Source organism: Magnolia sinica, chromosome 2 (assembly GCF_029962835.1).
Source record: "Magnolia sinica isolate HGM2019 chromosome 2, MsV1, whole genome shotgun sequence".
NCBI classification, from domain to species: domain Eukaryota; kingdom Viridiplantae; phylum Streptophyta; class Magnoliopsida; order Magnoliales; family Magnoliaceae; genus Magnolia; species Magnolia sinica.
In genome coordinates this window covers 41,286,633-41,358,721 of record NC_080574.1, presented here as the reverse complement: position 1 = coordinate 41,358,721, position 72,089 = coordinate 41,286,633, and the positions used below count along the sequence as shown (strand labels likewise).

The window sequence follows — 72,089 nt, the reverse complement described above, 5'->3', positions numbered from 1 at the left end:
AATCGGTTTTTGATGTTTGGATGCAGTTTGCAATTTGTTAGGGGTTTGAGAGAGCAAGAGAGACGAAGAATGCGGACGAAATTTGAGACAAAGTAATAGGGTAAAGGGGCTGAGCTTCCACAGCAATAGGCCATGGATCCTAGCGAGCCTCCATAGTGGTGTCATCCAGCTCTGGGATTACAGCCTCTTTGGAGGTTTTTGAATTTTTGGGGCTCATTTGCTGGGTTTTCTCAAAGAGAGGCCAAATCCACTGCAGTTCTTTGCAGGTTGAGCTTAGCCCGGAACAAGATGTGTGGGGCCCATCTAGGAGAAGAATTTCATGATTTGGAGATCCTAGGTGCTGAATCTCTAGTCTAATGTCTTTTTTTTTTCACTAAATCTAAAACCTAATCAATCTAAACCATTTTTTATCTATCATAGCTTCAAATCTCATTCACTCAGACATTAGTACAAAGTAAGATGTGTTAAGCAAACCCAGATATAAAACCATAGGAACAAACATTTTAGACCAAAACAGGGTACACGTTAACTCGGGGATCCCTGAACTCCACCATCCAAAACATGGCCCAACTCATCATTGGCTGGTGGATCCCGCCTAATGTACGTAGGGTTGGATGATGACAAACTGGAATGACTTCTCCTTTAGATTTTCCTGTGTTTTGGATGCTCTAACATTGGCCATAGACAAGGGTGTGTATTGTCCTACCGGATTGTGTACATTGATCCTCATCAAATCCTAAAATAAAAAAATCAGTTCTTTGTGGGACCATGATTGTGGTCTGCTAGACAAGAGTTTTGTACCAACAGACTACAAAATACTTGGCACCGTAAATTTGGGGTGCAGGTTTGTATATGTTTTGCTTGGATGACTATACCTAAAGAAAAAAAAAAAGCAATGGGGAATTTGTTGGTATGTCCAGAAGGGTCCAAGAGGTGTAAACCGATTGCATCAAGTTGATGCAGAAGGTAGAAGTTGCTGATATTAGTGTTTCCCTTCATCCGCATGGGAATCAACTTATTAACGGTTTTAGATGTCATATAAACATAAGGTGGGCCTTCGGAAAGTTTCAACATCCGCATCTCTATTCCCACTGTTTCATGTGTTATCGGTTGTGTCTCACTTTAGTTACCGAATCTTCATGAATTTTAACATCACCTCCTAGCATTGGCTGGCACCATCCTCTACTAAGTCCCCATCATCTTCATCTATGCCTTATCCCATCTAATTGGTCTATTGACATGACATGCTATTAAATATGGGTAACAAAAAAAAAAAAAATTGTTTATTTAAACCATGTACCATATTACAAAGTTGCACTATCATATTACCATAGAAAGAATGGGTGCTGGTATCAACCAAGGTGGGTGTAAATTGTGATTCCCATACATTACTCTTCAATAAATTTCGAGGAAACAGTTTGTTTTTTTGCTTCTAACTCAAAGTTCAACTTGCTCTATGAACAGGTCTTGGCGGCCACCCAGACACCTGGTGAAACTGGAATGAAGTGGTTCCAAGGCACAACTGATGCTGTGAGACAATTCATATGGGTCTTTGAGGTTTATTCTTTAGCATGCCAAAGCAAATTGCATTTCATTCACCATCCTTTCTCAAATCAGTTTTCTGATGGCGTCTGATGCAGCCCCATTGATTCATGTAGGATGCCAGGAATAAGAACATCGAGCATATACTGATCTGGCCTGATGACCATCTTTATCGAATGAATTACATGGACTTTGTGCAGGTATGTAGGATCACTAATTGCTGATTTTTTGTGGGTTTGTTTATCAAGAATACAATGTCTTTCAATTTTCTTTTCCAGGTGGAGGTATCCCAGAGGTAAGAGGAAAAAAAGAAAAGAGAAAAAAAAGGTGGAGGTATCTGACATCCAATGACTTTGGATCAGAAATCATTCCTGGCGTTGTGATGGAACACAATGTCCAAGTGAGTCCATTGTTGTAAGAATTTTCAACTTAAGCTTCCATGCTTTCTTCAGTTCTAAATCCTATGTTTTAGAATGTTGTGTTTGGATGCATTATAAGATTGAATTGCAATCATTATAGTCGAACAAGGCAGAAAGAATCGGCCTGACCTATACAGTTCAAAATCTGGGGCTAAAATAATCCCAGGTTGGGCCCATTGACAGATCAATTCAATCTAAGTATCTAGCAGCAATAATTATCTATATGGAAGAAAGGATGAAAATGGTGGTAGATCATTTCAATCCATCGTGACGGCCGAACCCTTAAATGTGATTCCATGTGTTTAAACCTAGACATGAATGGATCATAACTTCGAATTGGAGGCCAAGTCCTCACTATGAATGCCATGGGGCTAGCCCCACTTTGGTTTTTACCTCTTTATTGAATCAAATTATCATAATTCAATTTAATTGAGCATCCAAACGCGACCTAATACACGAGAAGAAACCAATCTGCATCAGACACATTCTAAGCATGCTGATTCGAACAAAAATTTATGTGTATAAGTAAATTGGTAAAAAAAAAGCCTGATAGTTTTTGACTTTTTAAGGATAGGATCAAAGGATTGATTATTTTCCATGCATCAATTTGTTGAGTGCTACTTTTTTACTCTCTTTTTTTTTCTTGTGTGCAGGATTTTAATCAATTATGCCTGAATTTAAGCGTACAAGCACTTTAGCCTTTTGATGCTACTCGTGCTACGAGTAGACCATATAGAGGATTTGTTTTTATTTATTTATTTATTTGAGACCATTTTTAATTTATTGTAATCAATATTATATTTTTTTATTGTAAAGTAATATAAATTTTGTTTAATATTCAGTTTCAATTATATTGCATCATTTTTTATATTTCAAATATTAAAAAAATGCATGTTTCAATTGAATTATATATAATAAAAAATTATTATTGGCCTGCTGGGGCCTTTTAAATCTATATAAAGACTTTTACTGGCGCTTTTCCGTTAAAATAAGTGTTCCGAAACAGTTCTTTTACCGGCGCTTGAATAAACTTCCGGCGCTTCTGTCAGAAATTACATACACCAGCGCTCAGACAAGCGCCGCAAAATGTACTAGCGCCGAAACTTTTCTTACCTAACGCCGGCGCTTTTATGGATTCAGCAGCGCTCAAAAGCGCCGCTGAATATCCTTTTTCATATAGTGGGGCTTCTTTAAACTACTTTCATCCTTCATCCATTTAAGTATTTACTAGCAAGCTTGTCTTGTTATAAAGAGATCTATCTCAAATGAATAATCATTGTAAGTTATTTAAATATAAACTTATTCTGAAGGTAATCCTTTAGCAGGACTTAAAAAGTTTTTCAGACCAAATTATCATTGTCATTATTTTTGTATCAGTAGTTAAACAATTTTTCAAACCAAATTCTAACCCTTAACGCATGATCACCCCAACCCTTAACACATGACAACTCCGACCCTTAACATATGACAACCCCGATCCACCCTCGCATCCTCGACCCTTAACACATGACAACCTCGACCTTGATAGCTTTTCATCCATTTTTCTATATTAAAGGAAGTGAACATATGACAACTATCAAGGATATGAGGGTTGACTTTCTGATGTGTTAAGGTTCGAGGTTATAATGTGACAAGGGTCGGGATTGTCATATGTTTACTTCCGTTGCTATAAAAAATGGATGAAAGGCTATTATCAATGCAATATTAATACCAAAAATGGATGAAACACTATTATTAGGCTATTCATGGGATACACCTTGGCCAAGTCCCCCCAACATTCTTGAGTGGACAATCCTAATTTGGCATTGATGTGACAATCCAATCAGTGCAATATTATCCCCAATTAACCACATAGGAGAACATAGATGGTTTTAATGAAAGAAGCTATGAAATTAGAGGTTAACTTTCTTTGAGGCTGGTCCATAACAGCCGGTCCTTCTGCCTAATCAACTTCCCAATCTCAAGTAACGGAGATCTGTGCACATCCTTATATGCTGGATACCATAGTACAACAAGTACGTACGCATGTATGAAGGGGACCTCTCTTCAGTGGGATTTTTGCAATGTATTGTCCAGGGTGGGACCTGCCAAATGGACAGGTGGTTTGCAACATGGTGGTGCAATAAAGCCTCAGAAGATTTGCATGTATGATCTACGTGAATTACTCCTACCCAAAGTCTCTTTATCGTAAGTAGGCTGAGTTGGCAAGAGAAATATTCGGTATGTACGGGACAACTTTAACTGTCCACATGTTAAGGTGGACTCTGTGCTGGGCCCACACATTACCAATGGATGTTTGTAAACATCATATTAATTGCCCTGAAATGAACACTAAAGCACAAGAGGATTTGATAGTTGAAATTCGAGGGGTAAAGTACTAGATGAAGCCGTTTCTTGTGGTCCATTCGATTTCAATTGCTAAGGTGCATGACCCATTGACCTATTTAGCATATAAGGGTGAAAGTTTTGGATCAGGGTAAAAGTTAGGCCCTTGGTTTTAGAGATACAACCAAGGGAATGTTGTATCTTACAAGATCTTGTGAAATGAGTATTTATATATATATATATATATATATATATATAGAGAGAGAGAGAGAGAGAGAGAGAGAGAGAGAGAGAGAGTGAGTGAGTCATGCTCCCCTGCGCACCTACGCACGTGCGCACCTTTACACACGTGCCATGGGTGTCTAATCTGAACGGTCCATGTGATGCGGAATCCCATAAAACCCCATGTGGAAAATTTTCACCCCGATCTAATATTCTGGTGGGCCATAGCAAAGAGAAATGCAAATCAAGGGAGAAAACTGTTTTCATTTTTCATGGCCCACCAAAGTTTCATATCAAAGTAAAACTTGGGGTCGGGGGGTTTCAGGAGGTGTTGAATCACATGAACGGTTCAGATTTTGGATCCACATCACGTATGATGGGTTCTCCAAAAAGTTCTCCAAAAAGTTCGCACGTGAGCGTTTTCGTGTGTGTGTGTGTGTGTGTGTGTGTGTGTGTGTGTGTGTGTGTGTAGATATAACCTCCCGAGACCAAATGCAAAACTCGAGTGGACCATAGCAAAGAAAGATGCAAATTAAGGGAGGAAACTGTTTTCTTTTGCCATGGCCTGCCAAAGTTTTGGAGCGGTATAAAAGTTGGGCCCTAGGGGTTTCATGGGGGTGTTGCATCACATGAACTGTTCAGATTTTAGACTCACGTCACGTGTAATGAGATCTCAAAAAGTTCTCATGAAAAACTCACAAGTACGGTGCACAATTGGGCATTTGGGACACACACACACACACACACACACACACATTCTTACTACAACAAAGGGAACTTTTACCGGCACTCAAAAGCGCCGGCAACTGTAGTAGCAACGCTAGTCAAGTGCCGCTATACGGCTATGTCGGGAAAGTATTGCCGGCGCTAGGTTTGTTTTACCCGCGCTTGTCTGAGCGCCGGCAATTGCAGTTTTATTCGATGCACATGAGCGCCGCTAAAAGTGGTTTCTGGACACTTTTACCGTGCCTATAAAAGCCTTTGCATGGATTTGAGAGGCCCTAGCGTGCCAGTAATTTTTTTTATTATATATAATTCAATCGAAACCTGTATTTTTTAAATATTTGAAACATAAAAATGATGCAATACAAATAAAACTGAATATTAAACAAAATTTATATTACTAGACAATAAAAAAATATATATAATATTTATTACAATAAATTGAAAATGGTCTTGAATATAAATAAATAAATAAAAACAAATCCATCCATGAAACAAAGTTTTTGCCCTCTCCTGGACTTTCAAGCTCCTGTTGCGAAGGAGATGTTTGACAGTTTCCACAATTCCTGAAGCAGTTAAGCTCTCATCTAGAGGCAGCTTCTCAAGTGCTCCTAGCACTGCACTGATTGATTCTTCCACAGAACTGTCACTTGTGCCACCACTACACTTTTGAGCTTCCTGGAGCCATTGGTTGAGAAACGTATGCCCGTCTAACTGAAGAAAATGATTAAGGCAACTATTCTTCTCTGTTGCTGATAAGGTACTTGCTACAATTGACCATTGTCTGGATGCATTACCTACACTCTTCGTAATATTTTCTCTCTGCTTCTGCATAACAGCAACCAGCTCTTCAACTCTAGCAAGGTTTGTGAGTCCATCTTTCATCTCAGTTGGGGTGAGGAAATCTTCTAACGTCATATTGCCTTCATGCACCTGCTAGGTACCTCCAACACGCTAATACTCTCATCATCTGCTGTTTCTGAAATACATATCTTCAATTTGATGAGTTGGCTAAAAAATATTAATGTTAATTGCTAACTAATACCAAATAATTCTGAAAGCAAGGGATAAGGTGAGGTGAGCAACGAGTTTAGTGAACAACAAGGTATGTCACATTCCAAGATGAAAAACCAAGCACTGATTATTTTAGAATTCGTGTAGTGATTACCTGCTTTGGTTGGCCATTTCTACCCCCAATAGTTGTCACGATTATATGACCCGTCTCTGTGCCATTTCCATCGACTACAGCAGTTTCCATTTCCTAGAAGAAAAATTCACATTTCATAGAGAAGGCTAATATGCTATCAAGCAAGCAGAGATAAGATTATATTAAAACCTACCTTGTCATCCCTTATCTTCATATCATTCATTTCTTAAGGCAACCTATCCATGCTGATAGCATTTCCACTTGTGTTTCTCAATCCAGTCGCAGGCACCACACTAGCTGATGCCATTTGCTGCAAATGGGGAACCAAACAGATCTAGTTCCAGTACGTTGCAGAATCACCTTTTTTTTCTCAATAACACCCAATCCTTCACCTGCTTTAAAAAATGCAGAGGACCATTTCAGTAAACAAAACAAGCTGAAAAAAGAAAACAGTGGATTCTTCAGGCTTATCCCTCCCCAAGATTTAAAATATATATATATCCATGGGAAGAATCTGAGTCTTGCAACAGAAGTCCAATGCATGGACCACTGCAAACTGGTCAATGACCATAACTCTGCCAGCCAACGCAGTGTAGTGTTTTGAGGAACCCTGACCAACATTTTGTAGGGCTCGTTTGGCTAATGAATTGCAGTTTCCTTGTTTGCTAACTATCATCCAACCCACCAACTAAGAAATCCAGGCCCACTAATGTTTCTTTGCAACAAAATAAAAATTAAAAAAAAAAATCAGGATGGATCTGTGGCAGTAGAGATTGTTTGCAGTTTCTACTCATACAGGAAATGGCATTTATTAAACAAAAGGCAGGGTTTCTTTAGGTCATCAGCTCTGCAAGGAAGAGCTAATCCAAGCCAATGCATTCACCATTTAACAATAGATGCCAATGCACTTATGTATGCCACACCACATGCACTCAATATGCTAAATTTTCAAGGCTGAAAGAAATTTTGTATCAAAACCAACAAGAAAAACAGGCCACACGATTTTTCTACTCTAAGCAATATTGTCCCAATAGATGTGGGGAAACTTGAAGAGAGTGCAAAAACAGTATGAGCTAGATGTAGAAGTTTTATCTATTTCTTAAGAAGGTTTTTCTTAAGAAATGTATGAAGGTTACTCGTAATGAATTTTTTTTTTCAATGTTTCAATTCCATTTTGTCTAGTAGGCTAAAAATATTCAGTAAGTGTTTTTCCAGGTTCAGCTAATAAAAAAAGAATAGGGAAGAAGTCTGCCTGCTTGGAGATCTTCCCATATGGTTTTGTACACTCTCTGCCTATTTAAGGTAGATTGTCCTCCAAGGCAGGATATTGCATTGCTGCTACAAGAAGAGAAGAAAATTGAATCTAAGCAAAAGAAGAATGGAAAATGGTGCGGATATCACTGCATACATATATGGACCAGCTACATTAACGTGCCAAGCATGTAAACCATGCGAGCATATCCCACACTCTGTAACTGTGTGATGTAATGTTTAAACATACCCACTCATGCACAAGAAGACATGATGATGTAGAAATTCAACAGAATTGAGCCATGAACCATAATATGCTGGCACCATACACCTCTGGTCTAAGATGCAATTCAACCATATTAAAGTATACACTTCAAGTAGATATTAAAAAGCATAAACCACAAAATAGAATAAGCAACTCAAATACAAGTGATAGAAACCTTACAGAGTTTTGAGATTTGGCATATGTGAAAGGGTTAAAAGGGATCGACCTCTTAACTGATTGTTCTTCAAGGTCCTGCATAGTAACATCACTAACAAATGACCCCGCCATGGTGATCACTTGAACAAAAATATTTGGTCAATCAAATCATCAAATGGGCTTCATATGATTTTGGATCTTTTTGAGCATTACCTAACATTGCAAACATTATTTCCTATGGCGTGGCCCACTTTTTGTTAGGATCTGCCAGAATTTTCATTCATCAAATCTTGGATTCATATGTTGGGCAGGTTCTATTATCACATAGATGTTTATTCAGTTCTAGTGCCAAACAAATAGTGTTCATTCAGTTCTATTACGAAACAAATAGTGCTCATTCCTACGAAAATGGATTTTTTTTTTTTTATTGGGTGAAGTTTTATATATATATATATATAGAATCATGCTCCCCTGCGCACCTACGCACGTGCGCACCTTTGCACACGTGTCATGGGTGTCTAATCTGAACGGTCCATGTGATGCGGAATCCCATGAAACCCCATGTGACAAATTTTTACCCTGATCTAAAATTCTGGTGGGCCATAGCAAAGAGAAATGCAAATCAAGGGAGGAAACTGTTTTCATTTTTCATGGCCCATCAAAGTTTTAGATCAAAGTAAAACTTGGTCCTGGGGGGTTTCACGAGGTGATGCTTCACATGAACAGTTCAGATTTTGGATCCACATCACGTATGATGGGTTCTCAAAAAAGTTCATATGTAGTACGTACGAACTGGTTCGCAGGTGAGCGCTTCCGTGTGTGTGTGTGTGTATATATATATATATATATATATATATAGTCAGATTTGAACTACAATTGAGGTACAAACATCACCTGCCATTCCAATCTGGTTGGATGATAAAGTAAAAAAAGAAAAAGAAAAGGTAGAGGGAGGGTGGTCTAACCAGCACATAAGTTCCAGCAAAGAGAATGCCAGCTGCACCAGCGGTGACACATGTGTAACTGAAAGTGTAGAGAACCTTGTTCACATGCATTCCTATATCAAGGAAATACCACGCTTACTGTCAACTTGTGTTGAACAATCAGCTGAAAGAACCAAAACAATAGAAGATGTCTTATCTTGCCACAAAAATTCAGTGGAAAAGCCAAGGACAACAAGACAAAATGAAGGGATCATCCAGTGCGAAATCCTGTTCTCGTGACAAAGGAAGCAAAGGGTTTACATCTAAGAAACAACAATCTTAAAAAATAAAAATAAATAAATAAAAAATCTACCAATGAAGAATTACATAGCAAGGAGCAATGCCATTACCTTGAAATGCACTATAACATGCCCATAATGTAACCCAATCAAGCCTTTCTCCCTTCTCCTTTACCTGGGCTTGGGACCGGCAATGCAAGTAGTTGCATTGGCGGAGTTAAAAAAGGGGCTTAAGATCCATTTGGTTTGATAAAAAATTATATTCATAAAGATTGATGTGATGACCAAATGGAGCTTAAGACTTATAATACTACAAATATGTACTTACATAAATGTAGTTGTTCTCCTTCGCTTGGCTTCCATCATCTACAAAAACTGAAATAATTGCACTATATTTTGCATGCTACAAAAACTGAAAAACAGTACCTTGTTTAATAAAACTAAATTCCAATATTAGGGTTCAAATGTTTTTAAGTAACAAACACTCAAGTATAAAAGGCATCTTGCAAATCGGATACCAATATATGTAATTGTATCCTAAGATTTAGAAATCGAGAGTCGTATACCTATTCCCATATAAGTGGACTGGCACTACTTATGCAATGGCAATTGCCATCATGAAACCAAAACAGGAAAAAGGAAAATGGAAATTGTCAAGCCACACAAGAGAATAACTGCTGCTTTACCTGAAAACAACATTATCTTCCATTACATGAGGGCCGTTTGGACACACCAACAAAATGGCGGTTCATAAACATAAACCTCATTTCAAATAGAAATGAGGGTTTTGTGGCCCATTTGGAAAAACCCAACAAAACGTCAATTTCAAAACCACCTGAAGAAATGGGCACTAAAAAATGTCACATTTTGTGGTAAAGCCCTTCTGCTCCTGCGTAGATAACAGCAGTTATTTAGTAATATGACAGCTATTTTTTTTAAAGGCGGTTACTTAACAGTTGTTTTCTGTCACATAACACTTCAGAGAGTGACTCTTCCTTATACAAAAGCTGTCACAATGGCAATATGACACAATACAAAAGCTTGGCTCATACACACACTTGCATACTTGCATGCATATTTGTATACATGCATGGCTGCGTGTATAAGGAAATGGCCAAAATGCTACTGCTTTAGTAGAAATGAAAGGCTGATTACCTTCAACCACTTACAAAGATCTAAATGCCCTGGTAATGTTATGCACCCGACGCCAATGACATAGTTGATTTTCCTTCAAGCAATAGTTACTGGGTACAGTTACTGTAGGGTTGGAAGGTTTATGAAAGAAAGGTTTGAAAAAGAGTGTCATGATGCAAGAAACAGGGTTTTAGAAGGGATTGGAAAGATGCACTTGTTGGTGATATGATGCCTGAGACAGGCCAGTTCCTAAATCATGAGGTCTTCTTTGGAGCAACCATATTCCTCATTACTAGATATAAAGGCACAGCATATACAAACAATGCTTAAAGCAATACAATTCTGCCAGTAGAGAACTGTTGCAGTTCTGAGCCCTTTAGAGCATGGATGATAGATCCAACATTTCCAGTATGATGATGATTCGATACTTCCATAAAAGGCCTCTAGTCTAATTCTTATATCTTTTGGACATTGTTCTTACTCCTAAGCAATAGCCAGACTATTAGACGAATCCAAATAGTTGGGGGAAGGCTAGGATGATGATGGGCCAAACTACACCTTTCAATATTTCCCAAAATGGTCTACTCTATTTTGATTCAATGAATCCTACTCAAATATTGTGTTTCAAACTAAAAATAGTCCTAGGTCTAGTTTAAAACCTTCTAAGGTTACTTCATGGTTGAAATGAAGAGCAGAAAATGAGAGAGGAAAAAAACAAAAAACAAAATCGGCCATTTATTACTGTATTGGCCTGTGACAGCTGAATCGGCCCCATAACGGTGCCAATACGACCCATTGTGTTCATAACAGACTGATTCACGCCTGCATAGCGTAACAGGGATGGGCGTCTCCTTAACAAACTGGCCGAACGAAATGCTTGAAATTTAAGCTACCTAGAGATCGCCGTTGTAACAAAACATTAAATTTCAAATATGGAAATTTAAGCGACCTAGATATTGTCATTATGAGATCAGAATTACAGGTCAGGAGATGGAAAGGGCAATAAATAGTGCAAAATAGGTGAAGTTAAAGGCTGTGGTGGTTTACTCATGGTAACAGTGCCTAGTGGGAGGATAAACCTAACATTCCAAAGCAGGATCAGCAACACCTAACAAAATGGAATCAGCAATTAGCACACAGATGATGAAGTTCCGATGACGGTAAATGATGAAAAGATAGAAGTGGCTCCATACCACCACAGCCTTTAACTTCACCTATTTTGCACTATCAGGGAAATTCCATTACGTGTATTTTATCCACAGCATCCAATCAATTTTTTTTTGAAATTGTGAAATATTCTTTAAAAAAAAAAAAACACACACACACATCGATCCCATTAAGCCTTATACCCAAAGTTTCTGTATGTGTTTATTGTATGACCTAAGGCCAACTCAAAACAGTGTATTTTCCAAAGATTATCCACTTGAACTTGATCAGCCTCATAGAAAAAGGATCGTGCCATCAGTGAATTGAAGATGAGCAATCTGAACATTAGCATTTTCCACCAAGAAACTATTGACCAACCCTTGCTCTTTCCTCCATTCAACTCAAAGCCTCTACCACCAATGCAAACAAGAAAGGAGATAAAAGATCTCCCCAACACAAGTCTCGTGTCCCCTAAAAAAAATTTGGAGATCCATTTACTAGCACAAAAAGATATGCAGAACATGTACATTCTCCCATCCACTTACTCCATCTTATCCCAACATCCTCAACATACAGTTTGCCAGAGTTGATGTGGAATAACCAAGTTAACAATTGGGAAACTAAGAAAAAAGGGGACAGATGGGAGACATCAAAACCAATGCACACACACGATTACCAAGATACCCTCATCATGGACGATGGAACAACACTTAGACATATATAAGCACATTATGCACAGAATTATATAATTTAAAAAATTTAAATTAAAAAAAAAAAAAAGAAAAAAAAGTGATACATGGTTCCATGTTGCATAAAAAAGCCTAAGGGGAAAAAAGCATTGGAGGACTTACCAAAGGACGATAAAACACCCAAATAAGCTATTGTTCCTTATATTTGTAGAGCTCTTGCCAATGACCAAGGGCTATGAGCAAGATCCAGAAATTTACACCTTGCACCCAGCTGTCGTATGTAGGAGGAATGTGGTGCAATAAAAGCCACTAAGGAAGAGAGGACCAGCACTGATTCCCAACATTACTTGATCCAAATCTACCATTGCATCAAGAAAATATTTCCTTTTGACAAATTAAAGATGTGAACAAATTTAAGAAAATATGAGTGGAAGAAAAGTATAATAAACTTTTTAACTGTGTATGGTAGAGACAGACAGGACACAAGAAACCCAAATCAATTGCACAAATACAGCAAAGTTCTTGACAATACAGCAAGTTTGGGCCGTTTGGCATTTAATCGAGCATGTAAGGTGCCAAAGCATAACATAACCAAATTTAAAAAAAGGATTGATGAAAACTTCACAGATTCAATCATTTGCACCTCGTTTTATAACCTACAGTCATAGACAAAATCAGGAAAAAAAAATCGATCTAACAGATGGATGACAGATATATACAGAGAGACGACCTATAGATCTTCGGGGAGATATTCATGCGTTCTGGAGAGATCCATTGAATGCTTGAGATGCAATTGGCTAAGGCGTCCTTGATGTCTATATCATACATCGGATTGCAGAGATTCTCGTATCTCATCCTTAAACATGTTAAAAGAGAGATAGAGATTAAAAACTCCTGAGAGAGAGAGAGAGGGGAAACGAAGAGAGATGGTTGATTGAGAGAGGGACAAGTGGAAATAGAGAGAGAGAGAGGGTTGATTGAGAAAGGGATAGTAGAGGTGGAGATGGCGATGGCTGTCATTGCATCTAAAGGAAGGGGGGGAGAGAGAGAGAGAGAGAGTTGGGACAGAGAGAGTTAGAGAGAGAGTGTCGGGAGAGGGGAGAAAAAAGGGTTAGGGCTTTTGGTACGTATGGTATTTATACCCGATCACTGACCGACGCCCCATTTTAATTAGTGCCGATAAACTAGCCACGCATATAGTCGGCTAAGCCTGCTTTTGTTGTAGTGCCATCTCAGCCATTTTGAACCGAACCACATTTTTTCAAGCAAGAAAAGTAAAACTCCCAATCAACATAGTCATAGGATTAGGAACCGGTTATTACATTCTCATTCTGAACAATGGTCGAAATGCATTCTATAATCCATCTCATCCATTTTGAACCAAACCACATTTTTTCAAGCAAGAAAGGTTAAAACTCTCAATCAACATAATTATATGATCAGGGAGTCAAGGACCAGTTATTACATTCTCATTCTAAACAATGGAAGAAATGCATTCTTTAATCCATCCTATCCATTTTGAACCAAACCACAATTTTTCAAGCAAGAAAAGTAGAACTCCCAATCAACATGGTCATAGGATTAGGTACCAGTTATTACATTCTCATTCTGAACAATGGACTCATGGTTCCACCTACATTCTTAGGCATGCCTGAACTGGCCCCAACCTAACTTTGCAGGAATCCCACACAGAAATTGACTACTCTTGAACAAAGATAATATTACTCATGGAATTCATTTATAAATAAAGTGGAATTCTGATTCCGGATGGCTCCTGTCCGTTCATCAGGTGGACTACAGTGAGCAAAATGATAACCATCGGTCTGCATGCAAGGCGCATGTGTTTATCTGGTGCTTGAAGATGGAGCATCTGGAATTAGCAACCATCCATAAATCAAATAGGAGAGAACAAGGGTGCTCACATTCCTTCCCATAAAAACAGTAGAAGATTGAGCATTGGTGATAAATATCATGAGCTTACACCATCTTGTTTCGCTTGGGTGTGACAGAAGAAAACATCACAAGAAAATCCAAAGCTTCATCTACCCGCAATGGAGACATTGCCTTAATCCTTTACATTTGCCAAAATATCACGAGTCACATCATCATGCACAAGTCCTTGATCAAGCTTTTTTTTTTTTTTCAGAAACCATCGATGTAACTCATGCAGTAAAGGCATTTGGAGATACCCCACTTCCACACATTTGGTGATACATGGACAAGGCCGAGGTCATGGTGCCCTCTTTTATGAAGCCATCAATGATGCTGTTGAAGTCATGTAGAGGGGAACAAACCCCTCCGTGAACTTATTCACCATATCGACTGCCCTCTTTTATGAAGCCATCAATGATGCTGTTGAAGTCATGTAGAGGGGAACAAACCCCTCCGTGAACTTATTCACCATATCGACTGCCTCAGATGTTCAGCTTGCTTTACAGAGCCTGTTGATAATAGTGTTGAACATGAAATCAATGGGTGCAATCCTCAAGTCCAACATTTAGTTACATAGACTGAATACTCGATCAATCTCTCCCTTTTTGAAACATCCATCCATCAGAGTAGTGTAGCTGACAGCAATGGTCTTGATACCTCCATTGTGCATTTGGGAGAACAAGGTAGAAGTCGTATCCATATTCCCTTCTTTCCAGTGTCTGAGTATCATATTACTGAACGAAACAATGCTTGGTACCACTCCTTTCAGAACCATCTTATCCCATACATCACAAGCTTCCCTCATTCTACCCTCATTGAGGCCAAAGAAGCAGCGGAGCAGCTCATCGGGCTCTAGGAAGAAATCATCCAGCTCCAGGCTGTCAAGCGACTAGAGACAGGCTAGGAAGGAGGGATAGAAGAAAGATCAGACGCCAAACATCTGGCAACCGATGGAGCTGTTTTCCATAGTGTAAACTTCAACGACTCCTCGAGTGTTGTAGCAAGCAAAGGGATCAAGACACTTAGGCACCAAAGACCGGTGGCTGGGCTGGGATCTCTGCATCAGTGAGGCCTAGGCATCCTAGCCCTCAAAAACAAAAACAAAATTTAAAATAAAATAAATAAATAAATAAATAACAAACAAACAAACAAACAAACAAAAAGACAAAAACAAAAGGAATCCTAACCGTCAAGCAGTCCAACATGGAAGGGGGACTACTCTGTGGCAACCTAGATTACATTAGCCGTCAAAATGGTGGGAATCTAGAGTACGAGGTCTTGGTACTCTTAACCTATCCTAGATCAAAGGTCAAAGCTGCAATGGCCCCCTTTACCAGACATTGCATCAAAAGTTGTTCGCTGGGGCCAGGGAGAAAGATTGGACCAAGAAGCAATACTAGAGAGGCAACACCAGACCAACGGGTCTTGCCACGCCCATCTATAACTATTGGACACGGGCAAAATGAATGCTAGAAATCAAAGAGGTCATCTTGAAGAAGGACGGCATTTACAAAGAAAATCATGCAAGGACAGTTGGTTCTTCCAGCACACTAAAACCTTCTAGGTTCTGACAGAGTTTTGGTCACCGTCAATGAACACTTTCCATTTCGAATACACCCCAGCTAGAGCTGGGCAAAACAGATCCGATCCGGTGGATCCGACCCGATCCTAACCTAACCGACGGTCTGGATCGGTACGGATCGAGTTAGATATTTCAAATCCGAATGATTTTCAAATCGGGATCGGGTCGTCATCAATCCGGACCAATCCGGTCTAAAACCTAATCCGAATGGATCCAATCCAATTAGATCCAACTCGATCCGGAGCCTTAGGAGGATTTTAATGGAGGATATCCAATCATTATTGTTTTCCTGTGGTGTGGTCCACCTGAGATTTTTATCCCTCTAATATTTTGTATCAAGCCTTTAAATGATCTGTAAAAATGGATGAACGACATCGATGAAATACATACATCATGGTGGGGCCCACAGATCACCGACACCACTACTGCTTTCTGTTAGAGGCGTCATACCACACCATTGACACCAACTACTGCCCCAGCCTAGGCTAGTTGTAGCTAGCTAGGTACGTGGCGTGCAAAGACGACACTGACACTCCTCGAGCTCCGAGTTGTACGAACGGTTCAAAGGAGATCAAAGTTATATGGGCCCCACAGTGATGTATTTATTATATCTACACCGTTCATATATTTTTAGAGATCATTGGAGAGCATTATCCAAAAAATGAATAATATCCAAAGATCATCTGGACCACACCACAAATAGCAGCAGAGAATGATTTTCACCGTTAAACATTTCGTGTGGTCCACTTGATAGTTAGATCTGTCTTATTTTTCGTCCCAAGCCTTATGACGAGCTCGCCAAAAGGATGGATGGTTTGGATATAACACATACCCCATGATCAGACCCACATAACTTGCTACTGTCGTTACAGGCTTATAGCAATTGCGTGAAAAGTATTCACAAGACTTTCGTGTAGTGCACGTAACATATGCCCGGTAAAAGTATATATACGGTGCTGGAGAGTTCTTTCAGAGCCATGTGGGGCCCACCTTGATGTATATGTTTTATCTAAGCCATTCATCCATTTTGACATATCATTTTAGGCCTTGGGCACAAAAAGGCAATATATTAAAGGTTGAAGTAGACCACACCACATGAAACAGTTGGATTAAATTCATACGATCCGAATCCTACCGAACTCGATCCGACTCGGTTTCACTGACCGAGTCGGACTCGGTTCGGGTTAGGTCAACCATCTATCGGATCGGTCCGAGTCAAGTGACACGGACTTGGTCCCGGATCGGATCGAGTTCGGGTCAGGCCATTGAGACTTCGGATCGGGCCAAGTTGGACCCAATCTGATCCAATCCAGACTGATGCCCAGCTTTAACCCCAGCAATGAAGAACTGAAATATTTGGTGAATGGCCAGCCATGACATTCCAGAGTGGTGTTGAAGTGTTTGCCAGTCTGAAGAATTTATCCCGTTTCCACAGCCAAGTATTCGATGACGCACTGGATCTCCGTCTCTGGCTTGAAGGATAAAGTAAGGTGAAGAAGCAGAAGAGCATACCCCAGCCTTGAGAAAGGGGAAGGAGAAGGTTGGTGAAACCTCCACAGTGGCAGCAGAGCTGAATAAGAAACTATCTGCCAAAGGAGAGCTGGTGGCATTCCTGGCTACTTGGATAAGCTAAGTTGCGTTACCAAGCTCACATCAAGCGGACGGAGAAACTGTAGACTCTTGTGATGGCCAGCAAGATAGGGGAGAGGAAGAAAATCTCCTTGGCCCCTCCAGCCTTGGGCAAGCATCGATATGGCTTTGAGTGCGATCACCACTATCAATGTTAAGAGCCTGGGTAAGCACCCATTTTTATTCCTTTGTCGATTTTGTATTGTTTATGGTGAGTTTACAGATACCTTCTACCCATTGCATAATCTATGTGGCTCGCCCATGAATATATTTCCCCTGGACGAATGGGGATAACTACCAGGATTTGCACAGCACAACCGGCTTGTCGCTCTTCTGTTTCATGAATCGGAAGAAGCTATCCCCACCAAAATCCTTTTGAAGAATTCAGACCATGTGCCACAACGACAGTTCCTTCACAGCCTGGTGTCAGGCAGGAGAGTGATGACGGGTCACAGCACTGAAGGAAAATGGATACTTGATCAGCACTTGTTCACACATGCTACTAGTAAGGAAGAGTGATGAATTTTGGAGAGAGCCTTAGTATCTTTGCCGTGGTGCTTATTAGCTGGGCTATGACCAAGAGATCCCTCTATGCTGGTCGGATATGCTGATTGTTATTCGTGACGCTGACTTCGAACCAAACCACTAGGCGGGCACCTGGAGGCAGTTGCTTGTAGGACTTGTACAACAGAGTTGGGCTCAGTTTGCGATACATGACTAATAGAGGAAGCCACTGGTCACCTACCACTGGGTGTGTGGGTATGCTCAACAGTATCACCGAGTACATCTAGGAGTGTCTGCAGCTGACCTTGTGTGAATGTCGTTACCGAGGTGGGAAAACCAACAAGTGGGCGTAGAATTCAGGTGGGTTCAATATGATGGTGGTAGACAAGCAATCAAATAATAATCAGATACTGCATTGGGTCAGAGTACCCCAGAGATTGGACCTTCACAACCATTGTGAGGATGATGTGTTGACTGCTCCAGGCAGAATGGTGCCTAACAAGGGTTCGGGCAATGAAGAAAGGAATCCATATTACGAGAACTCGTCCGGCAACCCAATCACAGCAGAAACAGAACACAGCATGGAAGACTCCAAACATGACCCAAGCAGGGGCACTGTGTTTGAAGATGATGACCAAGAAGTGCCACCACATGCCGAGAACCAAGGCCAAGAACAAGATGATGCTAGCAATTATTCCACGTCCAACGGTTCCAACTCCAGCGGCTCATCAAGCTCCAGATCCACTTCAGATGACAATGATGTCAGCTGAGCATACAACTGCCAGTGTTGCGACCAATGTGGAAGAATTCACTATTGTCTAGCCAATGGCGCAACCCAGAATGTCCTATAGGCACCACCTTTACAACCTGCAGGTTCATGATAAAGATGAATACTCCAAGCACAGCATAGGGGCTGAGCACTAGGTTGTTGATGACAAATGCCGAGCTGCACACCCACCACACCAAAGAAAGGCAAACCGAGAAAGAGCTATTAAAGAAAATGTTGGATGACAACGCCGCTGCAGAAGCTGAGGCTCGTCTGGCAGAGCAACAGGAGGCAGCAATATAGCATGCGCTGAGCAACAAGCGGTTGAAATCGCCTTCAGAAACTTGAAGACATCATGAATCGGGAGGCCACAAAGATGACAAGCATGGTTCATTTGATAACCGAGCCAGACCCTTTGAAGACTACTGTGCAGCCGTGGAGGCCATCAATTCACAACCAATGTGGGCACTAGTAATGGAGCAGAGGAGCTGACCTTCACCACAGAGCTGTATAAGCCAGCAGTTTCGGCAAAAGCTGTACATGTTGAGGCCGAGGCACAAAAGGATCAAGCAGCTAAAGCCGATATTATTCCCAAGTATAAGGGTGAATCTAGCAGCACACCACACTCCCAATTCAAGCCATGCCAGAGCCGAGCCTGCTGATGGGAGTTTGGAGCAACTACGCAGCCATGCCTAAGCATGACAGATTGGCTTGGCCCATTGTGCAGCAATAACTTGAGAGATCATCTCAACCATTGAGGTGGCCTTGGCCTGATCAGCAGAGCGAGCAGGCAGCCTTAGCAGGTAATACAGATAGGAGATAGCAAATCCTCCAATGAGGAGGAAGAAGACAAAAGCCCAAGTTGTAAAGCAAGCCATCTCCACACGGCGAGTTGAGCAGTTGTTGAGAGCAGGAATTGCAGGATGCTTGCGCATCACAACAACAATCCTCCCATGAGAGCATGAGAGGTAAGAGGGGACACTTAAGCTGTGTACTCATGTACAAAGAATGTGCTCCTTGGTTTTTGCCTTAAAAGATGACGCAAGGAATGTTTCCATTAGGAGCCATCATTTTTTGCACTACTTGTGGTACCGAAAAGGTCTCTTGACAAGTAGCATTTTGGGTATCATATGCAAAAAGGAGAAGAGAACCAGAGATTCTAGGACCATGAGAATAAGTGGTGTTCCCTAGATGATTGAGGAGACTTTAAAGAATCCCTCCCTATCTATTTGTGTGTCTCACATTCAACTAGTTGGCCGATAAGTTACTTTCCAACTGGTGTATAACTGTTGATGCATGTCAATCCACTTGTTGTGTGGGTCAGTCGACATAAAATACTGGAATGATAACCGATTTGATCCAAAGTAGATGTATGGCCGGCCTGATGAGTGGATCCTCCTAATTTTTGAATCAGGTGCTCTTGATGGTGGGCCAGACTTGCTGAACCGATCTAGATGTCATATATGCATGAAAAAAATCGTGATTATGCTAGCTGGACCGTAGTTCAGCAGTCCAACTAGTTGCGTGTGAGACCTTTGTGCACATATACATAAATGCATAAATACATAGATGCACGCATACATGTGTGTGATTTTAGAGAAGATGGCATTGTAGAGAAGGCGGCACTAATCCTCTTTCATTTAATAAAAAGGTTCTTTTTTTCTTTTTCCTTTTTGGTAAGAAAGTTGTCTTCTGGCTTTTATCTTTAGAACTTAATGCAACATGAAACATTTGGGTATTTTAGATCTCAGGTCAGATCTTATTTGCTTCTTCACCTATTCTCTCTCTATTATACTCCTTCAATATCCATCTATGTCAATTGTATCAAAGTGGTTCATCCATGTCAATTGTATCAAAGCGGTTCCCTTTGGGATCTGGGGTTTAATTACCTCTAGTTGATCCAAAGGAGTCCTTGCAAAGATCCAACGATTTGTTTGATCCAAATTGATGCATAAGTGTCTCTACGGTTAATCAAATGGTTGATCATGGTGGAACTAAAGGGATTAGGGAACCATCCAAGGATGATATGTGACAAAGAAAAGGTTACATTTAGCAGTTTTTCTCACAAGATTTGGAATTTAATCAACAAATCCGAGTTATGCCAAAGTTAAATCAATAGATCTGAGCTAGCCAGAGTTGATTAGATATGTGGAAACCATGGGCTTTTGTAGTGGTGATGAGTCTATCAAACACCACAAGAAACTCATTCCATTGCCCCGCATTGCAAGCTGAACAGCATAGAGAATTTCAAGCCCTAGACCCATGAGCAAGGTATTCCGTAATGGTAATGGTCTCTATAATGGACATCACTGTTACTTCTACGATATGGATCGCAATGACTGTTACGGCACCCGTAACGGCCATTACGGTCTCTCTTTTTTTGTCTCTTTTTTTATTGAAAGAATATATATATATATATATATATATATATTTATCCGGAAAACATGTATCTACCTCATAATGTTGAAAACAAGTCCAAAAAACTTGTATATGCCCCATAATAAACCATTACGGAGCTGTCATGGCCTTTACAGGGGCTATAACAGGTCGTTAACAATGGTTACAAGTCAATTTTTTTCGTAACAGCTGTTATGACCATTACGACCTCATAACGTGTAATGGTTGAAGCCATTACCTTTATGTAATGGCTTTACGGCCCTGTAACAACCATTACGCCACACCATGCCCACAAGTGATCATGACGCGATAACAAAGATCATGGTATGGACCATGAATAGGCATACAAAATCAAAACGGATACTCCCAAATTTAACCCCAAAAAAAAAAAAGAAAAAGAAGTTGATCTAGGAAGGTTTCTAGGTCCGTTGGATTTTACACCAAAATTGATAGTGGAAATCAAGAGAAAAAGATTAAAAGATAAATTTTTAAAAAAATGTTATGACGTGGTTTGGATAATATGACAAGATCGACGAATACCTCATCACCGATAAAGGAAGCGCCAGTGGAAGATCCAAATGGCAAGAGGAACATGATTATCCTTCAATGGATGCCCAAATGGACGATCTAAGGAGCCCAATGCAATGTCAACTTCCCTGGTTGTCTCAAGAAAATTGGAACTGACAATTACAAATTTTATGCATTTACTTCCATGTGTCGCCATTCCTAAAGACTATGGAGACCACATGTTTTGGAAGTAATATCAAAGGTTTGATGACCAATTAGGTACGCAATTGTGCATAAAAGACGTGTTGTATATGTCATGTGATGCAGGTAAGATCATTCTAGGGTGACAAGGTGGCATAGAATCAGAAACTAATGATGTAACATTGTGAAATGGACCACAGATGAACCAATCACATTGATGGTTTAGACCTGGACTTGGGGAGAAGTTCCCTTTAAGAGGTGGGATTGATTCAGGAGAAATCGATCTAAAATTTACTCATGTTTACATTTGCTTTAGGCCTTAAGGAGGCCTTAATATGGACATTAGGAGTCTAATGTGTAAAGTGGCCTTAACAAATAAGATTTGGATTGTGTAAATGTGTATATAAGTGTATGTTCAAGTCAAAGGCTCTAAAAGGGCAAGTGGAGGCCTAAAAGTGCGTGCATGGAGGCAGCATGAGAAGACTAGAGGACTCTATGGTTTAACTGAGGATATGGTCCATGATAGAGAGTTATGGCATAACAGGATTCGTGTAGGCTACCCCAATTAGCTGGGATAAGGCTTAGATGATGATGATGATGATGATGATGCGTGTTTTTGTGTGTGTGTGTGTGTGCACGCATGCGCGTGCGCGTGTGGATGTATCAATGCATCCACACAAACAATTGTGGAGAAGGCATCATCAAACACTTTTATTAAATGAGTTTTTGAAGAAGACAACTTTCTCCTTGATTTTACCTTTAGAACTCAATCCACCGTGAAATGTGCAGGGTTTCAAGATTTCAGATTAGATCTTCTTCCCTTCTACACTTGATCACTCTACTATTCCCCTTCTCCAATATCCATCTACACCAAATCCTCATATATATAACCAGTGTTCGAAATATCGATATTGTGTTACATATCGCATCCTTGGAATACAAATAAGTATCGGTTATCGCATGGGATATACTGTTTGTATCGGGTAATTTATCGCACTTTCTGGTAAACATGGGGAAACATTCGGGAAATGGTTGAATTTTTCAATGAAACTTCGGGGATGGTTAAAAAAGACCTTAATACACACTTTTAAATCATAACATCTTAAAAAAAGAATTGCACGTAATAGGTTTTCTTTGTATAGGATCCTAAATTGTGTTGTTTGACTGAACTAATGCAACTATATTAAAATTGAATGCATAACATTTAGAGTGTATGTGATGATTATTTCATCAAACACTTCTAAATACTTCGAAATTAGTCTCAATTGACAGCTGGTTGAAGGGAAATTTCGAAAAAGAATATATAAAATAATTTTTATTTTTTGAAAATTGACAAATCGGTAGATCAGCCCTCATACATGTTTGATTTCATGTTTGCAGTGTAACATTGCAAGCAATTTGGGAGAAATTGGAGAAATTTTGAATTTTTCTCAATTTTTTCCCAAATTGGACCACCTTTACTCAAATTTCAAATTTTGAGTGTATGTAATGATTATTTCATCAAATACTCCTAAATGCTTCGAAATTAGTCTCAATTGACAACTTGTTGAAGGAAAATTTTGAAAAAAAAAAAAAACGAGGAGAACGTGAAGAACCAATGGATATCGAAATCAAAGCTCCAACTCCATGATTTTTTTATGCAAAACATGAATAACCAATAGATTTATAACCATTTGACACTGATTTAACATAATTTCAACAAAAAAGGGATTGAAAATTAAAAATGCTCGTTGGATCGAACATGTGGGATATATCGACGCTACTTGTGCATTTCGTATCGCACAGGTGGGATACAAGATATATCATGGGATATATCGGTCAATATCGTCGATATTTAAAACATGGTATATAACTACATGCATGAGATAACCATCATTAAGAAATGCCATACATAAGATTAGAAATACCATATGTGCAGAATCCAGGAAAATTCCACCATGAAAAGCTAATATCATGCAAACATACCTCATCATCAAGTGATTCTTTCAACCTCTTTAGAGTTACTGATTCACCACCCTGAAAAGGAGGAAATTTTTCCTGCTACATCTTTCTTCTTCTTGTGAAGAATTTAAATTTAAAAGAGAGTGCATTTCTCTAGATAAATTCCAGAATAAATGAAGGTTTCAGACCTCACTGCTGTCCCCATAGCCAAGTTCTTTGATAGTTGGAACACTTTGTACTTTATAGTCTCCAATAAGCATTATACAGCGGGCCACAGTCACTATGGTGGTTGTAGATATGTACAATAAGCACCACAATCCTTGAAACTTTGCTGCGAGATTACAGTTCCTACAATATTCCTAAAAGAAAAGGATTAACCTTGACTTGATTGCCTCGAACTAGTGAATGTTGGGTCTGTGTCAAATTCAAAGCAATGCTTTCCAATATTCCACTACACGAAGGTAGTGGAATATTGTAGACTTTGGGCAATCCACAGTTCATCCAGTTATTGGCATCAAAGCTCCAGTAGCTAGGTTAGCAAAGTGAAAACTTTTAAATCTCCCATACAACACACACACACACACACACACACACACACACATATATATGTGTGTGTGTGTGTTGTATAGGAGATGATGCATTAATAAAGCTGAGAGGCAGAAAGGGAAAAAAGAAGAGGAAACAAACAAAACAAAAGAAAAGGCAAATCTATACCCCAGCCAGAAATAGAAAACCCAAAAACCTCAGGGAGCCCATTCCCTGACATACAAAACAACCCGATTACTGAGTCCACTTCCAAAACCTTTAACATTGCAGAAAACCCAATTGTTCCTCTCCAACCTGATGGACCATAGGGCAGCAAGGAGAGCATCCTTCCACTTAGCGGCTCTGAGAAGACTGCCCCTACCAAAATGCCAAGGCCAAAATCTTACATCAATAGAGAAGGGCATCACCCAGCTAACATTGACAGATCTAAGGATACCAGACCAAACAATGTGAGAGAAAACAATTGATGAACAAGTGGTCAACCGATTCTTCTGCACTAACAAGTGGGTTATTAATGTTCCTAGCCTTAAGGGCTGTGATCTTTTGTTTTTAGGCTTGTAATCCTTGTTCTGCTATCTCAGCAGAGCTGCTTTGCCCTTTTGCTTTTGCCTTTTAATAAACCGTTGCCTTTGGAAAAAAAAAAAAAGACAGAGGGCACACATTAGGCAGAATGAGGGATCTCTTGTGCAAGTTATCGATGGTGAGGATCCTATTTCTCCCAACAAGTCAGGCAAAAGCTACACCTCCATAGGACAAACAAACATCATGTGGCTAGGGGTAGCCGCAGGACCAGACCAAGAAAGAGACGCAAACAGTGACCTGACAAGGAAGGCCCCGAACTTCGGAAAGTGAGAAACCAGTGAATCTTTAGATCCAGGAACCGGCACATACCCCTGCAGACGAGATAAAAGGGCAACCAAATCACCAAATTCTAAATCCGACAACTCTCTGCAACGAGGTAACCATGCACCCCTGGAACCCTAGAGAGAGAAGCAGTTGGCAATCGAAATACTAGGCACAGGGCAAAGATTGGCAATGGCAGGGAAAGAAGTGTGAAGAGGGGAATCCCTGCACCACATATCATCCTGAAAGCTCACCCTGGAACCTTCCCCAATGACAAAACTAAAGCCCTCAACCAATAAAGGAGAGAGCCAGGCCACTAATTTCCACAAAAATGAGGCCCTGTATATGGAACTAATCCACCAGACAGAATGGGAGGAGCCATACTTTGCCACTTCAACTCTTCTCCACAGTCTAGACTTCTCTACACTGAATCTCTAGACCCACCTAACCATCAAAGCCTTATTGACAAGCTCGAGGTCTTTAATCCCTAGCCCACCTTCCTTAATGGGGCAACACACCTCTTTCCAATTTAAGAGGTGATATTTCCTATTAGCTGTACCACCTTGCCACAAGAAGTCCTCTCCATTCTCTCCACCACCTTCTCCCAAAGATGGAGTTCTAGCTAACTTAAGCACAACAGAAGACCCAGATAGGATGAGGGGAAGGAGCCAGCCCAGACAATGAAAAACTCAGCTAGCTGGACGACCACTTCCTAGGAAACATTGACACCAAATGTTCACTTAGAAACATTAATATTTAGGCCAGAGACTACCTTAAACCAACCAATACTGAGCTAAAGGTAAGCAACCTTAGACTCAGAAGTCTCACGAAATAAGAGGGTATCATTTGCAAACTAAAGGTGGTTAATAACCTCAGGAAAATTAGGAACATGGAAACCCCCAAATAAACCTTCAGACTGGCCTCTGCTTAATACCTTACTTAATAGCCTCAAGAACCACAATACAGGAAGGGGGAAAGAGGATCCCCTTGGTGGAGGCTCTGAGTGGCTTTGAAAAAGCTAAACAGGGATCCATTGACCATCACTAAAAATTTTGCTACGGAGATAATTTTGGATGCAAATTCTCCACTTCACACCAAAACCCAGGCAAGAAAACATGTAATTTAAAAAAGACCAATCCACATGATTCTATGCTTTCTCCAAGTCTAATTTATAGATAATACCCTAACTACCTACCTTGAGACAAGAATCCAGACATTCATGGGCAATTAAGGCACTGTCAAGGATTGTCTACCAATAATAAACGCACTCTAGAAAGGGGAAAATACCTTAGGGAGAACCGCCCTAATCCTTTGACCAAGAATCTTAGTAATAATCTTATAAGGACCTCCAATGAGGCTAATAGGCCTGAAATTCTTGAGACTATTAGTGCCTTCCACCTTGGGAACCAAAGCCAAAAAGGAACATCCCAACTTGGTCACAATACGACCAAAATCATAGAACTCATTAGCCAAAGACATTAGATCAAGGTGAACAACATCCTAGAAGGATTGAAAAAAGGCCTAAGGAAAACCATCGGGGCCCGGGCTTTGTCCTTACCTAGGGCCCAAACAACTTCCTTGACTTCCTCTAAATGAATGGGGACCTCCAGGGATTCAATCTCCTCCAAAGAGAGGAAATTGAAAGCTAAATTGTTAGGGAAAGGTCTCTAGAGGCCCTTATTCGAGAGCAGAGAGCGGAAATAATCCATAATGGCCTCACAAATGAGGGCCTTTGTCAACCAATCTCACCCTATCAACTAACAAGGAAGAGTTGCAATTGGCCCTGGCTCTGATGTTGGCTACGCCATGAAATTACTTAGTGTTTTTATCACCTTCTTTTAGCCAAGTGCTGACACCATTTGATCGCATCCTCATAAACCCTAGATTGGTATTTAAAAGAAAACTCATCTCTTTCCACTTGCTCCAGATCAAACAGTAAACAACTTCCTTCCTCGATATCCAGCAACTGGATATTGAACAACAACGAATCCAGCTTCAATTCCTTGAGAGAAAAAAAACTTCATGCTTCCAAGAGACAAGCTTAGCTTCATACAATTTCAGCTTTTTGAAGAGCCTAAAGCCTACTCGGCCTTCAATCTCGAAAGAAGACCACCATTCACTAAGGATCGAAAACCCTCTACTTCAAGCCACGCTAGCTCACACCTAAAGGGTTTGGGACCCCAGTTCATTTCCTCAACCTCCAGCAGGATAGGACAGTGATCCGACACAGACCTAGGAAGACCAAGACTGTCAAGAAAGGTGGAAAACTGGAAATGTTGAACCCAGTCAGCATAAACAATAAAATGATCCAGTAAGGACATGAACGGGGAAGCCTGGCCACTCGGCCAAGTGAACCTCACACCCTTCATGTGGAGATCCACCATGTTATGCTTGAGGAACCAATTTGAGAAGCCCCGCATGGTAGCAGACACCCTCCCACCATGCAACTTTTCATGTGCGAACCAAACAACATTAAAGTCATCTCCCACACACCATGAGAGCTACCACCTTTCATAGACAAAGGAGAGGTTCTCCCAAAAGTGATGGGAAAGGGCAGGATGATTAGGGGGTGTTTGGATCAGAAGTTACTTTGGATAAGCTACTTGTACCATAAGTAGCTTATCTTGGTTTTTTACTTATTCAACCGGTAAGTATGTTTGGTAACCAACATACTTATCAACCAAAAAGTAGAAAAGCATGTTTGGTTGTCAATATAATAAGCAATGGAAGATGTTGAGACCTCTCTCTTTGCCAGTTCTTTCGACTGCTCGATCGGTAATCTCCCGTCTACCTTTGTTGGCCTTCCATTATGTTTAGGAAAGCCTCCTAAGTCATTGTGGGACAAAGTTATTGACAGATTTGAACATTTCCTAGCCAGATGGAAATGCAAGTACTTATCCTTAGGGGGGGGCAGTCATTTCTAACTTGCCCTTATATTTCATGTCTTTGTTCAAATGTCCGAATGCAATCTTACGCAAGCTCGAAAAACTCAGACGAGACTTCCTTTGGCATGGCAAGGAAGATAGGAAGAAATTTCATTTGGTGAATTGGAAGACGGTGTGTCAGAATGTGCACAAGGGCGGCGCAGGTGTGAGGGATCTTAGAAGCATGAACCGAGCTCTCCTAGGGAAGTGGACCTGGAGGCTTGGAAATGAACCAGATACTCTTTGGAACCGTTTGATTAAGAGTAAATATGGTCAATCTTCAGGGGGGTGGTGGACGAGAGATAGTTCAATGTATAGGGCTTCAGCCCAATGGAAAGATATTTTAAGCATGAAGGAGATACATCAAGGCATTCGGTTCTCCATCGGCAAAGGGGACAAAGTTCAGTTTTGGGAAGATGTGTGGGTAGGGGATCAACCCCTTAAATGTGCTTTCCCAAACATCTACCATCTAGCTCCTAATAGATTCATATCGGTGGCCGACAGTTATGATTTTCATGGAATGGAGGTTGTGTGGAATCCGCCCTTAAGATGGAATCTCCAAGATTGGGAGACATCAGAATATGCGGCCCTCATGGAGTGCATTAGTAAGGGTAATCCCATCCAAGGAGACATCGACAAATTGGTGTGGATCCAAGATAAATCGGGCCTCTTCTCGGTTAAATCAGCCTATAACTTTTGTGCCAGAAACTCTCAGATGACAGAAGAAGTGTGGACTGAAAAGCTGTGGAAATACAAGATTCCCCCGAAGATTGCAGTTTTTGCGTGGTTGGTAGGTAAGGGCAAAGTGTTGACGGTAGATAATTTGAGGAAAAAGGGTATGATTCTTCCCAACATTTGTCTTTGCTGCATGGCAGAGGAAGAGTCAGTTATCACCTATTTATTCACTACCCTCTCATAGGCCAGATTTGGTCTTGTTTTCTTTCCTGGTTCAATCTTTCGTGGGCCCTCCCCAATTCGACGGGTCAGCTGCTTATGGCCTAGCATGGGGTTTCCTTTTGTAAGCAGAAATCTATTATCTGGAGATTATCTCTTACAGCTATTTGGTGGGCGGTGTGGGAAGAGAGGAATGGGAGATGTTTTAGAGGGGGGTCTAAAGGGCGGGAGTTCATTATGCAAAGGGTTCAGTTCTATATTTTCGAATGGGCTTCTATTGTTATTCCTCTAAAAGATTGTAATGTTCTTTTGTATGGACCTAACTAACTCACTATCTCAGCGGGCTGGTTGTTCCCTGTTTCTCTTTTAATGAAAGTTTCTGTTATCTCTCATATATATATAATAAGCAATTATCCCTCAAGTCTGTTTGGGCCCCCTCACATCCACCATCCATCATGTGGGGCCAACCTTTGATTTGAAGCATTCATCATATGGGCCCTGCCTTTGATGTGGGTCGTCCATCAAATGGGGCCCACCTTGGATGTGGGCCATTCATCACTATGGCCCAACCTTTAATATGCACCATTCATTATGTAGGGCCCACCTTTAATGTTGGACATCCATCAAGTGGGGGGCCCACCATCAATGTTATTGTCCATCATGTGGGGCCCACCTTCAATATCACCGCCCATCATGTGGAGCCCACCTTTGATGTGGGTCGTCCATCATGCAAGGCCCGCCTTGGATATGGGCCACTCATAATTAAGGTTGACCTTTGATGTGGACCACCCATCATGTGGGGCCCACCATTATTAATTGCCCATCATGTGGAGCACACATTTGATGTGGACTATCCATCACGCATGCCCCACCTTCAATGTGGGTTACCCATCATGGAGGGCTCACCTTGGATGTGAGTCATTCATCATGTGGGGCCAACTCAATATGGGTCATCCATCATGTGGGGCCCAGTTTCAATGTCCACTGCCTATCATGCAGAACTAAGGTATCCCAAATTGGTTACGTTTCGGCCGTAACGGCAGATACATAATGGTAACGGCATCAACCGTTACGCGATTTGGCCCCGAAACGGGGCACATCTGTTTTTTGGGTTCATAACGGCCGTTACAACCCATAACAGCCGTTATGGTACCATAACAAACGTTACGGTCCATAACCCTAAAGAAAAATGAAAAAAAAAAAACCCTTTTCTTCTTTTCTTCTTCTTCTTCTTCTTCTTCTTATCATGGGGCTGTGGCTGCTGATGTGGCTACGGTTACGGCGCTGCTGCAGCGGCTGCCCTTCTCTCTCTCTCTCTCTCTCTCTCTCTCTCTCTCTCTCTCTCTCTCTCGGTTCGGTCCCCTCTCTCTTCTTTCCCTCTTTTCTTTTCATTTCCCTCTCTCTTCTTTTCTTTTTCCAGAAAAAATGAACGGAATGGCGTGGCTGTTTCACAGCCATGCAGTTTTCTTTTATATATATATATATATATATATATATATATATATAATCTGCAGTGCACGCTGCATAGTGCACACTCACTATTTTATTACGTGGGGTGGGGCCCACCTTGATTTATGTATGGTAAATCCATGTCATCCATATTTTTTCAAGTTCATTTTAAAGCATAATCCTTGAAATGAAGGGATCAAAATCTCAATTGGACCACGCAGTTGAGATTGAATGCCCACCATTAAAATCTTCTTTAGACCCATTTTGTGATCCACCTAAGATTTGGATCAGCCTCATTTTTTGGTCCATGCCCTGAAATAAGTGGGCAAAAAGGATGGACCACATGGATATACAACAAATGCATTGAGGTGGGCCCCACTTTTAAAGGCACGCTCACTAGTGGTCCACTGAAGATTTAAATCTACCTAAATTTTTGGACCATGCCTTAAAATGAGTTGGCAAAATGGATTGACGGCATGGATATACAAATATATCGAGGTGGCCCGCCTGGCCCACTAGTGGTCCACCTAAGATTTGGATTTACCTATCTTTTTTTTTTCCAATACCTTAAATGAGTTGACAAAATGGATGGATGACATGTATATATAATACATAATCAAGTGAACCCCACGTACATGGCCCTAAAAATTTATACATGAGGTATATATCAACTCAAAATTAACCAATTAAATTTTGGGACCATTGTTGCTAAGTCACAATCCCAAAATTAAATTGTTTGAACAATTTTCACTATTAGTTTGTAGACACTTGTTTTTTGAAATAGGACCGTTTGATATTTTTCATTTTTCATTGTCCAATAAATGTCCACCAATCCATTAGTGGGATAAGTGCCAATAGAATGCATTAATTTGAGGCCAGTTTAGGGCATCAAATGGTCCCCTAATCAGCTTCGAATTGACAATACTATTTGCCAAAATTTTATTTAATTTTTTTTTTTAAAGATCTATCGAGGAAAATGATATCAAATTGTTAGATATATGAATTACATAATAGGATACAAAAGTCCTTAAATCTATATATTGAATTGAAATGTATGCGAGTCACGAAGTATGCAATGCACTAGCACAATAAATAAAAGGAAAACTAGAAAATATAAGATGTTTTGGTATTGCATTCATTATTGTAAATATATATATATATATATATATATATATATATATATATATATATATATATATATATTAGTTAGAAAACTAAATATAAAAGGTTTGCAGTTAATTCCAAGTTTTCAGGTTCATAAATCTATTAGATAGCCCGATATAGCATTCTCACCAAAGAGTGGACCGTTACACCACCATAAACATGTTCCAAATTATAAATAAATACATATTTGGAATACTTAGAATATTCCGGATTTAATCCATATTTTTTCATATTTTTTTGGCAAAAAAAAAAAAAAATTACACCGTTACGCCCCCGTATCCGTATCGGTGGGCACCATTACGCCAACCGATACCGGTACGAAATACCTTGTGTAGAACCCACCTTTGATGTAGATTGTCCATCATATAAGCCCCATCTTTGGAGTGGGTCGTCCATCATACCAGCCCACTTTGGATGTGGACTTTTTATCATTATGGGCCAACCTTTGATGTGGACCATCCATATGTGGGCCCACATTAATATGGGGTCATCCACCATGTAGGGCCCATTTTTATGTGGACCGTCCACTATGTCAGCCCCACCTTCAATGTGGACAGTCCACCACGTGGGGCCTCCTTTGATATGGACTATAAGAGAGAGCCTCCTTTGACATGGACTATGAGAAAGACAAGTTTAGAAAGACAAGTTGAAAAGTTATAAGTAAGGAAGCTAAAAATAATTACTTATTAAGATAAGTAGCTTTTGGCACATAAGTTACTTTTACAACAATACTCACCAAACTAACTTTAAGGAAAAAACAGTAACTTACTTAACACAAGTTAAAAAGCAACTTATTTGGTGATATCCAAAAGGGCCCTTAGGGTCGTAGACCCTGGAAAGGAAAAAACAAATTTTTTTATTTATTTAAAAAAAAAAAAAAAAAAAAAAAAACTCACTTAAGAGCCTGATAAAATCTCCAAAAAGAAAACACTAACAGAAAAAGACCCCACCCAACTATCTACCTTGTTCCAAAGTGAGGGATTCCACATAATAGTGATGCCCCCGACGCCCCTACCGAATACAAAGAAGCCCATTGGACTGACTTACGACCCCAAATGGACTTGACAACACTCCTATCAATAGATTTGAGCTTAGATTCTTGAACAACAATAATAATTGGTTTCATTTTCTAGAGAACTAACCTAACTTTATGTGTTTCTGGGGATATCCGAACCATGGTGTACTATAACAACTGTTACGGAGCCGTAAAAGCCATTACGTAAAGGTAACAATGGTGACTATTACACATTATGTGGTCATAATGGCCATTATGGAAAAAAAATGACCCGTAAGGCCAAAATCACCATTACGACCAATGTAACGGCGCGTTATGCCCCCGTAAATACAAGTTTTTCAGGTTTTTTTTCAATTTAAAATTTTTTAAAAAAAAATTTTAAAAAAAAATTAAAAAGAAGATGAAGAAGAAGAAGAAGAAGAAGAAGAAGAAGAAGGAGAGAGACTATAACAGGCATTATGGCCCATATCATAAATGTGAAAGTGGTGGTTGTTGCAGCCACCATTACCATTACAAAATACCCTGATCCCAACCCACGAACATTTCAAGAAAGGATCTTCATTGGATAACCTTCCTAACAAAGGATCCTCATGGGATAACCTTCCTAACCCATCTCCCTCTCCTTCCACCCCAAGGAAACCCAACGAAGTGCTCATTTGGATCATCTCATAGATTAACAAGTTCTCTACTTCCCTTAGTATACTTGAGAGATCTATTCTACACCACCCTGGCCGAGATCTAAATACCTCTTTGCTTCATAAGATGGAACGTGGCAACATAATCCCCATCCTGATCTCCAAAAACCACCCCAAGTAGTCTACCCATGTGACACATTGCATCCCATAACCATCTCTTAACCGTAACTGCAGCCACTAGTCCTTTCCATAGAGCCCGGGGAAAGGATCGGGGAGAAAGAGTTACCAAAGGGGGAATGGGATTCATCTAGACAGAAAGCAACCTGAAGGGGAGAGACATCCAAAGCATTCCCATGCAGATGGGGATCAACAGGCCCAAACTAGGTTCCACACCCATGGATGAGGTTGAGGGGCTGGGCATCAGGAGAAAAGGGGACTGAAGCAAAAGACCCAAGGACCCTCAACTAGCAAAGACCCTTGACCTCAGGAAGGGAGAACAAAGACAAGCACCCATTATTAAAATATTGGTAACGAATGCATTTGATTCATACATAAACGTTGGCCTCCATTGCAGTTACATGTATACACTTCAGATTGCTGATTACATATTTACATATCCTTCATCATGCTAAGACTTTCTGCCACAGGCCCACAATCGAAAAGAGAATGGAGATAGAGAGTCCCCTTGCCTCATAACTCTAGAACTAGAGAAGAAGCCCGGTGGAGATCCATTAAAAGGATAGAAAATGAAGCAGAAAAGAAATGCATTCTTTAATCCACCTCATATATTTTGAACCGAACCACATTTTTCAAGCTAGAAAGTAAAAACTCCCAAGCAACATGGTCATAGGATTAGGGACCAGTTATTATTACATTCTCAACTTGAACACTAGAACCATGGTTCCACTTACAATCTTAGTTATGCGCGAACTGGCCCCAACCTTCCTTTGAAAGAGTCCGACAAAAATATTGACACTTCTTGAACAAAGATAATGTTACTCATGGAATACATTTAATGTTGATTCCGGAGGGCCAAATTTCAAGAGCTAAACACAAACATTACCACACACCAACATGGTACTCCTGTTCAGGAGAGGGAATTCATAGGGTGGTTCCTAGTTCCTACTATGAATTAAAAAATAAATAAATAAATAAAGCTGAAGCTGCTCCATTCATCAGGTGGACTATGGTTAGCAAAATGATCACCGAAGGTCAGCATTAAAGGTACATGTGTTGCTTATCTGACGTGCCAGCCAGCCTGGTTTATGGTATGGGATGCATGCATTGAGGGTCCCAATTGATAAACATCCTGGACCTGACAAACATCTTTTGTATCACACACATGTTGTGTTTGTGTCTAGTACTTTAAGGTGGAGCATCTGGAATTAGCATCCCTCTATAAATCAAACAGAAGAAACAAAAAGGGTGCTCGCATTCCTTACCTTCATGTAAAAATGGTAGAAGATTGAGCATCGGTGATAAATATCATATGCTTCCACGCTTTTTTTGCTTGGGTGTGACATAAAATTATCTCGAGAAAATCCAAAGCTTCATCTACCAGCAAGGGAGACGTTGCTTTCAACCTTTGCATTCACCAAAATATCATAAGTCACATCATCAGGCACAAGGCCTCGATCAAGCATTTCATCATGTAATCTAAAAGCCTCCTGCATATTGCCTTCCCTGAAGTATCCCGCAATCAAGGCGTTATAAACAAGAACATTAGGACACTTCTTCTCTCTATCCATGTCATCCAAGACTTTCCGTGCATTCTCCAGCTGTCCACTATTGCATAGACCATTTATGAGAACTGTAAACGTGATGATATCAGGCTCAACTCCCTTGGCCAGCATCTCAGCATAGAGTTCCGAAGCAAAGAGGATATTACCCACTTTCAGTGATCCATCTATTAACGTTGTGTAAGTAGCTAAATCACAAGGAATCCCCTCTTCAAACATTCTCTTGTGCAGATCAAATGCTGCCTCCATATTGTTTTGATTCCTATACCCACCAATCAGGGTGTTGTAAATGACGGTGCTGGGAGCCAAACCTACTCTAACCAATTCTTCGAAAAGCTCACGTGCGCTGTCCATATTTCCTTTCTTGCAAAATCCATCGATTAGAGCATTATACGCAGCAACATCTAATTGGAGACCCTTGTTTTTCATCTCATTCCACATCTTCAGAGCAAGATCTATACTCCCATTTCTGCAGAACCCATCAATGAAACTTGTGTACGTAAAGACATTAGGGGACACCCCACTTTCACACATTTGGTGATACATCGACAAGGCCAAGTTCATGCTGCCCTCTTTTATGAAGCCATCGATGATGCTGTTGTAAGTCATGCAGATGGGAACAAATCCCTCCTCTGCGAACTTCTTGAGCATATCAACTGCCTCAGATGTCCGGCCCGCTTTACAAAGCCTGTTGATGATAGTGTTGAACGTGAAATCATTGGGAGCAATCCTCAAGTCCAACATTTGGTTATGTAGATTGAATGCTTGATTGAACTCCCCCTTTTTGAAATACCCATTCATCATAGTAGTGTAGGTTACAACATTGGGCTTGATACCTTCCTCATGCATTTGGGAGAACACGGTAGATGCCTCAACCATATTCCCTTCTTTGCAGTGGCCGAGTATCAAGTTATTATATGAAACAATGCTTGGTGCCACTCCTTTCAGAACCATCTTATCCCATAAATCGCAAGCGTCCCTCATTCTACCCTCATTACACAACCAATATATAAGATTGTTATAAGTAAAAACATTGGCTGCTCCAAATTCAACTGCCTCATTGAACAACTTCAGCGCCTCTTCCCACATCTTCTTTCCCAAGAACCCCCGAATCAACGAATTGAAAGTAAAAACATTCGGTGAAATCCCCATCATTTTCATCTGCCCATAAAGCTCCATCGCCTTTTCCATATTCCCATTTCTAAAGCAACCTTCAATCAGGACCGCATAGGTAACACCATTGGGAGCAATCCCACTACCAACCATCATGGAGAACATGTCCAAAGCACTATCCAAGTCACCTTGAATGCAATAGCCCTTTATCAGACTTGTCGCGACCACCAAATTCAGCAGATGTCCACTTCTTATCATCTCATCCTTTAACCTCAACGCCTCTACCATATTCCCCTGCTTCATACAAACTCCAATTACGCTCGTGTATACAGCCTCGGACGGAAACCAACCTAAATCTCTCATCTCTTTCAACAATTCACAAGCTCTCTTTGAATTGGGTTTCTTGCAAACTGCCTGAATCACTGTACTATATGTAATAGCATCGATCTCAGATCCCCGAGACTTTGCTTCTATGAAATACTCCTCGGCTTCCTCAGGCTTCCCTTCTTTCAAACAAGCATGCATAATCACATTGAGAGTAAAAGAATTGCAATCTCTTCCTCTATCTTGCATCTCCATATACAACTCCCGAGCTTCCAGAATCATATCTGATCGCACCAAAGCAGCCAAGAGGATATTTCTAGACCTAATGCCGGGGACTACGTCATTTTTCACCATCGCAGTAAAACACTCGATAGCCTCTTTGAGCTGCCCATTCCGCACATAACTATCTAATGTTAATTTGAATAGATAAGGAGTTTTGGAATTGCACCTTCTGGAGACCTCTATCAGACGATCTACTAGGACGGTTGGACTGGGACCGGAGCTGCCTGAAATCGACCGTTGCAAAAGCCAGCGAACTTTGCTGATTTTCCCCGACTGTATCAGGATCTGGAGCATGGTGCACAGGGAATCGACACCTCGGATGAATCCTCGCTGCTGCTCGGCCCAGTGGAAGTATCTCAGTGCGGATTCGGGATTGTCGCGGTTGTTGAGAAGAACCTCTATTACATGATCTTGAGAGAGGACAAGGTTTGAGGGGCGATGAATTTCTCCTGGAAATACAGTTTCCGATGTGGGCTTTTCTGGAATTACAGTTTCTGAGGTGGGATTCTCTACAAATTTTGTATCTGTAATAGGGGTTTCTGGAAATCCTGTTTCTGAGATGGGTTTATCCGGAAATCCTGATTCTAAGGAGGGTTTCAGTTGAAAGTTTGAATGTTGAGGGGTTTGCTCGCAAGGGTGCGCAGGATAAGGGCAGAAGGTTGAGGTTGAACGGAGAGTGCTTGGATTTATGCATAACCGAGGCAGCCGTGGTGAGAACGCTGAAGAAGCTGAGAACCTCATTCGGACTCTCTCTCTCTCTCTCTCTCTCTCTGTGAAAAAACAGTAGTGGCGTCTGACAGAGAAACGAGGGCAGTTTCTACCGCGGTCTGTAAAACCGGGCGGCGACTTCGCTGCGACCCCGAATCGAGCGATGTGGGTGGGACCCTGATCGCGGGACCCACCTCGATGTATCCAGTGTATATCTACGCCGTCTATCCGATTTTCCAGATTAATTTAGAGCATGGATCGAAAAATGAACCAGATCCAAAACTCAGGTGGACCATACCACAACAACAACAAAAAAAAAAAAAAAAACGTACTATTGAGTGATCTTTAAAAACTTGTAATGGGCCACAAAGTTTTTGATCAAGCTGGTATTTGTGTTTCCCTTCGTCCAGATCTTAGTGACCTTATCAACGGGTTTGATGGAAAATAAACATTACGGTGGACTGTAGTAATTTTATAATGGTAGGCGTTCAATGACTACTGTTTGTTGCGGTGTGGTCGACTTGAGATATAGATCTGCTTAATTTTTTGGTCCATTCTCTATAATGAGCTGAAAAAACGGATGGACGGAGTAGATATACAATTCATAATCCGATATGGCCTCACGTCCAGTATTCCAACCCACATTGCTGTATTCGGGATAGCAGGCGTCGCTAAACCGTGGCTCCGAGGGGCTGGATACGGATAGGGGTGTCAAGGGCCCCACTCGGGCTTATAAATCAGAATTTTAAAGAAAGGTGGCCCGAAATAGTTTAAAATCCAGGCCAAGACCTACCCAAAGCCCGGCCCATTGACAGCCCTGGACACGGATTGTGTGTGGTAGACACAGCACCCTCGATTATATGTGCTACTTGGAAATGCTCTGTTAACCTACTATGCCATATGTGTTTTATCTATTCCGTCCATTCATTGTTTTAAATATTTTTAGTTCATGACTCAAAAAAAGAAGCAGATCCTAATCTCAGGTGGACCACACTACAGGAAACAGGGTCGATTGAACGTCCACAATTTAAAACTATTGATACCCCACTGTAATGTTTATTTTCCATCCAACCTGTTGATTCTATAACATAGACCTGGATGAAGGGGAAATAATAATATCATATTGATCGAAAACTTTTGTAGCCCTTCAGAAGTTTTTAATGGTGGGCACTCAATCACCACTACTTCCTATAGTGTGGTCCAGCTGACAGTTGGATCTGCCTCAATTTTTGGGCTCATACGCTAAAATGACCTGGAAAAAAGTATGGACGGTGTGGACAAAACACATATTATGGTGGGTCCATAGATCTTTTCCAGCGGCAGACATTACCTACGATCGGTGTTGTGTGATACACTATGCGATCCGAGTCTAAGATGAGAGCAGATGGTAGGGAAACTTAAAAGTCTGTTTGATCTAACGCTTCAGATCATCTTTAAATGTCATGAGCAGCATAAAAATGACACAGATCTGCAAATCTCTTAGATCGGTGTCTTATCACCATCCAAGTGGTGCCCATCGAGTGGATGGTTGAGAGAATTTTCCGCGGACGAAATTCAGCATGCAAAATCAGAGAGTGAAAATCGTCCGGCCAATCCCACAAGGATGACAAAATGTGGAAGGTCCAGATTGATGTGTGCATTACATGCCCTTCCTAATGAGCTGTAAGCTTGCACCATACATCCATTGTGATGTAGCCTATTTTACTGTGGGCCAGACAAATTTCAAGGATTAGGATGTCTAATTTCGTAGTTTGTTGGGACAACTCCATAAAATCGATTGGATCAACGGTTTAGGCTACGAAGGCCATGGGCTCATATGCATGGAATAAAAAACCGATGAACCGTACAATTGCTTAGGCAAACCAACCATACAATGACCAGGGGCTTATTTGGGAGCTTATAAATGGAATGTAAATGAGAAATGGCATGGGGGTATATGAACGGGGAGTAACTACTCCGGCTTGTTTAATTGTGTATGGATGGTAGTTACACGGGAGAAAATTGGAGAAATTGAAATGCATTTGAATTTTTTAATGTACTCACATGAATAAGTTATATTCTAAATCAATTTTAATATCTTAAATTAGTTTACATATGTAATATTTAATAAAATGAATATAATAAACCTAATGAAATATATACTTTAGCCAAAAGTGAGGAAATTTCAAACCATTGGATGGCCACAAATGTAAATATTATAAACAAGCGGTTTGCCTATGTCTTTTAACCATCTTTTAACCATCTATTTAGATGATCAACCTTTGGGTGGTATAAATTATTTTATTGGTATGATTTCATTAACGTAGCTAATATTTGAATTGTTTCCAAGTATCATTAGCACGCCACGTGTACAACGAACGTTTGTAGCAAAACTTTGCAACCTCCCAGCGGAGATCAACAGGACATTTCACCCCATTCACTTTGGAATAATTTTTTAGAAATTATTTTCATTTACTGAACAGTTTACTCTTATTTTATTTTATTTCATCTTCACACATATGCACCAATCCAAACACACCTCAGGTGCCATTTACCACCAATTTCCTTTCCTTATCTTCATTTACCCTGATCCCAATGGTCCTGGGGATCTTTTCCAATGTAATGTTTATATGAAATTCACACCAACCAACAACTATTTCACCCCATGTTAGGCCTAGGGTCCAAAAATTAGCTTCATCCATGATTTAGGTGGACCACATGATTGGAAACAATGTACAGGGCAACGCTTACTCTCCAAGCTATTCCTCTTAGTGTGGAGCACCTGAATCACAGATGGACCTAAATTTTTGGTCCCAGGCTTGAAGTTTGGTGTGGCATCTAATGGTTGGGGTGGATTTCATAAGATCATCACAATTAGCCGGTAAAAATCAAGGGTCGGCTTCTCTCTCAAATTGCTTCCTTTAGTGTGGCCTCACCTGAATCACACATAAACTGATTTTTATACATAGGGCTAACGTGGGATAACCCATTTAATGGTGGGAGTGGATTTCACATATGCATTATTGTGGGCCACTTAAAAATCGATATGAGTGTCATCTTCCAATTGTTTGCAAATTTCTTTTGGGTTTTAAGGGAATTTTATTGGACGCCCACCCTTGTTTTTTGTCACTGTCAGTTCCAGAGCTTTAAAAAAAAAAGCTGATATATGTATCAAGGGGCCACATGGGAAAAGTTGAGAGAGATGTTCAAAATAGATTTTTACAAAGCCCTTTGTGATAATTGTATGAAATCCATTCTATCCATTAAATATCACACCAAAATTTAGGCTTCTGATTAATTCTGAAATTTCATGATATTTGGTACAACCAAATATCATTTTGCACCTACTCTCAGTGCTCATAGTGCACCTTGAAGCCATGCATTTCTTATTATTTTGTAGGTTAATCATCTCTTATCTTCTTCTTAACTACTTAAACCCCTTGTCTATGTTTAACATAAAATAAGGATTGCATATCAAAACCAACTTTTGAGGCCATAATTTAAAAACTAAAAAACTCCACTCAAATGGATGTCCAATCCAGTCGGGTCGACTCAATTCGACTTGACTAAATATTTAATAATTAAACTAAGAGTAATAGTGGATACTTAGAAATGATATGACTGTAAAAATAATTAAGTTAAATCATAAATCACAAAAGTTGTGCTCATCTTGCTGGTAGGGACTGTTTTCTACTGAAAAATGAATCAACTCGGCTAGCGACTCAGTTTGAGTCAACCAAGTAGTTGAGCCGACTCGACAACTCAACCCATGTATGAAACTAGTCAAGCTTGCTAGTGAGTTTCGTGGTGACTGGGCTCGATTTCTGGCCAAGTTGAGTTGACTAGGCTGGCTTTTTGAGTTTGAGTTTTTTTTTTTTTTTTCTTTTCCTTTTGTTTGTTTTTCAACTTCTTGGTTTTTCAGTCGTTGCTGGCTTGTTAGTTGCCTGAAAGCTTGTTAGTTAAACGCGCATTTCAGCCTTTAAGTTTTTTGAACTATACTCGAGATGTCGACCTTCAAATAATTTAGTGATCATCGATTGGAATCATCTATAAATTGTTAGAAACCTAATACACAACGGAGGATAGAAGAAAACGATTAGATCTATCGGGTTCAAGGCACGACTTGAATAGTCGATTTCTCAAGACAGATTTGCTGCCCTTTTTTCTAAAAATTTCAGCAAGTGCAAACGAAGGAAATCTGCAAATTGTCTTCAGGATACAATGAACTCTCAATCCAATTTTTAACACGAAAATTTACACATTTAAGTATTGAACAGATCTCTAATTTTGACACCGATATGCCTTAAGACGTTCAGAAAAAACTCAGTAAGAGATTAGATCGAGAGTAATTGCACAGAAAATGATATAATGTTAAGAATTAAGAGTCTATGCTTCTGGATTATAGTATCCAGAATTTATATCAACTGAAGGGTTATGGATTTCTTTCTGAAGAGGTGCTAAAGAGCCTCTTTAAGAAATTCATATCCATTCACAGCAAATAATTGTCTTTCCATGAAAGGACATGACTCTATGTCATATGGCAGTTATTTCTGTACCCATTCAGACAGGAGCAGTTATCCAACAGGAAAAACTGAATCCACATAAGCGACACATGGCATAGGTGCCACATGTACAATCATGTCACAATTACTCTTAATCAACAAAGGTCATAAAATCATCAGGATAAACCCTCGTTCAATTCCAGTTGTACCATGGCCAAAAAAGTTTGAACCATGTGCCAAAAAGACTATCTTTTTGCTCCTTGCGACGATGCGAAGTGCTAAGTGCGCCTAATAAAGCGCCAAAAAGCGCCCAAGCAGCCCTACAGCCCATGCCACGTGTGTGCGCGGACGGTGCTTCGCACCGTCCTCGAGGAGATTTGAACCCTGGTTGCATAAGCAAAAACCCCTTCTCTTACCGACTGACTATACACACTATTTATGGAAAGTTTAAATAATTAATATATTTATTTACTTTCTAAAAATAACTTTTATTTTTGAAATTTATTTTTATCTAAAAAACACAACAATCCCCCACAATTTCAAAAATAAAATCAGATTCTAGAACGAATGGCATATCAGTATAAATAGGTGCATAAGTAAAGGTATCTTTTGGATTTGAATATTTACTTTAGTGTATATGTATCAAAGTTATGCCAGGTACTTAGTGACCCATTAGTCTTGAACTAAGGACCTTAAATGACTCACCGGACACATAACACACATCTATTCATATATAATTGGAGATCTAAAAGTTCACACATTTCTGGCCTTGTGCGTATCCTTATTTCATGAATATTCTAGAGACGATCCCAATCTCTTCAAAAGCGGCCTCACTTCTCTGCTCATATAGGTAGATCTATCAAAGATGATTCTGCTTCATCTCAACAAAGTCTTCTTATAGATCTATTAAGAATTAATACTCAGCCTCTTATGAAATGCAGAAACCAAACACTAGACTTTTAGGAATGAGACTCAAATTTTCTTTTTCTAGTGTATATTTCAGTCACATACTTGACTTGTTTGTCCCTTTGAACCTAGCCTATATTTCAAAACATAGGTAGGGTTGCCATCAAGAGTGAAAGTTATATCTTTATGGATCTTAGTCTCATTCCTTTAGTGGTTCTCCTTATTTGATCTCTTGATAAACCTTTTGTCAAGGGATCTGCTAAGTTCAGGATGGATTTAACATATTCCACTGTGATTACTCCATCTCTGAGCAATCCTTTAACAAAGTTATGCCTTAGACCTACATTTCTAGACTTACCATTATAAGTCTTACTCATAGCACGACAAAGAGTAGCCTGACTATCACAAAAGATAGATATGGCAGGAGTAGGTCTTGGCCAATATGGAATTTCCATCAGTAGGTATCTTAGCCATTCACTTTCTTTACAAGCAATGCCAAGTGCAATAAACTCACTTTCCATTGTAGAGTGATGATTTTTTTCCCAAGTGACCTCTAAGGTGGGCCAACTTTCGATAAGTCAGACCATGACTTCGTCTTTACCACCCTTTTGAAGTGTCCTTAAACAGACATCTTTAGTTTATACCGAAAGGAATGAACTCGCCTCCATCAAAAGAGAAACATTCACATGTAGTTAATTGTACCTTACAACTTATTATAGTACAAGGCATCCAAAATAATCCAGTCATCAGGTGGCCCAAAACATGAGTTTCATGGGTAAACCAACTGCCCAAACCAAAACATGAGTTCCACCCACATCACCCAAGGCAGTAAGGCCCTGATGTCGTTATGCTTGATTGGGCCAGCCCATGAGTGACACTCGAGCACGTAGTTGACTGAGCCCCGTCTCAAACAATTGGACATGGCCCAATCAATTGTCACCACATCAGGGGTTTATTGTGTTCGGTGATGTAAGGACCCTGAATTTTCATGCACTTAGAATTACAATTTATTCTTAAAATTTTTATTTTAATTTAAGAATAAAAACAAATTAATAGTTGAGTTGGTATAGACACTCTTGGTTGAGAGAAATTGAGCGATTGACCCTTGTCATCGTGACGCTCGGTTGTAGATGAGGCCGAAAGATTAATTCCTGAAGCACTAATAATAACTTTTTGTCAAATGCCACAAAGATTTGTTAATGAGGTCAGAATATCGATTCTTTGAGCAATAATAATAACTTTTTGTCAAATGCCATAAAGATTTCAAATTATGGATAAGGGAGGATGTGCCCATCCTATGTTATCTAGAAAAATTATCTTTAAAAAGGGATATTAGAGAGGTTTCCTACAGAAAAACCGAAAGAGTGAAAGAAAATCAAAGAGAGAAAGAGAAGAGATTCTAGGATAGCATAATCAGGTAAGTTTTTACTCTTGGATCTTTTTATTTCTATGTTATTTTGTTTATTTCTGCCCGATTTATATATATAATGTATGGTGTTGATAGGCCACACAATTATTGCATAGGTGTGTAAAGAAATCTTAAGTAAAATATGATTTGGAATTTCAGATATATGTGATAGTATTTTAGGAATGAATTAAATTGCTTGCATCCGACTATGTTAGGATAGATCTAAATGGATCATTTGATCATAAGGGCCAAAAGATATCGGTACCTTAATTTTCAGATCAATCTGATCAATGGATGGGGCATATTAATCAGATTTAACTGTATGAATCATTTATACCTTAGATTCTAGGATGGTGATCGGACGGATCAGATCTAACCCTCACCATTTATGCTCATCCTAGAATATATCTAAATTATAACCCAAAGAGTATGGGTGGATCTAACCGTTTGATGGGCCATAAATATGAAATGGTACAATCGTGCATCTTAGATCTAAAAGTTGAAAGCATGAATGGTCTGGATTTAAGTGATCTATTGACCCATTCTCAATTTGGGATTTTGGGAGTCAATGGATGGCTTTAGATTGAGCCATATGATCAATGGATCATTTAAAACAAGAAAAATAAAAAAGTTATGAGATTTGGATCATCTGGACTTGTTTCAAATAACACCAGATTGATTGATCAACTGATAAGTTTAATCAATCAAATGTGACAAAGCAAAAAAAAAAAAAAACAGTCCAGAGACTTAAATATGAATATTTTGATTTTGTTCAATTGATCGAGAGAATTGTTCAATCGATCGAAGGTAGCGCAAAATAGTCCAGCTACAAAAATCCATAATTCGAAACATAGATCAAGCAATCAACAGGGTGGTTCGATCGATCGAAGGACCAGTTTGATCAATCGAATGACTAGTTTGATCGATCGAGCAAGCAGTACTCTCAACCAATCGAAAGGGATAAAAAGTGTCTAAAAATTTATGTTAGAAATCTGAATTAAGATCGATCGATCAAAATTGATTTTGATCGAAACATTAAGATGATTAGATTTCTTCGGTTAGTTAAATGTACCACATATGAAGAGATAATTGTTTATATGTGATGTGGGTGAAATCTAACGTTGATTTTTCAGATGGATGGGGAATTGATTGACCAAAGATGAACTGATCATGTAGGTTTAAATAGACGCAATCATTGAACTAATTGGACTATTTAATTAAGTGATTTCAAACCGATTAATCTTTCAGTAACATCTCGGAATTCATATCACCAGATTTCAGGTGAATGATCCTAATATGTTGCCTTTCCGTTGTCATGAAAATACTCATCTATTTGTTTTACTGATTGTGATTTCTTTGTGTTGAGTACTTTGCTGAATTTTCTTAGATTGAATTGTCATATCTTGCTATATATGTGACAATTGTTAATATGATACATCATGCATTCTCATGCATCCATGTCATGCACTGTATAACTACGCTGAATACATGGGGGCGTTCCCTAGATGATTTGTATGTACTTACAATACCAAATGACTTAGGGACCATCCTTGGATACTCATAATATGTGGAAGCCTACCAAGATAGTGAAATCCTACCCCAAAAAGGGGAGATGTGGGTTGATGGAATTCAACTCAAGTAAGTGGAATGATCAACCCACTTGATGCATACACGCATCTATGCATATCATGACATTCATGCATTCATATTTTAATTATGATGTGCATGAACCATGATGGGTTCACTCACTGAGCCTGGCTAGCTAACGTAATATTGATGGAAAATTCATACAGATTTAGTAGACGACGTAACAATTGCTCAAGTTTTGAGGCAGAAATATGAACCAGTAGATTATCCACAATGGTAGTGGCCCTATCTTGAAGAAGATGAACTGAATACATTAAATCAGTAGCTTATTTGAATGGAGCCGATATTATATTAATTGTTTATACTTTGGAGTTTATTTTAGTTGAAAGATTCAGACTTGTAAATGTTTTGCATTTATTAGTTGACTAGCAGTTCAATAAAGCCCTAAATGGGTGAGATGTGTTATAATGATTAGTTTTTGTGAATGTTACAAACATATGAACTAAATGTTTATGAAATTATTTATTGATTGATGTATGTAAAAAAAAAATGAATGGTATAGAAATTTAGAATACAAATAATTCTTTGCCTCTACTCAGACGAAGTAACTCATTGATTTAAGTACGCTTAGTGTACAAGTCATGGACCGTAGCTCGGGTCTGAGGGTGCACATTCTGTATCTGAATTATGGGGCGTGACAAAATGGTATTAGAGAGAGGCTTTTTCTAAAACTTAAAATGACCCGTGGGTTATGCATCTTACAAAAGTCCATAAATTGTAGGCCCTTGAAATTAAAAACATGACATTTAAGATTTCCACAATTTGTTGATGTATGGAATTATGAACATTGAAACCTAAACTAGATATCCTATTAATTGTTGTTGGACATAGAAATTTCAATTAGGTTCCCTAGACTCTGATTTGAAAATATTTTAGATTAAGATGGGTTAGTTTGAAGTATAATGAATTTTAAAGATATTTAGTCCACAAAGTCCTTCTAGACAGTAATGGGCATCAGGAATAACTCAACTTGGAAAATTCATAACTATAAAAGTACTACTCCGATCAAGGACATTTGAAAGCTTAATCGAGGATTGATAAGCCTAAATTAAAATTAAAATATTTAGAAAATTTAGATTTAATAGTCACTACACTAATTCAGGGAGTTAGTGCAAATGGTTATAAATTGAAATTTTGAGCAGACCTCACTACAGGAAATCTTGAAAATTTTGTAGTTGACGAAACTTGCGAAAATTTTATAGAGACGTTATAAAATTAAGAAACGGTATCCAAAAAATATTTAAGAAAAAACTGAAATTTATAAGTAAGTAAACTATTAATTAGAACAGTAACTAGGGATAGCAATTTGGTCTGTTCAGTCTGAACTTTGTAAAAACATAATTAAGTGGAATCCTTTTACTAAAATTCTTTTGAATCAAAATGTAAATATTCAATCCTATTTTATAACCTTACTAAGTCTTAATCAAACCTCCTTATAGAGGAATTATGGCACCTAAAACGACACGCAGTCTCCTAGATATAATACCATCTGCTAGCATCACCATTCCTCGTGAACCTGTAGTAGATGTCACCATTTTAGTTGAAGAAGAGTCTACAGAAAGGGAGCAAGATGAAAATATAGTAGATGGGCATGAGGACAAAGAGTTACCTTAATTTTCTATACCTCCTCCTCCTACAATTGACCAAGGCGAGGTTGGACTAAGTACTGATAAATTACCTTTATCCACGAACACTATGCGTGCCAATTTCGCTAGAGCTAACTTGCAGCCTTAGGACATCGCATTTGAATTAGTAAATCAGACACCAACGATGATGAAACAACAATAGGATCAATTCACAATTCAATGGAACCTGTTGGCAAATCATAACCGAACATATTTATGAAGTAGAGGTACTAAATTCATGAAGTTCAGTCCTTTGATATTTAAAGGTGCCACTGATCCTAAAATCATTGAGGATAGGATGAAATATGTTAAAAAGATATTGGAAGCTATAAAACCGTTCCTAAATGAGGTCACAAAAATTCAGGAACGGTTCAGAACCGTTTTGGGTACCGTTTCAAAATTTAGATACGGAATTTTAGGAACGGTTTTAAACCGTTCTAGTGCCAACAGTCATATTTCCGAACAGTTCTTATTTCGGAATGATTTTAAACCAAAAAACCTATTGTAAAAAATAAAATAAAATAAATAAATAAATAAACAAATATATTTAAACCATATTCATTTAAAAATCAAAAGATAGTAAAAACAACCATGATGTAATTTGAAACATTATTTATCTTACAAACTTGACAATAAAAAATAAAATCTACAATGGAAGACTTCAAAATAAAAAGATAATTCAATGAAAGTCCAAGCAGATGAAGAGCTCCACAATGCGATGGCCTTTTATGTACCTAACTAACAAGCAACAAGTAAAAAATAAGAACAAAAACATGTGAATAGATTGAAACAACAACAATCAACTATCAAAACAGTGTGAAAAAAATTGTGACATTTGAACATACATATGGGGGACTGTTGTTATTTGACTCACCTGGTTTTTGGATATGCTCGATACACTCCTGACCTGAGGGGAGCTCGTTCTAGACCAAGCGGGGCTATGAATGGTAAGGGAAACGTAATCAGCTCAATCTAGAGAGATTTCGAGGTTAAGATAGCTTGCCATGTTTATTGCGAAAACCAAACCCAATTGTTGAGCCTATAATACAAAAAACAAACAAATAAAGCAATGTCTAGCCGAATCATGTGAAGAGGCAATCCAAGGATTTGTGCAAACATACATCTCAAAAAACATAAAAATAAAATAAAAAATAAAAAATTCTTTCGATACTTAACATAGCTAATTTTGAAGTCATGAAGGATTTGTACAATCTAGAAAAAAGCTACAGAGCATAATAAAGGAAACTGCAATTTTTGGTTTGTAACAAAGATGAGTAAGATCTAGAATATCCCGACGAGAAGATTCACAGCTGTTGAAAGCGCTACTCCAGTGATGGGGCAATGAATAACCTGTTCATGAGAGGCGTCCTCACAAGTGAGCACCAATGCCACTCCTATCAACGCCCCTGCCACCACACTATTTTTCTGCAAGAAAATCACTCCTTTAGTCATTGCACGTAACTTGAAATTGTTGTGATTTGTGGGCCACTGTAAGAAGCCAACACTAGTGTAATAAACAAAGGGTGGTCTGCTAACAAGACTTGGGCCTGTTCATTGGTTTTTGTACTCTGACCCAGCTGATGGATGGTCCTACCTAACTTCTAAATGGGCCCCACCTGAAGATCATGCCTCCCATATGGATGCATGGGTCCACACATGTAACTAATCGAATCTTTAAGATAAAAAAGCGGACAAATAAAAGCATGTGAAAGTTACCAAATCATGAGCTCCCTAAGCTTCTTGTAGGCCATATGTGATGCTGGAATACAAGCCAATAGCCAATCCTACACTCAATCCCTATTTAGAAAACCACAAGAAATTCATAAAGAGTCTAATAGCTTCCTAACCCAAGCACAATTGAAAACATGCCGAGTCAACTCAAATTTGCTAAATACCTATATGAAATCTTGTACAAACCACTGAATCAGGGATACCAAACTCACCGAGTCTTGGCTGGGTGTGTAAAGAAGCCAGCACATGGAAAAGAATCACAAACAAGTAAAATCTGCTTCCCATCCAAGGGGAATTTCATGACCCCTGGGCATACGTGTAAAGGTGCGTGTGTAGTTAGCAAATGCTGGGCCAGACTATACTACAAAAGATAAGATTTTGGTGGTCAATCCATGAAGTGTTTTTTAGTTTAAAACTTGAGAAAAGGACAATAAAAAAGAAGAGATGCATGAATTTTGGAACCTATTAATATCTCTTTCGAAGCAACAATACCTCCTTTGTTAAAGAACCTATTAATATCTCTTTTGAAGCAACAATTTCCCCTGTTTGTATATCCTTCAACTTAGATATGGTGCTGTAATTTTGGAAACAAGAGAAGAAAATATCATCTAGGAGACATCCATTCAACAACAAACATGAATAGCTACTATAAACTACAGTTTGTTTCAAAGCAAGTACTCAGAATAAACTTGAAAACAATATCAAATGTGCATCTGGCATGAGGATTTTAACTCTAATTGTCGACTTTGCAGGAAGAATCTGAAGAAGTTCCAGAGGAGGCTTATAAAGTGTCTTGTTATATTTGCTGCTTAAATGGAAATGACAGCTAAACTACCAACTGAAACTTCAATACAGAAATGACAAAAACAGCCATATGGTGGTTCCTAAGAGAGAGTGGTTTCTCGTCTGTTCTTTTAAAGAATTTATTACAATATCAATTAACCCATCAATATCTCAGGATAGGCAATTCAAATTGAGAGCAAGTAAACACAAGGACTGCTACTAATTGCATTGAAATAATTACCCCAATGTTAATTAACCCATCAATATGCCTCAACTCACTGGAGATGGTTCACATTTCTGGGTCCAGAGATTATGAGTTTTATGACAAAGGATGGGGATTACACCTTTTTCATCAGGCAAAAAAGGTTGCTGTAGCAACCAAAGAAGACATGTAGTCCCATCTCGATGTGATTCCCATGCTTATCTACACATGAGCCCACTTTTCCACCAATGAAAGACCGTGAATCATAAATATCAACCTGCACAACAGAAAACAAAATCACCTTGATCAGTTTAGTTTCATAATTATATTAAGCATGGAAATGTGTGAGGAGAGATTTATCCAAGGGAAAGGCTATCTGGAACTAATCCAACAGAGGTACAGAACCATTTCTGCTCTGACACAATGAACAAGCAGCTAATAAGGAACTTCTATAATGAATAGAATGCATATCCTACAGCCATGTCAATAATGCCAAATTCCATGACTGACATGTATAGAAGGCAGGTGGCATTGACAGAGTCACAGGCACAGTTACAGGTACAAATCCAACAATGGTATTCAGAACTACAATCTGCAAGCTCCGAAAATAGGATTTGTGGATTTGGAAGTATACTTCATCAGTTTTACAAATCTAATATTTCTATATCATAATAGCATCATGATAGATAATATAATGGCATTACACATGTAATCTCACATTTTCCAAGTAAAAGTTTTCTGTTAAGATTACAACTAAAAATTTATAGTAGATACAAATCTATGCTATGTGCACTGTTTGAAAATTTGTAAAAAAAAAAAAGGTTCCTTGTCACAAAAGACTCCATGGAGATTTGGAACTCAATATGTGTTAGCAGGGGTACTTTGCCCATTTAGAATAATCAGCGGAATATACTTGCAATCAAAATTTTTATTCTTTCTGGCAGAAACCAATAATGATGACTCAAAACTCAAGGGAACAAGCATGATCCGTGGGCCTAAATACCTCAAACTACAGTAGCACATGAACATAAAGGATATGCATAAGATCGACCTAAGAAGAACCATTCTAGAGAAAATCTGAGCCAAACCTCATGGCCTTGATCCAAAAGCTCCACTGCAGTAGACATGCCAGCCAGCCCAGCTCCAATAATAGCAACTTTAAGCTTGGGCCCTCGATAAGGCTCAGGTTCTGGTGGAAACAATCAAAATTGTTCGGCAGATGGTCAGATGTGTAACAACGGTGTTACTATGTTAGTAATCTATTATACACGTGGCATGCAGATGATAATTCAAAACCATCAAAATTGTACTTTTTTTTCCCGTGAAGGTTTATATGGCAGGCAATGCAAACAACAGAGTTTCAAAATGCCAATGCCATATGTGAAATCCTCACACCCACAATCTTAAACATCCAGGTTTAATTTACAGAAACTGGTCCAATTATTGTATGTTTTAAAATAATAGATCTAGCAGTAGGAAATGTACAGTTTTGTTTGGCCTCCCTACTGATTGATTGCCCTCTATGCCACATTCTTTGCTAGAAGAAAATTTCCGTTTGCATTCACACACATGATTAACTTTGACTCTAAGCATAAGATACGTGATAGAAAATGGAAATTACAAAGGCATTAATCTTTCCATGGAACTTCATTTCTTAAAAAAAGGCAGCATCCAACAAGTGTAAACATCATTTCAAAAAAAAAAAAAAGACTTATTGGTAAGATGGAAAAATTCCTCGCCATCTTCTCACTTATTTCTATACTCTTGTCCCTTTCTTTTGATTGTTATATGGCTTGCACATTACACTTATTCACTTTCTTTTTCAATCCCCTACAATAGATAGGGTTATGGATTCAGTGGTTATCCACTATGGAGGGTCCACCTGTCCACATTCTGCAACTGCACAACATACGCAACTGCTGAAGTCAGATGCACCCTCACAAGCAAACATGCATGTTGTATATACATGCACCCACACCAAATGCTAATACATAAACCATGAATCTCGTAATTTCCAAAATAGACTATAATGTTAATTATCCGTGCTTCAATTAATTAGTAAACAAATGCGGTCAGTCAATGATACCAACACCTGGTCAAGAAAACATAATAGTCACAGAGATTTGTAATTATACAGTTTTTTTCCCCTTCCAACTCATTATTGAATAGTATCTTCCAACTAGTTACAGTTAACATCTAATGGATTCAATTTTTCCTGTCAACACCTTCCAAATAAAATCCTGTTCAGTTCTTCATCACTGAGGACAATTCTCACATATCTCACATGCTAGCATGTTTTCTTTTAGAGTCTCATAATGATATGTTTACTAAAGATGGTACTTAACACTAAGAAAATGTCAACGGAAGTGACACTTCCACCATCCAGCCAGCCAGTGCATTCATAGATGTACAGAACAAGAAAACATAATAGTCAGAGATTTGAAATCAAAAGAAAGCAGTGCTGCCTTCAGTATCAGTGACTTCTTCCTCACTTTCCTAATATAAAGATTAGAATAAAGAATCAGCTCCATATCAAATGGCCAATACTTTTTAACACCTCCATTCATCAAGCAGAATTATGCAGTTCATATCAATATTAAAGCAGCTAGAAAATCAGCCAATACATTTCCTAGAACAGAACCTCATCAAGTGGGGACATAGGACGAGCAGCTATAAGACACAGGAAATATGAACTACATGAGAAGCCATTCTGGCATCACCTTACCTAGGCAGCAAAATGGCCTATCTTGACCATGTTCCAAAATATTTCAAAGACTAAATATTAGGGAGCCAAGAGTCTCAAGATGGTGGACTTTCAGTTTGTCCCTTCATCTCCCTTGGATGTGATTACTCTTCTACCTTTGTATAAGCCAACTACCTCATGTAGAGACACCCCAACAACAACTAGGATCTGAGAGATATCAATTGACAGACATTTGGTACTCCAACACATTAAAAACCAGGCTTCTCAGGAGCATTCATCTCTGATCAAAGTAATCTTAAAAACTCTTTGAGTTGCTCGGTCAGAAAATATGCAGGTTGAGTTGAATGGGGCCCAAGTACTAAAAAATTATGGAAAATAGACTATAACATATTCTTGTAAACTAACTGTAAAGAGATAACATTCCTATCTATTGTCCCAAATGTAAACAATGTAATTCTTTTAAATCAAATAACTACTGTACTTAAATTTTGTAACCACATCTCAATAAGTTCAAAATGTGTGCAAACCAAGGATCAGAGTAAGATCGTACCTGCAATAAGTTCAAAACCCAGTATGCTATCAAACAGGTTGCCGTGTAATTCTGCATCAAACAAGTCAAGCTACTGATGGGTTTGCTCATGTGCTAACAAACACAATACAGGAAAATCTACCGCACTTGAACATGAAAATGAGGCATAGTAGAGCTCTCACCTTGGCAATCTGTAGTGCAAGGAATGCAATCCAGACAGAGACAAGAAGGATGAGGTCCTTCCAGTAAACATTCTCAAGAACTGGGACTTGTGATGGTTACAAGAAATTACTCCAACAGCTTAGATAGATGGGAATACAACTAACAACATAAACTCACCTCTGCATCTCCAGATGCCCTAGTCTCTTTTTTAGTACCATTTCTTGGACCACCAGGGTGAGGCTTGTACTCCACCTCTTCATTGCCAGTGCCTGTTTCGAAAGGGAAAAGGAATTGTAAGTCTTAAAAAAAAAAAATCCCATTTTCCACGGAAAAAAATAATTCTAAACTCTGCTTACAGCTGGAAATATGGAGTTCTGAAGACCTCTTTTTGCCTGAATCTCCTATAGTTCGGCTAGAAAAAACAAAGACTTTTAGCTACAAAACTTCAAAATAGAGAAATTCAAGAAAGTAATCTGATCTGTTTTGTTCGAGTTTCTGAAAAATCTCTTCGAACCCCTTTCTCTTCCTCTAAGCTTTACACCTATATCCTCTGATCTCGATCCCTACAACTCAACCATTCATTCCGGTTCTCGAGCGCTTTCTCTGTCAATTCAACAAATGCGAGCAGAAAAAAGACGAAGATTATGAGATCCGGTAGGTTGAACAGCATAATGGCAAAAACATCTGGGCTAAGCGAGATTTTCTGATGGAAATGGAGCTTCCGGTAGACTTTCCCCCGAAACTCTTTTTCAACTCCGACCGTAGATCTTCCAATCCAAAATCGAACAAGATTGATAACCCTTTCCTGTTTTCAATTGTAGGAATTCAATCCCCACTATTTGCTGTGGTGTGGTCAACTTGAGCTTTTGATCTGCCTCTTTTTGGATTAATGCCCTAAAACGATCTCAAAAAGTTAAATGTACGGCTGAAGAAGGAAAAGAAAACTAAGAAACCAAAATCACTGACTGAAGGAATGCGCATCAAAATCATCAATTACAGCAACCAAGAATGTATGCTAAGGCAAAAGAAGAGAAATTTAAGTGAATTAGATGAGAGAAGACTGATATGAACCTCTTTCTCTTGTTCTGCCTCCATTGGCAGATCAGATAGATAAAAATGCTCAAATCTCCTATAGATCTACTGCCTTTTTTCTGCAAACCACTTCAATGCCAATCAAATCTAACTTCAAGCGCCTAAAAAAAGGCCAAAAAATGGATTTCTCACAAAATGCAATTTCCACAGGAAACCCTCCGCCGAATGCTTCGACTTCAACTAGATCCGCTTCAAGTCGCATCCGAAACCCTAAAAACCAGCTCTTTTGAATCGAATTTGTCCAAATCCGGGCCAAATCTAAGGGGAAAACCCTCAAATTCCATCCTCAAATGGCAATCACAACGAAAACCCTCAAATCCAGGCCAAATCTAAGGGGAAAACCTCTTTTGAATCCGTCATCCTCTAATGTGGCTTGTTCAAACCCTAGATCCAGACCTCTGGCCACCATCTTCTACGACTGCTCCCATCATGACTTCCACACTTCCTTCAATGCGAGGGTTTTAAAAACCCCCTTTCGTCAAACGACGACACTGATCTACCCTTCCAATCTATGAAAAAGAGAATCACAATGAGAGCCTAATCTGACAGCTGGAGAAATAACTTCCTTTGACAACGGTGAGGAGTTCGTGCCCTAGGCGGTAGCCCTCGATCACAAATATTGCAAAAATCCCTGCATAGGGTTTGGAAAAGGGGAAAAAAAAGAGAGATTTATGGTGCTAGAAAATAGCGAGAGAAAGAGAGACGACGCTTTTTAGAAACCAAATCAGCCTTTTATTTTAATTACCTTTCTAACCTTTGTTACGTACGGTATAGAACCGTTTCTTACTAAATCATGAAGTTTAGTCCTTCGATATTTAAAGGTGCCACAGATCCTAAAATCGCCGAGGATTGGATGAAATATGTTAAAAAGATATTGGAAGCTATAAGTTATCCTAAGAACTAAAAGATTCCGTTAACATCATTTGTTTTGTAAGGTGAAGTGGATATTTGGTGGAGCTTAGCTAAGAAAACGGTTGTGACGGGTCATGTTTGGACTTGAAAGGAATTTTAAGACAAGTTTAATGAAAAGTATTTCCCTAGGGCCTATCATAGTCAGAAAATGGTTGAGTTTTTAAGGCTAGAATGAGGTACAATGATAGTAGCCCTATATGAAGCAAAATTCGCCGAACTGTCAAGATACATACTAAAGATAATGGATGATGAGGAATATAAAATTTCAAGGTTTGATGAAAGTTTTTGTCAAAATATTAGAATTAAATTCTGATGTGATGACATCAAGAAGTATTCTAAAATTGTTGATAAGCTCTTCAGACGAAAACAGATAATGAACAGTTTTTGAAATCTCAGGCTCAGATGAGAGAGTCGGGAAGTCATATTAGGACTGTCCCAGATCAACAACAATCATTGAAGAAGAAATAACAGGTGAATATTTAGATTGCAGTACCTAATAGTCATGTCCAATTCTTCGCCGGGAATTACACATATTGCGAAAAGTATGGACATAAAGCTCAAAGTTGTATAACTTGACTTAGAGATATTTTTCAGATTCCTCCATTATAACATGCTTCTCTTAAGATGCAGCTCCTTGCATCGTCTCAGCAGTCTGGTCAGTCTTCATAAGCTTCTAGACCATTGATTAAGTATTTGTAGGTATCTCAATCTCTACCTCCAAGGCCACTGCAAAATCTACAGAACCGACCTCATCCATTAGCGCGACCTCAAGTATCTCCGAACCAAGGAGGACAAGTTTTTAAGCAGCAACCTCTTCAAGTTAAAGTATATGCCATTACATCTACCGAGGAATAAAAAATTAATAACAACGTTATTGAAGGTACGGTCAATGTACATCAGAAACTTATTGCTATTTTGTTTGATTCTAAAGCTAATATGTCATTTATTGCAAGTGTTGTAGTAAAACAACTAGGGTTAAAGCCTTTGAACCTTAGTAAAGAGATCATTATAAAATCACTAGTGAAGAAAGTAATTACCTTAACCTAAATATCCAAATCTTGTGAATTAAAAATCTATGATAATATAATGCTAGATGATGTAATAATGATGGGTATGAAGGGATATGACGCAATCTTGAGAATGGATTGACTCACTATTAACAATGCAAAGATCGATTGTCATGCAAAGACTATTATATTTTTTATCCCTAATTAAGAAGGAACCTTTACAAATTTTAGAGGTATAAAAGATATGAATGTGAAGCGCTTCATGGTATTAAAGGAAAATAAATTGATAGAATTGGATATGGAGAAGATTTCAGTTGTGAAAGAGTATCTGGAAGTTTTCTAAGACGTACTCAGTCTAACGCCCAGACGAGAAGTAGATTTTATTATCGATTTATTGTTATGTACTACTCCAATTTCTATGCAAGCATATTGGATGCCTCCACTTGAGCTACAAGGAGTTGAAAAAACAGTTGAAAAGACTGAAGAACTAGGGTTTTATCATACCTAGTATTTCACCATGTGGAGCATTAGTACTCTTTGTAAAGAAGAAAAATAGAAGCATGCAGTTATGTATAAACTACCGTTGGCTAAATGAAGTGATGATTAAGAATAAGTATCCTCTACCACACATCTTGTCGAGGGTCAAATATTGCATATTACACCCTAGTTATTACCTGATTTTATGAACAAGATACTGTTTAATGCCTGGTTTTAATCGTGTTTGTGACGCAGGGTGTATTTAGGAGTTTGGACTGAAAAAGAGTACTCAAAGTGTGGACTTGATGCTTTAAAGTCACCAAGGCAAGGGACGGACTCCAGGGGACCGAGATCGATGATTTTACATGGCTGAGATTCAAAAAGATCACGTGTGTCACACTAAAGAGGCCTAAAAGTCGTCTAGAATGCATGATCATAGGGTTCACACCATCCGTTCAGTTTGTAACTTCATACATGGTCTAAGGACCATAAATTAACCGTAAAAGTCAAACTTCAGCTATTGGATCCTTGTGAAAGTGGTCCAAATGATAGATCAGACCCTAAAATCCTAATTTGACACCCACTCGATATCTGGATATGCTTCAATTTTAGTCTCAACTACTTAAATGAGGTAGCACAGAAAATGGACGGAGCAGAGTTTACCTTTACATTATAGTGGACCCCACATGTGCTACGTGTGTACATGTGGTACATGTGCCCGTGTCGCACTGGACCAACTGGTTCGGTCAAACGTATTTGACCCGCTCTCTCCTTCTAAAAACATAAACCTCGATTTTTTCTCCAGCGTCCGCACAGGGACCTACAGATGATCACTATGGGCCACTGTTGTGGTCCAGATGATTAATCTGGACCGTCCATTAGAATCCCATGCTCCCTCTTATCACAAACTATGTGATGGAATTTCAAAATACATCGAGGATGGGTTCTAGACTGTTCAAATGTAAGACGGACGACAGAGTAAAAGAATCCGTGGGCCACACCGAAACCAATCCAAAACTGCCCATTCCTGAACGGTTTTTCGAGGGTAAAATAATGGACGGGATGGATTTCTTTGAAAACTCCGATCATGTGCCCCACCATCAACACAACGCAGCTTTTGCGCAAGTCATGCGTCCGAGCAGCGCCCAGACGCTGTGGGACAATAACGTGATCAAGATCACGTTCTGATTCATGATCCGGACCGTCTACACACTACAAAATATTGTCCTGAACCCAACCATGAAGTCCAAATAGAAGCTGAGATGGTCAGTTGTCCAAACTTTCATCCAAACGCAAGGCTGATTGCGTTTATTCACTGTGTAACCTCTCTGTTTCCACCGACTTGCTGAACCGACGCTTGTGCGAAAGAGTTCCACCGACTCTAGCCCTTACTCCACTCCAACCAACTGCAATGCCTATAAGAAAGAGAGGGAAAGAAGTGAGGAGATCATTCAGTTGCTGGGAGCTGGGGACGTTGGTGAGTCGGAGAATGTCAGAGAGAAAAAGGGAGTCTGTTTAAGAGTTTTTTTTTATATAAATTTATTTATTTATTTTACTGTTTATTTTATTATTTTTGGAGAGATCTAGCCTCCCTATGTCAGGCTAAACCTCTTAACTAGGGCTAAGAGGTGAAGCTTGTGGCGTGATGGGAAGATCTATGGCTTTGATTCATTACTAAACTGATGTTAATCTTGGTTTGATTTTAAGGAATGCTTTCAGTTTTTAATGATGTGTTGTGACTTAAATTACAATATATTTGCGTTGGCTTTGAGTATGTCCTTTCCCTTATTGTGATTATGTAGTTAGGAAGCCCTTTTGTTCACCATCGCCTCATGGGCATGGTTTGGTGATGAAATCCATTCTAATTTACATCAGTCTTATCTCTTGAAAACTAGATTAAAAGAAGTTCAGATTGATTTTCATGGTTATATCTTCTAATTGGATGAAGATGGGACCAGTTGAGTTCATGAATCAAGCGTAGATCTCCCTAATCTCTACAAGTAGATCCTTGATACCCTAGTTTCCTACCTTTGAATTTTATAATTTTTAGATTAATATTTTCACCATTATTCCCTCACATTCACTCAGTTTAGATTTCGTTTTATTCTAGTTCTAGTTTTGGTAATTTTCAGATTACGTAAAGGTTTCAGTCCCTGTGGATTCGACCTCGGTCTTACCGAGTTTATTACTACATCAAACCCTATACTTGGGGTGTGAACAAGTTTTTAGCGCCATTGCCGAGGATTGAAGGTTAAGTTTTCTGAAATTAATTAGTTTTGGGATTAGTTTAAGATTAGAATTGTTCTAACCTTAGATTTTTGGTTTAGGTTTTCCTGATTTTTAGAAACTAACATATTTTTCCTGTTTTGTAGGATTCTGACATATACTTTCTAAATTGATAATCTCTTTCTGATTTTCTAGTTCTTATAACTTTCTATTTCTATATTAGGTTTTGTTTTAGAAAATTTCCTAATTTATTTCATCTTTCCTTTCTTTTATTTTATTTTTAGAGACTTTCTTCTTTTAGAAAATTTTCTTTTAGAAACTAGTTTACTTTCTAATTTAAGTTTTAGGAACTTTCTATTTTTAGATTTTCTATTTTTAGAAACTAACTTGTTTTGGTTTGTTTTGCAGGTTTTTAACTTAGGGACTTCAATTTAGTAACTTCTTTCCTACCCTCTCTTTCTTTCTAGATTTTTATTTCCTTTTTTTTTAAAAAATATTTTTTTTTTATATTTTTATATTTTTTAGATCTAAGTTTAGAATCTGAATTGAGGGCTGCGAGTATTTCATGCCCAAGTGGGTTCGTGACAACACTCGACGTCTCTTGACTGAAGGAGGATTGGTTGAAGGGTTGACTATCCATCGCAGGATTAGACACCGCTCGAAATTCCCTGAGTTAATTGAGGTGATGGCTGAAAACCAATCTCTTCTACCCCAACATAGGTTGGAGGACATTCAAGATGAGAATGAGGTGCATCAAGTACCCCCGCCTCGTACTTTACGAGATTATTTACAACCGGCGGGGGTGAGTACTCCCTCATGCATAGTTTTTCCTGAGAATACGGGACATATGGATATCAAGCCAGGGGTAATCCAACTCCTTCCTAAATTTCATGGGTTTGAATCAGAAAATCCATATTTACATCTGAAAAAGTTTGATGAAATCAAAACTACTTTATATTTTCCAAACGTGTCTGAGGACACAGTCAAGCTGAAACTCTTTTCCTTTTCTTTGAAAGAGAAAGCTATGACGTGGTTGCATTCACTACGTCCTAGATCTATTGGCACATGGAATGATATGCAAAGGGGGTTCATAAAGAAATTATTTTCACATCATAAAATGAACACAACTTTACCTAAAAAGAGGATGAACCATTCTTCCAATGTTGGGAAATGCTCAAGGATCTTGTCAGTTCATGCCCACAACATGGTTTTGAAACGTGACGCATTACACACTTTTTCTATGCTGGACTGACATCTTCCATGCGCCAATTGGTTGAGACAATATGTAATGGGGAATTCATGAATAAAAATGTCGATGATGTGTGAGATTACTTGGATAGACTTGCTGAAAACGCACAATCATGGGACATATACCCAAAATCAAGTACCACTTCTAGGCCCACTCAATAAAAGGAAAAGAGCGGAGTATACCTTTTGAAAGAGGATGATGATATCAATGCTAAAGTGGCTAATCTCATAAGGAAATTCAAGGCCATTGAACTAAAGAAGGATAAGGTCAAGGAAACCGTTTGCGATATTTGTGCTTGCAGCATTCACACAACTGAAAAGTGTCCAACTATATCTGCCTTTCAAGAGGTACTTACTGAGCAATCAATACCGTAAATAATTATCAAAGACCTTTTAATGGCTGTACCTCTAATACATACAATCCCGAGTGGAGAAATCATCCAAACTTCAATTGGAGGAATGGACAAACGACTACTCCTCAAGGTTTCTTCAATCAAACTCCAAATTAAGAGAAACCTCAAGAGGATCCAGTTTAAAAACATATTCGAGAACAAGAGCTACTTAATCAGAATTCGGCACAAGTATTCCATAATATCCATACAGTATTAGGAACGCTTGCGTCGTCTATTCAAAGGATAGAGTCACAATTAACAAGTGGAGGAAAGGGGATGCTTCCTGCTCAACCTCTCCCCAATCCTAAACCGCAATATGAAATAAGTGACCCTAGCTCTTCAAATCAGATAGAATAAGCTAAATCCATCACCACTCTCATGAGTGAGAAGATCATTGACAAAACCATTCCGGTTAGGGCTGAAAAGCCTAAGGACCCGGAAGTAGACAAAGAAGATGGATCTAGCCATGTCCCACCAGAGGTAAAACTGGAACCTCAAGGGAAGCCGGTTGCTCCATTTCCCCAACGGTTGGTTGCACCAAAACCTCTCTCTAACTCTCAGAATATTCTAGAGGTGTTGAAACAAGTGAAAGTCAACATTCTTCTACTTAATGCCATAAAATAAATACCTTCATATGCCAAATTTCTGAAAGACTTATATATGACCAAAAGACGACATAATATTCAAAAGAAAATCTTTTTGATTGAGAAAGTGAGTGCCATCCTAAAGCAAGATGTGCTGTAGAAATTCAAAGATCTTGGTGGCCCAACCATATCATGTATAATCGGGAACCATCGAATTAAGAACGCACTTCTTGACTTAGGAGCAAACGTCAATCTGATTCCTTACTCGATATACAAATAGTTAGGTTTGCGTGAATTAAAACCCATCCTAACCACACTACAACTTGCTAATTGCTCTATTCGTATAATAAGAGGGATAATTGAGGATGTGTTGGTCCAGGTCGATAGATTTACTATCCTGTAGATTTTATCATCCTGGATACCGAACCCATCAGTAACATAAGCACTCAGATTCCTATCATTCTTGGTCGCCCATTCCTTGCCACTTCAAATACAATTATCAAATGCAGGAATGGTGTCATGACTATGTCTTTCGAGAATATGACATTGGAGTCAAACATATTTTTCAATGCAAGCAGATGGTTAGAGGATGATGACGATTTTCACGATATTAACATGATTGACACTTTCATAAACGATAGGACACCTTTGACTTTATCCTCTGATCCTCTAGAGACGTGTCTTGCCCACTCCCATGATTTTGATGATGACATGATTAAGGAGTCGTGTGTCATGCTGGATGCTACATCGGTACTTGAAGTTAACTGGTGGAGGCCACAATTTGAAGAGTTGCCCCAAACTGATGTAGTGCCTTTACCGTCTAACCTCAAGCCACTAAAGCTTGACTTAAAACCTTTGCCCTCTAATTTGAAATATGTATATTTAAGTCAAGATGAGACATACGCGGTGGTGATTTCTGCCCACCTTAAGAAAGAACAAGAGAGTATGCTCATATCTACTCTCATTAAGCATAAGGGAGCCCTTGGATGGACAATTGCGGACCTCAAGGGAATTGTCCCCTCGATTTGTACTCACCGCATTTATCTTGAGGATAATATGAAGACTTCTTGGCAATCACAACGTAGACTAAATCTAAACATGAAGGAAGTGATTAAGGTCGAGGTTCTTAAACTATTGGATGTCGGTATCATATACCCTATATCCGATAGTCAATGGGTGAGTCCAACTCAGGTGGTTCCTAAGAAGTTTAGGACCACCATCGTATCCAATGCCAATAATGAACTCATGCCAACTAGAGTTACTATTGGTTGGAGAATGTGCATTGACTACAAGAAGTTGAATACCGTCATGAGGAAGGATCACTTTTCTTTGTCCTTCATTGATCAGATCTTAGAAAGGTTAGTTGGTCATTCCTATTAGTGTTTCCTTGACGGGTATTAGTGCTACAATCAGATAGAGATAGCCCCTGAAGATCAGGAAAAGACCACATTTACATGTCCCTACGACACCTTTGCTTACCGAAGGATGTCATTCGGACTATGTAATACCCCTGCCACCTTTCAGCGATGTATTATGAGTATCTTTTTTGACATAGTGGGGCAATATCTAGAGGTCTTCATGGACAATTTCTGTCTTCGGTCCATCTTTCAGCGAGTGCTTGGAAAGTCTTAAATGTGTGCTGGAAAGAAGTGAAGAAAAGAACTTGGTACTTAATTGGGAGAAGTGCCACTTCATGGTTCATAAGGGAATTGTCCTTGGACATATTATCTCGTCCAAAGGAATCGAGGTAGATAAGGCAAAAATCGATCTTATCTCTAACCTACCTTTACCCAAGAACATACGGGACATGCGATCCTTCTTAGGACATGTCGGGTTTTATAGAAGATTCATAAAGGACTTTAGTCTTATCTCTCATCTTTTATGTAATCTACTTCAAAAGGATGCAACATACGAGTGGACTGAGTCATGTCGGGAAGCTTTCACTAAGCTTAAAGGCATGTTGACCAGTGCACCTATCATACAGCCACCCGACTGGAGTATTCCTTTTGAACTTATGTACGATGCATCTGATTATGCACTTGGGGCGGTTCTAGGATAGAGAAAAGAGAAGAAACCTTACGTTATTCATTATGCGAGCATGACTCTAAATTCTACTCAAGTGAACTATTCGATTACAGAAAAAGAACTCTTAGTCGTAGTGATTGCTTTAGACAAATTTAGGTCTTACTTGATCAGACCAAGATCATCATTTACACAGATAATGCAGTGCTTAAGTACTTCTTACTAAGAATGATGCTAAGCCCCACCTGATAAGATGGATCCTTCTACTTTAGGAATTCGATCTCTTTGATTCCCTTGAGACGACACATATCAATGACATGTTCCCTAATGAATAGTTGTTTAGAGTCTCCCATTCACCTTGGTTTGTTGATATCATTAATTATCTTTCCACAGGTTTATACTAACACATTGGAGTACACAAGATAAGAAGAAATTTTTCACCGTGGTGCGCAATTTTTTTTGGGATGATCTATATTTATTTAAATATTGCCCAGACCAAATCTTAAGGAAATGTGTGCCAGATGATGAGCATCAGAGTGTCATCTCCTTCTATCACTCACAGGCATGTGGTGGTCACTTTTCTTCTAAAAAGACCACGACCAAGATTCTACAGTGTGGCTTTTACTGGCCCATTATGTTCAGGGACACTCATGAGTTTTGCAAAGCTTGTGAGTATTTTCAGAAATTGAGAGCGTTGTCTCGTCAAAAAATGATGCCATTGAATCCCATTCTTATCATAGAGGCATTTGATTGCTACGGCATCGATTTCATGGGACCATTCCCTAATATTTTGAAAATCTATATATTTTGCTCGCCGTAAAATATGTCACTAAATGGGTTGAAGCAATTCCGTGTCAGAATAATGACCATCGTACGGTCATTAAATTCCTAAAAAAGAACATCCTTTCCTGATTCAGAATGCCTCGAGCCATCATTAGTGATAAGGGCTCACACTTTTGTAATAGGCCATTCGAGAGTTTAATAAAGAAATACAATATCTCTCATATGATGAGCACCCCATACCACCCACAGACAAGTGGGCAAGCTAAAATTTCTAATAGGAAGATCAAATACATTTTGGAGAAAACGGTTAACCCTGACCTTAAGGATTGGTCAATCCGATTGACCGAAGCCTTATGGGCTTACTGTAGTACTTTTAAAACCCCTATCGGAATGTCTCCCTTTAGACTTGTCTATGGGAAGGCTTGCTACTTGCCTGTGGAGTTGAAACATAGAGTTTACTAGGTGATCAAAAATCTGAATTTCAATCTGGACAACGCTGGCTCGCTACGCAAACTTCAGTTGAATGAACTCGAAGAAATCCGGAATGACGCATATGAGAACTCGAGAATTTACAAGGACATGATGAAGGTATTTCATGACCAACATATTCTACAGAAATCATTCACACCTGGTCAGAAAGTCCTTTTGTATAATTCTCGACTACATCTCTTTCCAGGTAAGCTTCGATCTCGTTGGACCGACCCTTTTACTGTTATCAATGTTTATCCTCATGGAGTTGTCGAGATTCGGAATCTAGATAATGGCCATGACTTTAAAGTAAATGAACATCGATTAAAGCCATTTGTCGAGAAATTTGATTCAGATGACATGTCCATGCCTCTGAATGATCCTGTTTACCAGGATTAATCTCCTAGTCTGATGGAGGTATAGGTAGGTTTATTGCTTTCATAGGACTAGCGTAGTTTGTTTTTGTCATTCTAAATTAGTCAGCTTTATATTGTTAGGTTAGTTTGCTTTCCCGTTGTTTTAGGATAGTTTGCTTTTATTGGATTAACTCTTGTGCCGAGCTGCCTTCACGCTGAAATTTCTTTAGGAAAAGCCTCAAACTCCTTCTTTAGGTGATACCTTTCCATCACTATATTTCTTTTCATTACCTCATAAGCATTTCATGGGTATATCTTTTACAATGAAGACAATGTAGATTTTTGGTTGGGGGTGTGGATTAGGTAAATTAAACGGTGTTTTCTTAGTCTTTGAGCAAAAATAGTGGAAAAGTTTTGAAATTTCTGTGAATTAAGTGATTTTAAAGATAATTCATAAAGTAAAATTGTAAGATACTTAATGTTGTGAATTTATGACTCTTGGATTTAGTTATCTGTTAGATTTCACAATTAAGTTTGAATTATCAATCCATGATTAGAAGTTTTAAACATTGATTGAGTCATGATTTCATTTGTCACATCTCGCTTACACATTGAGGTTTTAATTCGATATTGAAGGATTAACCTGGTAATCCCTAAGCATGAAAGGAACCAACGTGAAAAAATTGAAAGGGTTGGGTGAATGACCTTCACCATAGGTTTGCTCTCTATAGGTAAAGGTTTGATTTCCTAAGGTTGACATTTAGAAAGGGTTAGGCAAATGGTCTTCACCATAGGTTTGCTCCCTATAGGTGCGGACTTGATTTCCCTCCTTGACATTATTTTTAATGGAAAAATCAAAAGTTGGTAGAATAAAAGGATGATCTGTGAGGCAAGTTCTGGTTAGGTTTTGGTTGTCATGAATTCTCTTATTGATTACCAATGATATCACAAAATAGAGAAGTGAATCTTAATGTTGCTAAGCCGAGATTACACTATACACTCATGGATCTTAATGTTTAAGTAATTTTCTAATTGGTAGATTAATACTTTGAACTTGATTATGAAGTTTACCACGTGCTTGAGTCTAGGAGAAAGTAATACCCAACATTCATGAATCTTAAAATTCTAGTACCTGGATTTTTTTTAAAAAAAAAAAAAAAAAATTATTCGAGTTTATAGAAATTGTCCTGTAATTCTCAACTTATTTTTTGCCTACTTTGCTCGGGACTAGAAAAATGCTGATTGGGAGTTGTGTTAAAGGTCAAATATTGCATATTAGACCCCAGTTATTACCTAATTTAATGAATATGATACTGTTTAACGCTTAATTTTAATCGTGTTTGTGACACGGGGTGTATTGAGGAGCATGGACTGAAAAAGAGCACTAAAAGTGTGGAATTGATGTTCTAAAGTCACCAAGGTAAGGGAAGGACTCCAGGGGACTGAGATTGATGATTTTACATGGCCGAGATTCAAAAAGATCACGTGTGTCACACTAAAGAGGTTGGAAAGTCATCCAGAATGCAAGATTATAGGATTCCCACCATCCATTCAATTCGTAACTTCATACATGGCCCAAGGACCATAAATTAACCGTACATGTCAAATTTCAGCCATTGGATTCTTGTAGAACTGGCCAAATGGACAGATCAGCCCCTAAAATCTGGATTTGGGGCCCACCCGATATCTGGATATGCTTTAATTTTAGTCTCAACCCCTTAAGTGAGGTAGTACAATAAATGGACGGAGTGGATTTTACCTGTACATTACATTAGACCCCACATGTGCAGCGCGTGTACATGTGGTACACGCGCCCGCGCCACACCGGACCAACTGGTTCGGTCAAACGTATTTGACCCGCTCTCTCCTTCTAAAAATAGAAACCTCTGTTTTTATCTCCAGCGTCCGCACAGGGACCTGCAGATGATCACTGTGGGCCACCTTTGTGGTCCAGATGATTAATCTGGACCATCCATTAGAATCCCAAGCTCCCTCTTATCACAGCCTAGGTGACAGAATTTCAAAATACAGCGAGGATGGGTTCCCAGCCGTTCAAACGCAGGACAAACGACAGAGTAAAAGATTCTGTAGGCCACATCGAAACCAATCCAAAACTGCCACTATTGAACAGTTTATCAAGTGGAAACTAATGGACGGGATGGATTTCTTTGGAAACTCCGATCATGGGCCCCACCATTAGCACAGCGTAGCTTTTGTGCAGGATGTGCGTCCGAGCAGTGCCCAGACGCTGTGGGCCAATAATGTGATCAAGATCATGTTTTGATTCATGATCCGGGCCGTCTACACGCTGCAAAAGATCATCATGAACCCAACCATGAAATCCAAATAGAAGATGAGACGGTCGGCTATCCAAACTTTCATCCAAACGTAAGGTTGATTACGTTTATTCGCTACGTAACCTCTCTGTTTCCACCGACTTGCTGAATTGACGCTTGTGCGAAAAAGTTCCACCGACGCATGGTGTTTCGTTTGTCAGCAAATAAAAGATAATTAATATTAAATTATTTAATTATTTAAATATTAGAATGGTGGATGTTTATTGAACGGTTTAAAATGAAAAATATCCAACTATCTTATTTCAACAAACAAGTGTGATTTTGACATGTTATTTACCAAAAGTGGGCTCCACAATTTTGTCACTTTAGTTTGAGTTAATATATCTTGTACAACTTTTGAATGCTTGCGTATTAAGTGACATACTCTACCATATTATCAAATAACTTGACATTATACTAAATATATTGATGGATGGATGTATGGGGTGGCCGGGTGAAGTAGATGAATGAATGGATGTATTATATATGAATGATTTGTTTGGGTGTTAGATGATTGAATAGATGTAATTGTTAGTTTGTTAAACTGATTTCATTTGTTAGATTGTTTTAAATTGTTAGAATGTTAATTTTTTAATTAGTTAGATTGTTAATTAATTTTTAATTTGTTAATTTGTTAAACTGTTAAGTTATTTTTTATCTATTACTATTAGATTGTTATTTGTGAGATTGATTTTATTGTATTTTTTTTTTTAAATAAGTTGTAAGGAATAAGGATAGATAATCAGTTATCCATTTGAGGATTTCTATATTGCCAAACATAGATACAGTGTATTCTTAGAGACATAGAAATTCTCAGATTGTCTCATTTTTGGACAATTCAGGGTTAGATAAACTGTAATGTCTTCATTTATTCCAATTTGAATGCATATGACTGTTTTGGTTTTGTCTATCCTTTTTCTTTCTAGATATATTTATTGCATTTATTTTTGTCATCAAATGTTCACACTTTGTGTTAATGCTTAACATGAGAATCAAATATATGATGAATATATTTTGAAGAGATAAGGGGAGATATTGTTGAAATTTTGGCGTGACATTTAAATTGAAAAATGAAGGCATTACAATCTATCTAACCTTGAATGAGTGATTGATTTAGAAAGTTAGGCAAGTTTACCCGTTTAAGTATAGGTAAGCATTACATCCTGCAATTCTATAGAGTGGTGTTGTGAAGATTATAACATATCAAGAACTTTGTTTTATAGATGACTAGTGAAGAGGAAGCCCCAAATTCTCCCAGTGTGGGTGTGTCTGTAGTCATCCTTAAGTTCGGTCGCTTTGACCCGACCCGGATCGACCTGAGACCTATGCCATCTAGTTCGTATTGTCATCACGGTTCTGACGATGCGTCTTGTGTGTCCACCCGATATGTAGAGTAAATGTTGTGTACATTTCATTATATAAGCCTTAATCATGTGGTCCACTTAGGTTGAATACATGTGGACTACCACCCTTGGCACAAGTTTCAAGGTACACTACCCACATTATACGAAAGTTCCATACCTAACACCACCTATCTCACACATTACCAAGAAACCTAGCCTAACCTACAAAATTGTAAACTCCTCCCTTAGGCAATGATTATTTTCCTTACAAAACCATCATGATCTCTATCTCTCTTTCCATCTCTCTCTCTCTCTCCCATCACATTTCTTCCCTCCATAGCTAGTAACTTTCCTCTCCAACATCCCAAAATCTCCAAATTCTCCAACCCTCTAAACCCAAAAACCCCTCCAATCTAACTGTAACACCTCGGGTTTTCGGGGGCTGTGTAGGAACTCAGCTCTCGAATTCCCAGGTGCCACGGGTGCCTTAATGAGCTTCAGATTTTAATTACATTTGAATGATCTCATAAATAATGAAGAGTTTAGCAAGGCATAAAGCATAAGTAAGTCATAAAGCAGCATCAAGTGCCACTAAATATAAAAATATCCAAACCACAAATCCAAAATCATCTAAATAGGGAACTAATCTCACCCATACATGACCCAAAGTGACTAGAGCCATGGCCCATACCTCACGGTAGTCCGAACTCAAACTAGAAGGATCCGCCAAAAATCTGGAAGCAAGGAAGCTCCTCTTCCTCATCCACGTTCACCCCGCTCAGCTCGTTGAGCTCCACCTCACCTGCATCTAATGACGTGTCTGGTTAGTGTTTTAAAATACTGTCCAAGAGTGGGGGTGAGTAGCTAACTCAGTGGGTGTCATTAGCCATAAGTTACATCAAATAACAATTTCATGATGAATTTAATGAAAAACATAAATTCATAAATCACTAACTAGTCTTTGCTAATGCATATGCATAAGTTATGTATGATGCATGACCTTACCCACAACACTCCCTCGAGCGACTCCATCTTACGATTATGCATGACCAACACTCCCTCATTGCGACCTCAACCGCCGAGTCGCTAAGTCCTAGCTAATGCGGTGCATGAATAATGTTAACCGAGTTTTTAGTTAATTTTGTTCATCCAAAGAGTTGGGAAAACGATACACCTCGACGATATCAATGTAAGTGCTATAGTTTTTATCCCTGTATTTGTCAAATTTGTGGTGCCAAAATCAATGTTATGTTATATATAACTTGCTTAAGGGAAGCTCTCTCAAGGATCAACATTCATGAACAAGCTAAGCTCACATCAAGCAAAGCTCACAAGTACAAGGATCAATCTTGAATGAAAGAACAGCTCACAAGTACAAGGATCAATCTTGAATGAAAGAACTGCTCACAAGACAAGACTCAAGCTGCCAGACGTTAAGAAGCGGTCAAGGTCGTTGGTACACTTTCAAGATTGAGCTACATCAAGGTTTGATCTACATCAAGACTTCAAGACTCATACTTCAAGGTCTCTTGTTCCTAATGTTTCAATGTCCATACTTCATGGTTGAGGTTTGATTGACCATAGGTTGACCTTAGAAGTAAGTCATTTCGGATACATAAATCGAATGTTTATTTTACATGTGATTGGTCTGTTCTTCGACTAGTCCTAGGTCTTCTTCGACTAGTCCTAGACTTGCTTCGACCGGTCTAAGATTCCTCGATCAATCATGAGTTTGTTACAAATTCGGATAAAATCTATTAGCCTTCGACTAGTCCAGAATCTGTTCGACCCGATCATAGGAACAGATGTCGATCGCTCTTGACCGATTGTACAATCTTCGACTCAAGTCCAAAGATTTGCAGGACCTACGACGATCGAAGGAAACCTACGACAATCGTAGGAGAGCTTCGACCACTCGTAGAACGGTCGAGCATATCCCGCCGGATTTTCAAATATCTAGTGCTTTGACTAGTCGAAGAGCACTCTAGACCAGTCGAAGACCCGATCTTCTCACTTATAAATAGTGCACGAATCTCAGAAGAAATTATCGAATTACTTAATCCATTCAAGCTAATCTTCGTCGAACTTCTGAGAGATAATTCTGTGCTTCATCTAAGCTAAGTGTGCTTATTTAATACTCTTTACTTAGCTTTATTTAATTGGTTTTGTTTTTATTATTCCAATATGATTTGATAAGAGGAATTGTTATTCCCTTTCTTTGGAATCAAAATCAATTAAGGCAAGCCCTATTTGGTTTAATTTAAAATCTATTAGAATTAGAACCATTGTAATCGAGTACTGGACATTGAACTTGGACATTCAATCATCTACTTTGATTTGGTTCTACCGGGCTGCTACAACGAAGGAGATATTCAGGTATTTTACATATTGTAAATTCCTTTCTATTATTTTGGTTTCTTTCAAGATTTGCCAGAAAAATCTTGTTGTATTGGTTTTCTGAGGAGAGTAAAGAAAACTCAGAAGTGGGGTTTTTTTAATTGTGTAAGCCCACAGACAAAGACACAATTGTAAAGGTTTTGGGTGAACCTAGGAAAACCTATTTTTAGTAAATGCTAATATCCCCTGTGTGAGGATATTAGGAGTGGAGTAGCTTTTTGTGTGGCTGTTGTTTAACAGTTGGTGAACACACAGGCGAACCACTATAAACCCTTGTGTTGTGGTTGATTGATTTATTCTTCTATTTTTTAATTATTCTTTTGTGGGATGTATGTATGGTGGTGAATGCTGTAATTATTTAATTCAAGCTTTGTGTGAATGTTGTAATAGCTTATAATTTATTTTCTGCTATTCCTTTATCAGCTTGATTTTCAATTTCATTTGAAAGTTGTTCCAGCAAGGTTGCCCTGCCATTTTTATGGTGTATGGCTGTCCCTAGAACAATACATTTTTAATTACAAGTTATTTCAATTCAGTTTATTTTTATTATTGTATTCCTCTTCGGTTTGAGACTTGATACAAAGATCTTTCTAGAAATAAGGTTGTCCTACCATAAACTCTGTTTTTGGTGTAAGGTTGTCCTTAGAACAACGTTTGTATCAACCTCTCAAGATCTGAATTTTGAGGTTATTTTAATTTACTGCATTGTGATTTACTTTGGTTATCATATTTATTTTAATTCATTGTTATAAGTTTTAATTTGGCATTGTCCTATTCACCCCCTCTAGGACATATAGCTTGGCCTTTTCAAGTGGTATCAAAGCCTAATAGTTCTTTTTTAATTCTTGGATTTAATTCCTGAGCTAACGATTTAAGTTATTTAAGATGTCAAATTTTGATAGCCTTTCAATCACTAGGCCTCCACCCTTTGA

At 38.8% G+C, this 72,089-nt stretch overlaps 2 protein-coding genes and 2 long non-coding RNA genes across 12 annotated transcripts; all 4 read right to left on the bottom strand.

The window, feature by feature from the left end:
* Nucleotides 1-5,644: 5,644 nt before the first annotated feature.
* On the bottom strand, nt 5,645-9,202 carry LOC131237026 (uncharacterized). Of its 3 annotated transcripts, none has more exons than XR_009166979.1 (5): nt 9,016-9,202; nt 8,075-8,146; nt 6,572-6,773; nt 6,400-6,492; nt 5,645-6,210 (listed from the first exon to the last, which is right to left on the bottom strand). It is a non-coding gene; the product is annotated as an uncharacterized LOC131237026 (long non-coding RNA). The 3 variants fall into 3 exon arrangements; XR_009166980.1 differs by having other exon boundaries at nt 6,572-6,770; XR_009166978.1 differs by lacking the exons at nt 8,075-8,146; nt 9,016-9,202 and having other exon boundaries at nt 6,572-7,454.
* Nucleotides 9,203-17,570: 8,368 nt separating this feature from the next.
* Nucleotides 17,571-37,437, bottom strand: LOC131237024 (pentatricopeptide repeat-containing protein At3g54980, mitochondrial-like). 3 transcript variants are annotated; one of them, XM_058234639.1, is made up of 3 exons: nt 34,613-37,437; nt 18,847-19,188; nt 17,571-18,755 (listed from the first exon to the last, which is right to left on the bottom strand). In XM_058234639.1, exon 1 carries the CDS (start codon nt 37,367-37,369, stop codon nt 34,721-34,723), a length of 2,649 nt encoding a protein of 882 aa, XP_058090622.1. In that variant the 5' UTR covers nt 37,370-37,437; the 3' UTR covers nt 17,571-18,755; nt 18,847-19,188; nt 34,613-34,720. The 3 variants fall into 3 exon arrangements, with proteins under 3 accessions (XP_058090622.1, XP_058090621.1, XP_058090623.1); XM_058234638.1 differs by having other exon boundaries at nt 17,571-19,188; XM_058234640.1 differs by lacking the exon at nt 18,847-19,188.
* Nucleotides 37,438-48,026: 10,589 nt separating this feature from the next.
* Nucleotides 48,027-52,203, bottom strand: LOC131237025 (zeta-carotene desaturase, chloroplastic/chromoplastic-like). Of its 3 annotated transcripts, none has more exons than XR_009166976.1 (4): nt 51,208-52,203; nt 50,262-50,396; nt 48,278-48,828; nt 48,027-48,137 (listed from the first exon to the last, which is right to left on the bottom strand). XR_009166976.1 is itself a non-coding variant. In XM_058234642.1 (3 exons), the coding sequence occupies exons 1-3, from the start codon at nt 51,244-51,246 to the stop codon at nt 48,685-48,687; spliced, it is 318 nt and encodes a 105-aa protein (XP_058090625.1). In that variant the 5' UTR covers nt 51,247-51,693; the 3' UTR covers nt 48,045-48,684. The 3 variants fall into 3 exon arrangements, 1 of the variants encoding a protein (XP_058090625.1); XR_009166977.1 differs by having other exon boundaries at nt 48,045-48,141; XM_058234642.1 differs by having other exon boundaries at nt 48,045-48,828; nt 51,208-51,693.
* Nucleotides 52,204-52,947: 744 nt separating this feature from the next.
* On the bottom strand, nt 52,948-55,268 carry LOC131237027 (uncharacterized). Of its 3 annotated transcripts, none has more exons than XR_009166981.1 (3): nt 54,586-55,268; nt 53,871-54,439; nt 52,948-53,783 (listed from the first exon to the last, which is right to left on the bottom strand). It is a non-coding gene; the product is annotated as an uncharacterized LOC131237027 (long non-coding RNA). The 3 variants fall into 3 exon arrangements; XR_009166983.1 differs by having other exon boundaries at nt 53,871-54,418; XR_009166982.1 differs by having other exon boundaries at nt 53,871-54,408.
* Between the last annotated feature and the right edge of the window lie 16,821 nt (nt 55,269-72,089).

Excerpts from the sequence above, each read along its gene's own strand:
- LOC131237024 (XM_058234638.1), bottom strand. The coding sequence starts at position 37,369 with ATGAGGTTCTCAGCTTCTTCAGCGTTCTCACCACGGCTGCCTCGGTTA.
- LOC131237025 (XM_058234642.1), bottom strand. The coding sequence starts at position 51,246 with ATGTCTACTGCAGTGGAGCTTTTGGATCAAGGCCATGAG. Across the intron at positions 50,397-51,207 it reads TTTTGGATCAAGGCCATGAG|GTTGATATTTATGATTCACG; the intron begins GTTTGGCTCAGA and ends TCTGTTGTGCAG. Across the intron at positions 48,829-50,261 it reads TTTTTTGCCTGATGAAAAAG|AAAAATAGTGTGGTGGCAGG; the intron begins GTGTAATCCCCA and ends ATTTTCTTGCAG.